Source organism: Bufo gargarizans, chromosome 6, assembly GCF_014858855.1.
Source record: "Bufo gargarizans isolate SCDJY-AF-19 chromosome 6, ASM1485885v1, whole genome shotgun sequence".
NCBI classification, from domain to species: domain Eukaryota; kingdom Metazoa; phylum Chordata; class Amphibia; order Anura; family Bufonidae; genus Bufo; species Bufo gargarizans.
In genome coordinates, this window is record NC_058085.1 from 380993146 (window position 1) to 381065234 (window position 72089).

Sequence of the window (72089 nt, forward strand, 5' to 3'; positions counted from 1 at the left end):
ATACAATATTATACGGGGCCCACCCCCCCCGCATACAATATTATACGGGGCCCACCCCCCCCGCATACAATATTATACGGGGCCCACCCCCCCCCCCGCATACAATATTATACGGGGCTCACCCCCCCCCCCCCCACATACATTAACCACCTCAGCCCCGCTAGCTTAAACCCCCTTCATGACCAGGCCACTTTTTACACTTTTGCACTACACTACTTTCACCGTTTATTGCTCGGTCATGCAACTTACCACCCAAATGAATTTTACCTCCTTTTCTTCTCACTAATAGAGCTTTCATTTGGTGGTATTTCATTGCTGCTGACATTTTTACTTTTTTTTTATATTAATCGAAATTGACCAAAATTTTTGCAAAAAAATGACATTTTTCACTTTCAGTTGTAAAATGTTTCAAATAAAACTACATTTCTATATAAATTTTTCTCTAAATTTATTGTTCTACATGTCTTTGATAAAAAAAATGCAATAAGTGTATATTTATTGGTTTGCGCAAAAGTTATAGCAATTTCACACGATAGACCCCCTCCATCATACAATCTCACACCGTAGTCCCCCTCCATCATACAATCTCACACCGTAGTCCCCCTCCATCATACAATCTCACACGATAGTCCCCCTCCATCATACAATCTCACACGATAGTCCCCCTCCATCATACAATCTCACACCGTAGTCCCCCTCCATCATACAATCTCACACGTTAGTCCCCCTCCATCATACAATCTCACACGATAGTCCCCCTCCATCATACAATCTCACACCGTAGTCCCCCTCCATCATACAATCTCACACGATAGTCCCCCTCCATCATACAATCTCACACCGTAGTCCCCCTCCATCATACAATCTCACACCGTAGCCCCCCCCATCATACAATCTCACACCGTAGCCCCCCCCATCATACAATCTCACACCATAGTCCCCCCCATCATACAATCTCACACCATAGTCCCCCCCATCATACAATCTCACACCGTAGCCCCCCCCATCATACAATCTCACACTGTAGCCCCCCCACCTCACCGAATTGTCAGCCCCCTCCACAGGCTCCACATGTACCTCTCAGGCAGACACTCTGCCTGTCAGTGCTAGACGCTGGTGCACAGAGCAGCCATGCCTGACCTTCCTACTGTAATAATGGTAGCGCTGTAATAGAAGCGCGTGCTGGCTGCCGGCCCACGTGACCTAGAAAATGTAGAAATGTCACGTGATAGTGTGACGTCAGAAGGTCCGTTTGGTGTCTCATTTGAACTCATTACTTTACTCAGCAGCCGGAGATGCAGAAGATGAGCCTTTCTCCGGCCGAGGACTGCTCTGAGGTAATCTATGTACAAAGTGGCGGCTCACGCCGGGGTCTGCTGGGGCTTGTGGTTCTCCTCTCTATCACTGTAGTTGTGCTCTGCAGGTTGTTCTGGGACTTGTGGTTCTCCTCTGTGTTACTGTAGGTCTGTACTGTAATGTACCATCCGCAGAGCAGTGTCAGGTCTGATAATAGACAGCGGGTTATTCTGGGACTTGTGGTTCTCCACATAGTTGTTTGCCGCTCCATTCAGACGGGGAGCACTGGCCCCTGTTCTTGTGATCACCAGGGGCCCCAGAGGTCCGACCTCCGCCGATCGCTAGGTTTTGGCACCAGTGTCAGGTGAGTGCTGGTCCGGCTCCTAGAACGGGCCCCCTGAAGTAAAGGAGAGGGCCCCCCGCATGATTGGTGTTCTCTCCATTCACTGCTATTAGATTTCTGAAAAGAGACGAGCGCGCGCGTATTTCCCATAGCGCTGAAGGGAGACTAGGATTGTACCGGGTATCAGCGTGGGATACAGGAGGCGGGGTTCTGTGATTCTGCTCTAGCTGCTCTCACACCCGGAAATCCACCAATCAGCAGCCTCAGACAGTAACGCATCTCTTCAAATCCTCCAATCACTATCCTGAAACTTATTACTATTTGCATGTCCTGACACACCTATGTAAAATAGGAGGAGACGCCCAGGACCCGCCTACATTTGCATAATGCATGCAAAGTGTCCTGTGTGTGGAAAACTGCCGTATCAACTAGTAGTTCTAGGTGAGAGAGGGGGAGGGGCGATGTGCGCTTATGTGGATAGGGGGGCCGTGTGCGCTTATGTGGATAGGGGGGCTGCGTGCGCTTATGTGGATAGGGGGGCCGCGTGCGCCTATGTGGATAGGGGGGCCGCGTGCGCCTATGTGGATAGGGGGGCCGCGTGCGCCTATGTGGATAGGGGGGCCGCGTGCGCCTATGTGGATAGGGGGGCCGTGTGCGCTTATGTGGATAGGGGGGCCGCGTGCGCTTATGTGGATAGGGGGGCCGCGTGCGCTTATGTGGATAGGGGGGCCGCGTGCGCTTATGTGGATAGGGGGGCCGCGTGCGCTTATGTGGATAGGGGGGCCGCGTGCGCTTATGTGGATAGGGGGGCCGCGTGCGCTTATGTGGATAGGGGGGCCGCGTGCGCTTATGTGGATAGGGGGGGCCGCGTGCGCTTATGTGGATAGGGGGGGCCGCGTGCGCTTATGTGGATAGGGGGGGCCGCGTGCGCTTATGTGGATAGGGGGGGCCGCGTGCGCTTATGTGGACCGGGGGGGCCGCGTGCGCTTATGTGGACCGGGGGGGCCGCGTGCGCTTATGTGGACCGGGGGGGCCGCGTGCGCTTATGTGGACCGGGGGGGCCGCGTGCGCTTATGTGGACAGGGGGGCCGCGTGCGCTTATGTGGACCGGGGGGGCCGCGTGCGCTTATGTGGACAGGGGGGCCGCGTGCGCTTATGTGGACAGGGGGGCCGCGTGCGCTTATGTGGACAGGGGGGCCGCGTGCGCTTATGTGGACAGGGGGGCCGCGTGCGCTTATGTGGACAGGGGGGCCGCGTGCGCTTATGTGGACAGGGGGGGCCGCGTGCGCTTATGTGGACCGGGGGGGCCGCGTGCGCTTATGTGGACCGGGGGGGCCGCGTGCGCTTATGTGGACCGGGGGGGCCGCGTGCGCTTATGTGGACCGGGGGGGCCGCGTGCGCTTATGTGGACCGGGGGGGCCGCGTGCGCTTATGTGGACAGGGGGGCCGCGTGCGCTTATGTGGACCGGGGGGGCCGCGTGCGCTTATGTGGACAGGGGGGCCGCGTGCGCTTATGTGGACAGGGGGGCCGCGTGCGCTTATGTGGACAGGGGGGCCGCGTGCGCTTATGTGGACAGGGGGGAAGGGCAAGCTCAGGCCATGTGCCCAATTTGGAGACCCAGAAGTTGAAGGGGGCAGACCCGTCATTCAGTAGGTGTAGGCGTGTGCACACATACTGCTCCACCATGTTGGTGAAATGCTGCCTCCTGCTTAGACGTTCCATATCAGCTGGTGGTGCTGGTTGTTGTGGCGTGCTGATAAAGCTTTTCCACATTTCGGCCATGCTAACCCTGCCTTCTGAGATGATATGTCGCCATCAGACCACCACATCTCAGCTGTCAAGCATATGTATAAAAGCAATCCCAGGGAAGTCAAATTTTTTTTTTTACAAAAAAACAAACATTAAAAACTTACATGTGAGTTATCATGTGTCCAGCGTACATCTGTTCACAATGGCCCAGTTTGCTGTTACAAAGTCAGCTTGAAGGGAAGTGTAGCCTTCCAGCGCTGCAGCCTAGAAGAAGGAGACGCCCACAGGACAAGGGCAGACTCCGCCTACTATAACTTACAGAGCAAAGGTACCGGACGGAGGGCAATAACGGGAGAACGGAGCGGCGCCCGGGGATAATAGTAAGTGCAGTGAGATCCCCGGACGCCGCTCTCCATGGCAGCATACTTCGTTTACAATGTTTTTCAAAGTGAAAGGTCCTCTTTAAATGATAGGGGGTGCTAAAAAAAAATAAAAAATTATAAAAAAAAATGGCCCAATGGCCCCCCCCCCCCCCCCCGAGGAGAACGGCTGAGCCCTTATGTACAGGCGCTGCTATCCCATGATGCCATATACCTGCTTTATACATGTGATTTGTATCTTTCATATAGTTTGTATCATATATTTCAGGTCGTGGCAGAAAACAGATTTCCATTGAAAGGAGGTGAAAAATGTGAGACCCCCGGAAAGTCCTTCTTACAGCGTTATGGTAAATGTCACCTCCTCATAGTGTGCTGTCATCTTACCTTGCATTACAGAGGTTGTCCCACAAAACCCATTTATTTGCTATCCACAGTATAGGCGCAGGGCTGGGCAACCTGCGGCGCTCCAAACTACAATTCCCAGCATGCTCCATTTATTACTATGAGAGTTCTGAGAAGAGCAGAGCAAGTATGCATGCTAGGAGTTGTAGTTTCACAACAGCTGGAGTGCCGCAGGTTGCCCACCCCTGGAGCATCTGATCAGCGGGGGTCTGACTGCTGGGATGTAGAGGAGTATGGCGTGCACGGGTATAGACCCCGATCTGCTGTAAAAGCCCCTTTATTTCTGTACGGCCAGGAAAGTCCCAGGTGGTCACCAGGGGAACTGAAGGTGTTTCAGTTCTAGATATTAATTTCTTAATAAACCTTTTGTACAGTTGTGGCCAAAAGTTTTGAGAAGGACACAAATATTAGTTTTCACAAAGTTTGCTGCCAAACTGCTTTTAGATCTTTGTTTCAGTTGTTTCTGTGATGTAGTGAAATATAATTACACGCACTTCATACGTTTCAGAGGCTTTTATCAACAATTACATGACATTTATGCAAAGAGTCAGTATTTGCAGTGTTGGCCCTTCTTTTTCAGGACCTCTGCAATTCGACTGGTCATGCTCTCAATCAACTTCTGGGCCAATTCCTGACTGATAGCAACCCATTCTTTCATCATCACTTCTTGGAGTTTGTCAGAATTAGTGGGTTTTTGTTTGTCCACCCACCTCTTGAGGATTGACTACAAGTTCTCAATGGGATTAAGATCTGGGGAGTTTCCAGGCCATGGACCCAAAATGTCAATGTTTTGGTCCCCGAGCCACTTAGTTATCACTTTTGCCTTATGGCACGGTGCTCCATCGTGCTGGAAAATGCATTGTTCTTCACCAAACTGTTGTTGGATTGTTGGAAGAAGTTGCTGTTGGAGGGTGTTTTGGTACCATTCTTTATTCATGGCTGTGTTTTGGGGCAAAATTGTGAGTGAGCCCACTCCCTTGGATGAGAAGCAACCCCACACATGAATGGTCTCAGGATGCTTTACTGTTGGCATGACACAGGACTGATGGTAGCGCTCACCTTTTCTTCTCCGGACAAGCCTTTTTCCTGATGCCCCAAACAATCGGAAAGAGGCTTCATCGGAGAATATGACTTTGCCCCAGTCCTCAGCCGTCCATTCACCATATTTTCTGCAGAAGATCAATCTGTCTCTGATGTTTTTTTTTGGGAGAGAAGTGGCTTCTTTGCTGCCCTTCTTGACACCAGGCCATCTTCCAAAAGTCTTCGCCTCACTGTGCGTGCAGATGCGCTCACACCTGCCTGCTGACATTCCTGAGCAAGCTCTGCACTGGTGGCACTCCGATCCTGCAGCTGAATCCTCTTTAGGAGACGATCCTGGCGCTTGCTGGACTTTCTTGGACGCTCTGAAGCCTTCTTAACAAGAATTGAACCTCTTTCCTTGAAGTTCTTGATGATCCTATAAATTGTTGAGGTGCAATCTTAGTAGCCACAATATCCTTGCCTGTGAAGCCATTTTTATGCAACGCAATGATGGCTGCACGCGTTTCTTTGCAGGTCACCATAGTTAACAATGGAAGAACAATGATTTCAAGCATCACCCTCCTTTTAACAGGTCAAGTCTGTCATTTTAACCCAATCAGCCTGACATAATGATCTCAAGCCTTGTTCTCGTCAACATTGCTGAACCCGGACATACCCTTATTTTCACCCAGACAGTCCCCCTGAGGCTAGCATCGGAGCATCTCATGCTCCGATGCGCTCCCGTGCCCTGCGCTAAATCACGCAGGGCACAGGCTTTTTTGTTTTCAATAACACACTGCCAGGCGGTAAAATCCGCCCGGCAGTGTGTTCGGTGACGTCACCGGCTCTAAGGGGCGGGCTTTAGCTCTGCCCTAGCCGTTTTACTGGCTAGGGCAGAGCTAAATCCCGACGTCACCGGGGTTCCTGTCAGCCCCATGGAGAGCCCGGTACGTCACCGGATCTCCTAAAAATGCCTTTGCCCTGCGCAATTTAGCGCAGGGCAAAGGAGAGCATCGGAGCATGAACTGCTCCGATGCTCATGTCAGGGGGGCTGCCGGGGTGAATATGGAGGGATGTCCGGGTTCAGCTCTGAACCCGGACAACCCCTTTAAAGAGGACCTTTCACTACTCTACAAACGAAAAACTAACTATACCTGTGGGCAGAGCGGCGCCCAGGGGTCCCCCTGCACTTACTACTAAGTCTGGGCGCCGATCCGTTCGCCCGGTATAGCCTCCGGTGTCTGCGCTCCCTCTGACTGATTTCTTGTAGGAGGCGTGTCCCTTGCTGCACTGCTGGCCAATCGCAGCGCACAGCTCATAGCCTGGCTATGAGCTGTGCGCTGCGATTGGCCAGCAGTGCAGCAAGGGACACGCCTCCTACAAGAAATCAGTCAGAGGGAGCGCAGACACGGGAGGCTATACCGGGCGAACGGAGCGGCGCCCAGACTTAGTAGTAAGTGCAGGGGGACCCCTGGGCGCCGCTCTGCCCACAGGTATAGTTAGTTTTTCGTTTGTAGAGTAGTGAAAGGTCCTCTTTAACAAGACGATTACTGAAATGATCTCAGCAGGTCCTTTAATGACAGCAATGAAATGCAGTGGAAAGTTTTTTGGGGGATTAAGTTAATTTTCATGGCAAAGAAGGACTATGCAATTCATCTGATCTCTTCATAATATTCTGGAGTATATGCAAATTGCTATTATAAAAACTTAAGCAGCAACTTTTCCAATTTTCAATATTTATGTAATTCTCAACTTTTGGCCACAACTGTACACCTGCACATCTGTGCACGCACCGCTGCAGCCAGTCACTGTTCGCAGAATTAGCAGTTTGAGTACTGACTTACAAATGCTGCGCGAGAGATGAGTTTGATGCAGCACGCCGTCCGCACCCCTCCCCCGCTGCAGTACAACTGTTGTACTTAGGATAGGAAACGATCAGTCATGGTCTGGAGATGGGGTGGCTGCTGCTGCTGCTGCTCGATGTGGGCTTTAGCGGGTCAGTACTGACAGACCGCTGAAATCGGACAGATTGACACTACACTATATTGACTTGGTGAAAGCAGGATACGGCTGCTCAATAGGAACGTAGCGAATATCTCATAGACTGCAATGGTTAATTCATTGCAGTCTATGGGAGAGGTGATCAGGGGATCACATGTTCAAGTCCCCTAGCAGGACGTAAAGGCTATGGACACCTTTGTAAAAAAAAAAAAAAAAATAATGACATTTTTACAGTAATTCATTTTGTGGAGAAAATAATTTCTCCAATTGTTTTTTTTCTTTTCGTTTTGTTCTACAGCCTTAGGTGCTTCCTATGCACAGCAGGCTGCCCTCACAATCCATCATCTGACGGATTCTCTGTAACTCCTCCTCTGCTTGAAACGGCAGACATAACTCCTTCCATGCTGTGGTCCTTATTGACCGCTGTATAGAAGGGGCTAACCATCAGGCCACTGCTCTGCTAATTGAAGGGTTAACCGCCTCCCACCCTGTTTAGGATGGCCCCCCCTTGTCCTCCACCCTCTCAACGCTGCTGAACAGAAAACAGCCTGCAAAAAAAAAACTTCTTCCTATATCCACACATATAATTGGTTAAAAAATTTAAAACACTAAAAATGTTTGGTATCGCCGCGTCCGTAACAACCTGATCTATGAAAGGATCACATAACTTTTGCCGCATGGTGAACACCATAATTTTTTTTTTAACTGTGCCAAAAAGCGAATATGCTAACAATCAAACCGTCATCTCATCCTGAAAAAAAAATTAGACCCTTCCTAAGACAATCGTCCAAAAAATAAAAAAGTATATGGTAGCTTTCAGAAAGTGGAGACACAAAAACATGATTTTTTTTCAAAAATGCTTTTATTGTGTAAAATAAAATGAAAAAATGCAAATATTAGGTATCGCCATGTCCGTAACAACCTGCTCTATAAAAATATCATGTGATCCAACCTGTCTAGTGAATGCTGTAATGTTCACAATTAACATTGACAACCCCTTTAATAAGCTAAAAACAATCCAGATTTTGGGCGGGTGGGGGGTCCAGAAGTGACCTTCTGTTTCATTTCAGTGCACATTTTATTTTCCAGGAAGAAGTGTGACCGTCCCCCTTTGGCTCATCCTGTTTCCACTGGTTATTATCGCATTAACCATTGTTCTATCTCGCGTCCTTCGCGGCACAGGTCAGTGTCCAGTGTTTCATGTCCTCATTTAGGCAGCGTTCACATCTCTGTGTTGGAGATCCGGTGCAAATGCCGGCTGTTGGCCGGACAAAGAACCACTGCATGCAATGGTTTTGCTCAGGCCAAAACCCAGCATTTATGCCAGAAATCTGACGGATCACCGCCGGATCTCATTGCAGTTAGTAGAGGATCCGGCGGTGAAGTAGAGGATCTGGCAGGCTGCTCTGCACTGGAACTGCCTGCCAGATCTCTGAACGGAGATGTGAAGGAGGCCTAAGGGTGAAGTCATCCCAAAATGTTGAGTTAGGTGTTCTGTAGATGGTATTTTTTTCCCTTATAACATGGTTATAAGTGAAAATAATAGCATTCTTAATACAGAATGCTTAGTACAATAAGGCTGGAGGGGTTAAAAAAAAAAAAAACTCGCCTTAATCCACTTGATCACGCAGCCGGCATCTCTTCTGTCGTCTTCTTTGCTGTATGCAGGAAAAGGACCTGTGGTGACGTCACTGTGCTCATCTCATGGTTCATCACCATGGTGAGGGACCATGTGATTGGATCATGTGATGTGACGTCACCACAGGTCCTTAGCCGGCAGCTCAACATTACAGAAGAAGACAGAGATCCGCAACTACGCAATCAGGTGGACTCGGTGAGTTAATTTTTTATTATTTTTAACCCCTCCAGCGCTATTGTACTATGCATTCTGTATAACCATGTTATAAGGGAAAATAATACAGATTGGGTCCCCAGCCCGATCGTCTCCTAGCAACCATGTGTGAATATCGCACTGCATCCGCACTTGCTTGCGATTTTCACGCGGCCCAATTCACTTCTATGGGGCCTGCGTTGCGTGAAAAATGCAGAATATAGAGCTTGCTGCGATTTTCACGCAACGCACAAGTGATGCGTGAAAATAACTGCTCATGTGCACAGCCCCATAGAAATGAATGGGTCCGGATTCAGTGCGGATGCAATGCGTTCAACTCGTGCATTGCACCCGCGCGGAATACTCGCCCTTGTGAAAGGGGCCTTAGAGCTCATGCACACACATTATTTTTTGTCTGTCCGTTCCATTTTTTGGGTGGACCTTATGTGGAACCATTCACTTCAATGGGGCCACAAAAAAACTGAAATGACTATGTCCGTTCCGCAAAAAAAAAAAAAAGACATGTCCTGTTCTTGTCTCGTTTGGGGACAAGAACAGACATTGTTACAATGGATCCGCAAAAAAAAAATACGGATTAAACACAGGTGTCACGCAGATGTGATCAATTTTTTTGCGGACCCCAAAATTCATATGGCATGTGCATGAGCCCTAAGATGTGCAAGAGACAGCATCGCTAACACGATATATATGGTATATTATACAAGAAAAATAAGCCGCAGCGCATCCAACTTCAGTGAAGAAAGCAGTGTCCTTTATTCACCAGCTGAAATTGGATATAGTGCGGCTTCTTTAACGCCTCATTCACACATCAGTGTTCCACGTGTGCAGGATGCCATCCATGTTTCACGGATCATTAGGAGGAGATGCTTCGAAAATTATTTTTCAGCTGCGCAGTGTCGGTGAAACCCGGATGACACACGGACAGCAAAAAACGGACACACGGACATCTTCAGAGGCTGCAGTATATCGATCGGCACTGCGGGAAATAGAGTGGCAGTGCACGTGTCCCAGGGCAGCCGTCCCATGTAGTTAAGAGGAAAAAAGGACCGGCACTCGCTGTTGGTATATAATCTCGTTGTGATTTATTGTCACGTTCCAGTGACGCGTTTCGGCATACAATCTGCCTTTATCAAACTGAACAAACCGTGAACCAGCACCTGTTTAAATAACCCGCCAAACCTCAGACACTGCGTGAGGTAGTAATGGCAACACAACAAAGAAAAAAACTGAAAAAAGCAAAAGGGGAAGGGTGGGGGAAGGGGAAGTCACTGAACACCAAGAGTCTACAAAATAATAGAAGATGTGGTCATTAGAAGTCATGGTAATCCATCTTGTCGCTGTGTAATCCTAACTTCATTTCACGTCCGCTGTAAGAAATTATATACGTGATTATCATAATCAAAGAAAGTCATAAAAAGCTATTTAATGCATAGTCCCGATTCAGTCCTCTGGGTTCCAGTGTCTGGAGACGATGAATCCGGTAAGCCTCTCTCATGTGCCGGAGTTTGTACCTGTCGCCACCACGCTGTGGTTGGGAGACACTATCAATGATCTGGAAGTGTAATTGCGCAATTGTGTGAAAGTGAGGTGGAACGGGTAAGATCAGGTTTCCTTTTCGTATGGTGGATTTGTGTTTTGAGAATCTGTCCTTCATTCCCATGGATGTCTCCCCTACATATACCAAGCCGCACGGGCACTTCAGGATGTACGCGATGAACTGGCTGTTACACGTAAATGTCCCTCATGTGGGTGAGTGAGGTGTGCGCCTCTTATAATGCTGGAGCAATGTATGCAACTCGGGCAAGGAAACGTTCCAAGTCTTGGAGTGCAGAGCGTGCGCTGTCTGGAGAACCCTCTTACTCCCAATGTCGGCTCTGATTATTTGCTCCCTGATGTTTGCTCTTTTAGAACAGACCATCGGTGGTCTCTGGAACTCTTCTACCTGTAGATAGGACTGGGCTATCACATTCCAGTGTTTATAAATGACCGACCTGATCTTGTTCATCCACGGGTGATATTTCACAATAAGGGGAATGCGCAGGTTCTTGGGAATTTTCTGTTTGTATCATATCTACTTCCTTCCGTTGTTCTACCAGTAAAGATTCGTGATAACCTCTGGCCAAGAATTTATTAGTCAGACTTATTTAATTTAATCTGACCTCACGGTTTTCTCTATCATAACTATTTCTGCTTGATAAAGGCAGATTGCATGCTGAAACGCGTCACTGGAACGTGCCTATAAATCGCAACAAGATTATATACCAACAGCGAGTGCCGGTCCTTTTTTTTTTTTTTTCTCTATCTTCAAAGGCATCACTGACACTGACCACCTTTTCATGGATTTGGACACTGACGTGTGAATGAGGCTGAACTGGCAGATGGTTGATCCCATCTAAAATATATAGAAATAGACAGAAATAACTTTTTTTCCCTTCACCCACGAGAGAGAGGATCCACCCCCAGGGACAGGAAACCTGCAGAATAAAAGACTCTCCTCCCAGTTCAGTGGGGTTTCCTGTCTCTGGTTCAACCTCAGCTCTCCTGCCCAGATAAATCACTCGTGCTGTCGTGGGTGAAGGGGAAACAATGATGATTACTCACCGGTAATTGGATTTTCCAGAGCCCACGACAACACCCTTATTTTCCCTCCCTTCTTTGTTATTCTGGTTCTCTTAGGGCTGTTTCACACGAGCGAGTCCATTGCGGGAATCGCTTTCCGCGTGAGTGTGAGCCTCCGCTCTGGACTTGCAGGAGCGCACGGCATTATCATGATTTATAATGCTATGTGTCTCTGCATGGCCTTTATGTCACTACGATTCTGTGGGGAAAAAGCCCATGCAGAGACACATAGCATTATAAATCATGATAATGCCGCGCGCTCCTGCAAGTCCAGAGCGGAGGATCACACTCACACGGAGAGCGATTCCTGCAATGGACTCGCTCGCGTGAAACAGCCCGTATTCTCACAATTCTGCAGTATAAAAGAGAGAGAGAGCAGCGTCACATCCAGAGAGTGCGAGAAGTGGCGTCCTTTATTCACCCAAGCAGTGACATTTCAGTCCTCTCACTGGTACTAAGCCGATTATCTCCCAGTAAGGACTAAAACATCACTAAAGGACTGTGTGTGTATATATATCTATATCTATATCTCAAATAAAGTAGCAGCACACCACTAAATTCACCAAGACTGAGTATACAAGTGAATATGTGAACAGGGTCAAATACATGACGCCAATATTATTATTTACTGCAAATGCAGTAAAGAAGCTTTTAGCGCATATTATATATATATATATATATATATATATATATATATATATATATATATATATATATATATATACACACACACTAGCTGAAGGACCCGGCTTCACACGAGTATATTTCATCTATTTCATTTTATGTTTGTGTGTGTTGTTATAGGGCTTCTGTCATCCCCCTCCCGCCCCCCACCCCCCCAAAGTAATATTTTTTTTTTAGGCTAATTAAAATCTTTATACTGCGATTTTTCAATATATAGTGCTCTTACCCTTTTCTGTTGGCTAGTTTCTTTAAAAACTACACTTTTATAATATGTAAATTACCTCTCTACCAGCAGGTAGGGCGTCTACTTGCTGGTAGCCGCTGCATCCTCCTTAAAAAAAAAAAAATAAAATAAGCCCCTCCTCCTGCTGATTGACAGGGCCAGCGAGCGCTCTCCTCCTCCGGCTGGCCCAGTTTGCAATTCAAATCCCGCGCCTGCACCTCATTCGGTGCAGGCGCTCTGTGAGAGAAGGACGCTCGCTTCCTCAGTGCGCCTGCGCCGATGACGTCTTCTCTTTCGGGTTTAGAGGTGACGTCATCGGCGCAGGCGCACTGAGGGAGTGCTGAGGAAGCGAGCGTCCTTCTCTCAGAGCGCCTTTAGCAGACATACATACAAACATGCCCTCAGCTTTATAATATATATAATTTCCCTACCTGACTATTCTGGTTGGGGCAAATGGGATTATATATTGGAGATGATATATACACTGTCTATATAGAGAAGTGCATCACTGTTTCTTCTTCACTCCGTCACTCGATCGCACTGTGAGGTGAAGGCGGGGGAGCGCTGGATTATGTAACCATATGACCACTGGACAATCATGATGGTCCATAACTACTATTCTGCCCAGAAATCGATGCTATAGGCTCCGTTATGGCTGGGCAGAAGAATGAAGCCGGGTACATGGTGGGGATGCGCTGCAGAGAGCAGTGAAGCAGCGCTCCCTGACTTTCAGGCTGCCAACATTTATACACGTGCCATGCCATGTATATAGCCATATGGTGGTCGGGAAGGGGTTAAGTGAACGGCCTTTAATCCAGCACTTGTTTCCATCTTAGAATGGCAGTATGACTAATGGGCATCCCATAATTCAGAATATTGAATTTTGTCTTTCACAAGATGGAAGAACGGAGCCTAGAAAACTGCTTAGGGAATTCTTAGGGTTTCTTCCAGGATGTTCTCTACCTTCACAGTAATTCTGCACTAATCTCATACATGTCACACGTGATATCCCGTTACAGGTGAATGTCCTGCCCCTGTGACCACCCCCTCTGACCCCTGTGACGACGGCTGGATCTGGTACATGAAAAAATGTTATTATTTCTCTGCCAATATTACCGAGTGGGAGAAGAGCCAGGAGTTCTGTGTCTCCAGGAATGCTACTCTTGCCATTATAGACTTAAGACATGAGCTGGTAGGTACCTATAGGATGTAGGGCTGGTTCCTAGACTCTAAGGTTACTTTCACACTCGCGTTTTGGGTGGATCAGTCATGGATCTGCAAAAACATTACAATAATGGAACCGCATGCATCCGTCCTGAACGGACCAGGTTATATTATGTCTTCTATAGCCATGACGGATTCATCTTCAACACCATTAAAAGTCAGTGGAGGACGGATCCGTTTTCTATTGTGTCGGAGAAAACAGATCCGTCCCCATTGACTTACATTGTTTGGCTCCACTTTGTCAGGCGGACAGCAAAACGCTGCAGGCAGCGCCTCCAGAGCGGGATGGTTACTGACCGGAGGCAAACGGATGCATTCTGAGCGGATCCTTTTTCCATTCAGAATGCATGAGGACAAAACTAATCAGTTTTGGACCGCTTGTGAGAGCCCTGAACGGATCTCGCAAACTGGAAACCAAAACGCCAGTGTGAAAGTAGCCTTAAATGTACAAGGAGCGTCGCCACATGCTGTTCTACATTAACCACTTAACCTGAGCATCCATTTTTTAACCCCAATTAGTGTATGCCGTGAGCTCCTGAGTTCCCTCTAGTGGAGGCTCCAGGTAGACAGGTGTTTATCATTTGACTCTCTAGTGGGAATTTATTAAAATGGTCTTCCAGGACTAATATTGATGACCTATCCATAGGACAGGTCATTAGTTTTAGATGTATGTGGGTCTGACCTCCGGCATCTCCACCGATCTGCTGTTTGCGGCAGTAACTATTTGGAACACCACAGCTCCATGCACAGAGTAGGGGTCGTTGTCCGTTACTGCAGCCATTCAAGTGACTGGAGCTGAGGTGCAGTACCTGAGAACAGCCACTACACGGTGTACGGCGCTGTGGCGTTACCGCTCCATACACTGTTTGCTAACCGCTGAGGGGTTCTGGGTGTTGGGCCCACTGATCTGCTATTGGTGATCCAGTATGTTAGTGCCGGAAAACCCCTTTAAACCCTTTGTAACCTTTTTTTTTTTTTGACATGCTGTCTTAGTAACTACTTGCGTTGCCGATATAATAATTCTAAGCGTCTTAAGATTGTACGGTATGATGTAGCATTCCTTCATTATTCCTGCTAGAAGTTATGGGTAAATTACCAGCCGTTTGCAAAGAAGGTCCAGATGAGTGTCTTCAGTTGGGGGCTGTCCCTGCGCAGTCTTCAGTCAGTGCTGCCAGCGTCGGACTGTGCAGGGACCTTCCCCCCCCCCCAACTGTTAACACCCATCTGGGCATTTATTGCAAACTGCTAGCAATTCATTCCTAATGTCTAGCAGGAATAATAGAGGAACGGCACAACATCCAGACATAAGAATAGATGCTCCAGAACGGTTATTACATGGGGAATGCAGACGTGTCAGGAGAGGTGATGGGTCATATGCTGTCTTAATTGCACTGGGGTGAGGTGCAGACATCATAGTACATTTGGCAAATATTTCTGGCAGTTATTGCACCAGATAATCAGATGTATGCCGAATCTTATATTCACGCTATAATTTACAGAAGTTACTGGCAAAAACGGTAGTACGTCTTTTAGTCCACGGGAGGCCACATCCCCTCCTGCAGGCCATGTCCACTTGGAGGGGTTTGCAGCGTTAAAACGAAATGTGCACCTTTTTAATTGAAAATGTCTGTGCAGAGGACTTGGATCTCTGTATAGTTTAATACATTTAACCTTTTAATCTGCTCCGGATTGAGAGATTTATTTTTTATGGTTGATGGCGGTTTTATTTGTTTTATCTCCAGGATTTCATAATCCGATTTAAAGGGTCTTCTGATCATTGGATTGGTCTGAGAAGAGAATATGACAGAAGCCCGTGGCTTTGGACAAATGGCTCAGCCTTTAACAATATGTAAGTATAATAAAAATATAAAAAAATATATATATATTTATATATTTTTTTTTTTAAAGATTCTGAAACGTGATGGTATAAATAAAGTTTATTGAACTGAGTGATGGGTGTCCCTTAAATTGGCCGTGCACATCAGATTAATGATAGTAGAACCCGGCGGCTTTCTTGGAATCCGCCACCCATTTGATGTGTTTGGGGGCGTCCCAACTTTACCATCAAGGGAAATATCCGGATCAGTTACCAAGGAACTCTAGGTTGGCTCCCAGTTGCTCAGATCAGGTGACAATAATTACAAGAGCCTAGTCCCAAAACTCCAGCAATAAAATATGAATGAAAGGACTGGCTGTGCAGGTAATATTGCCAAAAACAATATATCAATGTAATGTATGTAAAATCCCATATAGAAACAGAAATCCCATGAACAGTGTGGATTGGGAACTCGTATGAGTTGAAATGAATCCGCCTATCTGGGTATATATAGAAATGTGATGGTATATCACTCAGACTGTGCATTAAAAATAAAAAAAATAAGGATCAAAGTCATTGTGATGCAAACCACAGTGGTGTAAGACACAAATACTAGATATACTTATTTTGAGCAAAAAAATTTTTTTTCAATTGGTTTTATTAACAATATGGAATCCTTTTTTCTGTACAGAGCTGAGATGCTCTACTAGCTGCCTGTGGGGATTTGTCTTTTCCATCAGACCAGGAGCTGACGGACTCTTTATCTCTGCTCTCTGACGTTATAAACACTCATTACCGCTCAGTTCTTATCTTAGGGATGGGGACTGAATGTGGCTGAAATAAGTGTTCATGACCTCTCTCCGTAGTTAACCGTTTGACATAATGGCTCAATAGTTTTAATAAAGGCCAATTGAAAATATTTTTTTTAGCTGAAAATGAGTAAAATGCAATCCTAAACAAAAATTGCCTCCAAAGGTGTACATGGCCTTTAAAGGGGTTTTCCCATCTCATACATTTGGGGAATCTTGCTAGGATATGCCCCTAATGTCTGCTAGGCACGGATCTCACCTCTGGGACCCGCACCTATCTCTAGAACGGAGCCTACAAATTTAAGGAGAGCGGACCTCACATGCGCGGCCGCCCTCCATTCATTTCTATTAGAGTGCCAAATATAGCCAGTTCGGCATGCTCAGCTATTTTTGGCAGTCCTGTAGAAATAACTGGAGGGCGGGCGAGCATGCACGGCCCGCTCTTCTTCAATTTGTAGACTGCGTTCTAGAGATGGGTGCGGATACCAGAGGTGAGACCTGCACCTGGCAGACATTAGTGGCATATCCTAACGATATGCCCCCAATGTATAAGATGGGACAACCACTTTAAAAATTCTGGTCTAGATAACAATATAATCGTGGTCCAAGAGCACCCGACGCGGGGCCCTCATGTATAAGGCAGGTTAAGGTGAGGCTGTAATTGCAGTCAGTACTGCTGGAACAGATGAATAAGTGCTCGCCCCTTACAGTATGGTAGTCAGAACCAAGGAGCTCGTACAGCAATTGACAAAGCAGAATAACAGAGTATATGAGTTAGGCCTCATGCACACGGCCGTAGTTTTGGTCTGCATTATTTGCAGATTAGATGCAGACCTATTCATCTCAATGGGGCTGCAAAAGATGCGGACATCACACTGATCCGTATGTCTGTTTCACGGAGCCGTAAAAAATATAGCACGTCCTACCGGCTCTCAGCCGATATCTGTGTTTTGCAGACCGTCGTGGGCAGGAGCCCTAAGGCAGTTTATAGAGATTTGCTGTGTCCTCAATATTAGGGTCCATTCACACGTCTGTTAGTGTTTTGCAAAACGCGGACACCGGCAATGTGCGGACCACACATCGCTGTCACTATAATAGAAAATGCCTTTTCTTGTCCGCAGTTACTTGTACGAAGCACTGCTGCTCTGAGCGTATTCCCCTAAGTTCAGTTAGTTCGTGCATAGTGCGAATGCTGAGACGCCGACGTCTCCTGGTGATTAGTCTGGTATCGAACTGAACTGGTTGCACTAGAGATGGAAGATGGTTCTCCATGATATATAATATATTGTAGACAGGCAGTCTTCACTTGGAACTACTTCAAGAACAATGATTGCATGAGTGCGTATCAAATATCTACACGTTTATAAAAAAAATAAAAATAGAAAATCCAGAAATAAAGCCCCAAAAAGATGAGGTTTGAACCGTATTGGACAATGAGTCAGTCATATAGCTGCAGACATATTATGTGATGTTACTTGGTATCACTGGTGTGATAAAGAGGTAACTGAATAATCCCAGTATAGTATGTTATATGTACGACAGACAGTAGATATCACTGATTTCCACTTCACCACCATGACTTGACTTATCCAGGTCCTCAGACCTGGCCTTTGGTCGCAAGATCCTACAGGCCGTTGCCCCACCCGAAGACGTATATAATTTATGTCTCTCTGGGCCGTCATGGTGGTGAAGTGGAAAGCCGGAATTACACTTACTGGTAATTTTCCACGAATCCACCATGACTGCATGATATCCCACCCCAAAAAAACTCCAATGGTTTGGTATGACTTAATACAAAAAAAAACAGCAACAAAAAAACACTGTTTCACTTGTTAACTGGTGATTGTGGCACTATAATCTGGAACTCACTGGTGTATGGTGGTGGGAGGGGTCCTTTTAAACCCATCTCTGTTCCTGCCCCTACAGAGGTCAGGGGTCAATCTCTCTCTGGGCCGTCATGGTGGATTAGTGGAAAATGAATTACCGGTAAGTCTAATTCCGGCTTTCAGTAGCTGAGTTTATACACAACATTGGTAGCTTACAGTAAATAAGGGAGTGATTCACTCTGACCGCAATATAAAAAAATTATATATTTATTATATAAATCTCAGTATATGGAGTTCATGTTTGTATTCAGTTCAAAAATGTAGAAGATAAGACCATTCTTTAGAAGTAATGACAAGACAACTATAAGGCCTCTTGCACACGACCGACCGTATGGCTTTCAGTATTTTGCGGTCCGCAAAAAAAAAAACGGATCTGCAAAAAATACGGATGATGTCCGTGTGCATTAAATTTTTTGCGGAACGGAACAGCTGGCCCCTGATAGAACAGTCCGTTATGCGGACAATAATGGGACATGTTCTATCTTTGAACGGAAATACGGAAAGGGAAGGCATACGGAGTACCTTCTGTTTTTTTTTTTTTTTTTTTTGCGGGTTCGTTGAAATGAATGGTTCCGTATATGGAACGCAAAAAAGGAACACAAACGGGGAGGGGGGGGGGGTGTAGTTTGTGTGCATGAGGCCTAATGAGCAAGAAAACAACAATTTGCCACTTAATTACATACATTTTTATTTATTATATTTTTTGATATGTATTTTCATATCTTTCACAATATTTTCATAATATGTTGAAAATGAATATACAGGTGTATTATTGGAAACAAGTTGCAATTGTATAAAAAAAAACGCACATATAGACGAAAAACCGCATGGAAAACGCAATAAAACCACATGAGTTTTTTAGAGTGATAATCCATTATGGGTCTTGCAAACGACAGTATATGGGTATATAAGTGGGATGTTTCCTTGATGAAATATGGTCACAGAGGAAGGAGTGCGGTATACTCCGAAACGCGTTTGGTAATACAGATCTAACAAACCCGAACCAAGACCCACAGAATTATATTCATCTACCGCTAGAATATTGTCTGCATCAAAGAAAAGTTGGAGCGCTCCACGGACTTTGTGACTATTCTCTAACAGCGGATCGGCTCGAGCAGAATTTGCATTGTATCACGTGCACCGCTGAGCTCAGCGATACCAGGTGGGACACCGACACTAGGGGGGTAACGGCGCCCATTATATATGGAGATGCGGAGGTAAGATAAGCCTCACTGCCATCCTACGGTTAACCACGTGGGACGCAGGTCGGCTTACACTATACCACCAACAGTGAGTAAACCATACGGACTATCTGCCATCTTGTCAAATATTTGTTGCCTACCACTACCACGTGTGATACAAGGGTGATTTACATTATACCACCAACGTGGAATATATTATATGGACTGTTATTAGGTCCCCATTACGTGGGACATAGAGCTGGTTTACATTATATCACCAACTGTAAATTGATTATAGACAGTTATTGAGTCTTTATTGACAGAGGAGAATTTTTGAACTAAATACAAACATGAACGCCATATACTGAGAGATATATATATATTATATTGCGGTCAGAGTGAATCACTCCCTTATTTACTGTAAACCACCAATGTTGTGTATAAACTCAGTGATATCTACTGTCTGTCATACATATAACATACTGTACTGAGATTATTCAGTAACATCACATAATATGTCTGCAGCCATATGACTGACAGACATTGTGCTTTCATTGTCCAATACAGTTTAAACCTTTTTTATTATCGTGTTTTTTTTGGGCGTGTTTTATTTCTGTATTTTATATACCATATTTCTTGCCCCATAAGACAGTTCCCGCCCCCTTCCCATAGTAGGGGAAAAATGCCTCTGCGTCTTATGGGGCAAATACTAATGACGCGCTCATTAGTACCGGAGGACCGGGAAGCAGTGAAGGATCTGTACTCGCCGCTTCCTGGTCCTCCGCTCAGTTGTCTTCTGTGCAGGGCTGCGCACCATGTGACCTCCAGCCTTCACAGCTGACAGCCGAGAACCAGGAAGAAGAGAGGGAGCGCTGGTGGTGAGGAGCGGCGGCGTACAGGAGCAGGAGAGGTAAGTTGTTGTTTTTTTTGTTTGTTTTTTGCGCTGACGGATGACATGGGGGGGGGGGGGGGGGGGCTGATTGCTGGTCTGACCTGAGGTGTAATGGAAAATATTTTTTTCTTATTATCCTCCTCTAAAACCTAGGTGCGTCTTATAGGGTGAAAAATACAGTATATTTTTTTATAAACGTACTGTATATATATTTGATACGCACTCATGCAATCATTGTTCTTGAAGTAGTTCCAAGTGAAGACTGCCTGTCCACAATATAGTATATATTTTTTGGGGTGAATCCTACAGACAGAGCGCCGTTCTTCAGATTAAACGGGGTGGTGAGCCAACTAATATATGGATATACTCTCCATGATATAACCTTCTTATGTTGCCAATTGTGTTTCGGAGATTACCTGCTACTACTGAGGAATGAGGAAGTTTTGCTCCGAAACGCGTTTGGCTCATGAAATCTTCCATTGTGAGCCGGCTTTTTGCCATCTCATAGATACAAGGACATTTCCAGAAGGGGAGTGCTCTGTATAATGTATTTCCCCAAATTTATGGAATTAAAGTTGAATCATGTTCTGGAACTTCCCAATATACTTCTATATTTAATTCCTCATCGCTTTCAGGATCTCTGCTTGCAGTCAGTAGATGGAAATATTCTCTGTTAACATCCAGAGGCTGAAAACCTGCCCTGATTATAAGGAAGGTCTCTGATACACTGTGACAACCGGCAGCTGTGTGAGCAGAATGGGATGTCAGTCTCCAGAGTAAACAGTGGGGCACGTTTATCAAGTTCGCCTGTTTTTAGCCATACAATTAGACGGGCGTATTTCATTCGGCTGTCTTTCTTTTTCCAGGTATAGTCGCACAGCCGTATACATATTAGACTAGGCGTATTTTTATTAGGCCTCATGCACACGGCCGCTGCTCGGCCATTCCGTGTATTGTGGACCGCAATTTGTTGTCCCGAATGCACGGGCACCATCTGTGCAGCTGCTGCAACGGATCCAGACCCATTCAACTTGAATGGGTACGTGATCCGTCTGCACTGTAAAAAAATAAAATAAAAATAGAGCAAATTAAATTTTGGGGCAGAAAGGTTCTGTGCCTCCGTTTCGCACCACGCCTTCCAGATTCACTTGAATGGGTCCCCCTCCGTGATGTGGTGAGCCCAAGGCTGGCGCTCGTATATTGTGGACCCACTGTTTACTGGCCACGGCCGACAACAGCTGTGTGCATGAGGCCTTAGTCTGACCTCTGGTGGTTGTTTTTCAGTATGACAGGTTCATAATTACTTATTATTTATTTGTGCATGAAAATATTTGCATGTCTCCAGGTAGGGGTGGGCGATATGGCCTAAAATCTATATTGCAATATAATTTTAAGCATATGCGATATGCGATATATATCGCGATATATTGTTTTCTATATTTGGGGGGGGGTTAAACTTTTTTTTTTTTTTTACTTTTTAAGTAATAACTATTAGCCTCCTTAAGGGCTAGAACCCTTGTCATATTCACACTAATAGAGCTCTATTAGGGTGAATAGGACTTTACACTCTCCCTGCTGCCCTGTGCTTTGTGCACACAACAGCAGGGAGCTGACCATGGCAGCCAGCCTCTTATGTGCCCCCCAGGCTCTGATCCGCCCCCCAGTCTCTCCTTCTTATCAGCCCCCTCTGGTAACTCAAACCCACCCCCCCTCCTTCCCCAGTATTAATCATTGGTGGCAGTGGCCACAGGGTCCCCCTCCCCCCCCCCATCATTGGTGGCAGTGGGCAGTGCGCCCTCCCCAGTATTGATCATTGGTGGCAGGGGCCCCCTTCCCCCCCACATCATTGGTGGCAGCAGCAGTTCCGGTTACCATGGCAGCCAGGACGCTACTGAAGTCCTGGCTGCCATGGTATGTCAGTGAGCAGCATTATACTGCCGTGGCCGCTGGTTGCTCCTTCTGTCTGTGCGGCGCATTGCTAATGCTTTATAGCATTAGCAATGCGCCGCACAGACCTATGAGAAGGAGAGGGCACGGCGCACGTGAGCTATAAGCATTAGCAGTGCGCCGCACACACAGAAGAAGGAGCGGCCACGGCTCACGTGAGTATAATACTTCAATAGCGTCCTGGCTGCCATGGTAACTGATCGGAGCCCCAGCATTACACTGCTGGGACTCCGATCGGAACTGCAGCTCTGTGGTCCTATCGCAGTCCGGCGATATGCACAAAATCCATATCGTGGCACAAATTTATATCGCATATCGCCCACCCCTATTTCCAGGTAATAGTGACTTTTAATGCCAAAAAAGTCACATTTTTACTGCTCAAAAAGTACGTCAACCATGCAGTGCTCCAGACTAAAAAAAATACCTAGTAGCCATTGGCTCCTGAACTGAAAAATTTAGGAGCCAAATAACATTTTTAGTTGCCAAATTGAAACCCATTAAAAAATGTGGGTATCGTGACAGCGCTACGCCAATCAGATCTGCGTAGAGTTGTTTTGATACCAAAATTTTGATTCGTTTTCGTCACCATAAAGTATTGCAGCGTGCATTTTGCATTTTATGAAACGTTCAGCGCATAATAGAACAGTCCTATCCTATTTTTTGGGGTGACAAGGTGACTAAAAAATGGCGAATGCTCACCGCATAGGAGATATTTTTTAATAATTGAATAGTTTGGACAGCGCTATGTACCAATGTTTCTTATACTGGGGGGGGGGGGGGGCGCACTGCGCCACCAATGAAGATAACTGACCTGCTAATACAAATACAGGAGGCGGGTGCCGGAATCAAATAGCCGGCACCCGACCTCCATGACAGGGAGCTGCGATCCGCTGCAGTTAACCCCTCACGTACCGCACCTGAGGGGTTAACTCAACTGCCGCTGATTGCAGCTCCCTGTCACAGAGGTCGGGTGCTGGCTATTTGATTCCGGCACCCGCCTCCTGTATTTGTGTTACAGGTCAGTCCTCTTTTATATACCCTCCTCCTCCTGTCTCCTTACTGGTGGAGGCGGCGGCAGCAGCACAGGGGGGAGGGAGAGACTCCTTCTCCTCTGCGCTGCTGAGAAGAAGTGAAGAACATCGGCGGCGGGGCAGAGAACTATCAGCTCCTGTGCCCCGCCGCTGTTCAACGGCAGAGCTGCGGCAGGGGGGTCTTGTCGCATTGGCGACTATTTTGGTCGCTATCTAGAGCCCTGTTTTTTTGTGACAAATTCAGGCGCAAAAAAAGGTATAGGTCAGTTAGTGAACTTCTGAATTAGTCTAAAAATGTAAATTATCTAACAAGACACAAAAGACTCAAACATGTGACAAAAATAAATAAATGAGACCGCCTTTCTTAGACTAAAAACAGGAGCAAACACTTCAGTAAATGTGCCCCAGTGTTTTGAGTCTGACAGCAAGCAGGGATCTAGAAAACTGTACAGGAAAGAAATACTACTTGGGGCTCATTTACGTGGCCAAGTTATTGGAAATTAATGCTCACACGGACTTCTGCTCATTGCCATATGTAAATGTGCCGCCAATCGCCTAACATAAAGTCAAACCGCTTGTTCTGCGAGTGATCTGCGGCAGATGGATTGTTTTGTCGGCAGCACATGTGTAAACCGGGAAGTGCTGCTGCAAACGCTGTGGAGCTGAAATCTATGGGGGCAGCTGTACTGGAGCGGCAGCAAGCGTGCGCGACCGACCGCCATTCGACTCAAACAGGGACACAGGGCCCCTCGTGATTGCCAGTGGTTTTCAATTTTTATTTTATTTTGTGTGTATATGTATGTATGTTATATGTATGTATGTATGTTATATGTATGTTGTATGTTATATGTATGGTGTATGTTATATGTATGGTGTATGATATATGTATGTATGAATGATTAGGTCATGTGAACAATTACATATGCAAAGTATCCTACTATTGAATACACAGAGCTGTGCCCATTAGTATTGCATCCAAACTCTTAACATTTGAATAGTGCATTTAACAAGGTGCATATGTGCATCAATACAGTGAATGAAAGCACAAAAAAGATAAATATATTGATAATTAAAATCATACACCACGGAGACTGAGGAAGAAAAAAAGCGTTTGACTATGTCCGACAATCGCGTGTCCATGTGAATACTGGCCAAGAAAAGCACTGTTACCTAATACTGCAAGTACCACATAATGTCAAAGACAGACCTCTGCCTCCAATATGCGCACGCAGCTCAGCTCCACTACATCGCTAGCGACCTAGCTCCATGATGTTCCTGTGTGAGAGCTAATGCACGCGCATAATGGGACATTACTTAAAGGTATCGTCTCAGTTTAAAACAAGGCACTTATCATTGTGTCGACCTCACTGTCCGGGCCAATCGGAAAGGGATCCAACCTCCCGGGTGGATCAACCCCTCCAAAATTGTGGTCAGGTAAGGGGGACACCACACGTGAATGTAGTGTACCCCGAACCGTCTCACTGTTTCGGTCCATAGACAGTGTAATGGGGATCTCCCATATAAACCACTTAAGAGATTAATTTTGACACAGAGTGGATACAGTAACCGAGGAAAATCTATCCAGTTAATTTAATACACATAGAACATCGCGAGCTGTCACATGTGTCCGAACTTCTATGTTCGCCATTTCCGCATCAGTCTGCATGGTGTCTAAAAAGCAAAGAGAAGAGAAAATTACTCGTATGCTTGTGAATCTTATCTAAATTCCACCTTCACTACAAGAATCGTGATCGAGAGCATCAGTCATGGAGTATCAGGCAAACAGTCATCTAAACACATCCAGGATTATATTCCACATTTAACCCTTTAGGTTTTAAGCTATCAAGAGTATAAATCCACCACATTTCTTTATTTTTCAATATTTTGAGTCTATTGCCCCCTCTCCTGGGGGGGGGGGGAGGTACATGGTCCACAATCCAGCATTTTAATTCACGTTCTGTATGTTTATGCTCAGAAAAATGCTTCGGCGCCGGTAGATCACGCCGTTTTTGACGTATTGAGAATCTGTGATTATTCAGCCTGGTTTTTAAATCAGTTGAAGTTTCTCCCACATATATCATATTACATGGGCAGGTTAAGACATAGATTACAAAATTCGAATTGCACGTCAAATGAAAATTGATGGGGTAGGTTCTACCAGTGGCAGGATGTGTGAAGCTGCGTCCCTTGCCAACGTATTTGCAATTTACGCAGCTTAAACACTGGAAACTGCCCAATCCATATTTTGTCAATTTCATTTGACGTGCTCGCTGTTTGGAACCACAATCCGCTCTTACCAATTGATCCTTCAGACTGCTAGCTCTCCGGTATGACAACAGGGGAGGCAGTCTGAATTCTTGAATATCACTGAATGTATTTCCTAATATACTCCAATGCTTTTTAATGATCCTACTGATGGCCGCACTTTCTTCCGTGTGTGTGGAAATAAAGGGAATCTGACGTTGGAAATTTTCCGTATTTTTCCTCGCTAGAGTCACCATTCTATCAATCTCAGAAGCCTTCTGCTTATGTATGTGCAGCAGCTTTGGCGGATAGCCCCTGTCCTCAAACTTCCTTGACATTTCTTCAAGGGCCTCCGTCAAATTGCTGTCCTCTGACGTTATCCTACGTACCCGCAAAAATTGCGAGTACGGTAGATGCCTAACCATATTTTTGGATGATTGCTGTCATATCGTAGTATGGTATTTTTATCAGTAGGCTTAGTGTATAATTTAGTAAGGAATTTTTCCCCAGACCAAACGACCGTAGTGTCCAGGAACTGTACCTCCGTATGTGAGAAAATCTATGTAAATTGAAGATCACTATTTTTGCTGTTTAGAAACCTATGAAAATCAATCAATTCATTTTCAGTGCCGGTCCAAATGAGGAAGACGTCATCGATATAACGCCACCACCGCAGCACATGTCTGAAGTGGTGTGAAACATAGATGACGTCTTCCTCAAATTTTCGCATAAAAATATTCGCGAACGTTGGGGCCACATTAGACCCCATCGCTACTCCCCTTAATTGCTTGTAGAAGGTATTTTGAAACAGAAAATAATTCCAATGTAAAACAATATGCAAAAGGGATAGAATAAAATGTCTGGCAGATTCAGTCATCGAGGAGAGTTCTAACATATATTCCACAGCCGCTATGCCCAGTGTGTGATCAATTGAAGTGTAGAGAGAAACTACATCAAAAGATGCAAGGATATATGTCCGCTCTCTATCCACCTCAATCGCATTGAGTTTGCATAAAAAAATCGGTTGTGTCTTGAATATATGAGACTGCCCCTATCGCAAAATTGCGAAGTATCTTATCCAAGAATATGGCAATGTTACTGAATATTGACTCAGAACCAGAAACTATCGGTCGGCCCGGGGGATCAACCAGAGATTTGTGGACCTTGGGGAGCACATATATCACAGGTGTAACGGGATGTGTCACCACAAGGTACTCACAGAGGTCCTGGTCAATCACCCCCGCCGCCAATGCATCGGTAAGGCAATGTCCAATAATCCTGGCAATATCAAATTTAGGGTCGCAATTAATCGGCAAATACACATTTATGTCACTGAGCTGTCGCTCTATTTCCGCAATATACTTATGTTTATCTTAGGCTACTTTCACACTTGCGTTAGGAGCGGATCCGTCTGGTGTCTGCACAGACGGATCCGCTCCTATAATGCAAACGCTTGCATCCGTTCAGAACGGATCCGTTTGCATAACTGTTTATTTCAGATCTGATTTTTCACTTCGGAAAACTCAGATCCGACAGTATATTCTAAACACAGAAGCGTTCCCATGGTGATGGGGACGCTTCATGTTAGAATATACTGAGAACTGTGTACACGACTGCCCCCTGCTGCCTGGCAGATGCTGCCAGGCAGCAGGGGGCAGACCCCCCCCCCCCCCCCTCCTGTATTTAACTTATTGGTGGCCAGTGCGGCCCCCCCTCCCTCCCCAGTATTAAATATGACCAGTGCGGCCTCCCCCTCCCTCCCTCCCCAGTATTAAATATGACCAGTGCGGCCCCCTCCCTCTATATTTATTGGTGGCCGGGCCAGTGCGGATTCCAAGTATTGTGAGCAGTGCGGCCTCCCCTCTCCCCCCCCTAATTAAAATCACCCCCCCCCCCATCATTGGTGGCAGCGGAGAGTACAGATCGGAGTCCCAGTTTAAATCGCTGGGGCTCCGATCGGTTACCATGGCAACCAAGACGCTATTGCAGTCTTGGCTGCCATGGTTACTTGGCAATAAATACAAGCATTATACTTACCTGAAGAGCTGCGATGTCTGACCGGCCGGGAGCTCCTCCTACTGGTAAGTGAAAGGTCTGTGCGGCGCATTGCCTATAGCACAGACCTGTCACTTACCAGTAGGAGGAGCGCCCGGCCGGTCAGACATCGCAGCTCTTCAGGTAAGTATAATGCTTGTATTTATTGCTAAGTAACCATGGCAGCCAAGACTGCAATAGCGTCTTGGTTGCCATGGTAACCGATCGGAGCCCCAGCGATTTAAACTGGGACTCCGATCGGTACTCTCCGCTGCCACCAATGATGGGGGGGGGGGGGTGATTTTAATTAGGGGGGGAGAGGGGAGGCCGCACTGCTCACAATACTTGGAATCCGCACTGGCCCGGCCACCAATAAATATAGAGGGAGGGGGCCGCACTGGTAATATTTAATACTGGGGAGGGAGGGAGGGGGAGGCCGCACTGGTCATATTTAATACTGGGGAGGGGGAGGCCGCCGCACTGGTAATATTTAATACTGGGGAGGGAGGGGGAGGCCGCACTGGTCATATTTAATACTGGGGAGGGAGGGAGGGGGAGGCCGCCGCACTGGTAATATTTAATACTGGGGAGGGAGGGGGAGGCCGCACTGGTCATATTTAATACTGGGGAGGGAGGGAGGGGGAGGCCGCCGCACTGGTAATATTTAATACTGGGGAGGGAGGGGGGCCGCACTGGCCACCAATAAGTTAATTACAGGAGGAGGGGGGGGGTCTGCCCCCTGCTGCCTGGCAGCATCTGCCAGGCAGCAGGGGGCAGTCATGTACACAGTTCTCAGTATATTCTAACATGAAGCGTCCCCATCACCATGGGAACGCCTCTGTGTTAGAATATACTGTCGGATCTGAGGTTTACGATGTAACTCAAATCCGATGGTATATTCTAACATAGAGGCGTTCCCATGGTGATGGGGACGCTTCAAGTTAAAATATACCATCGGATCGGAGAAAACTCCGATCTGATGGGGACTCCTGACTTTGCATTGAAAGTCAATGGGGGACGGATCCGTTTGAAATTGCACCATATTGTGTCAACGTCAAACGGATCCGTCCCCATTGACTTGCATTGTAAGTCTGGACGGATCCGTTTGGCTCCGCACGGCCAGGCGGACACGAAAACGCTGCAAGCAGCGTTCAGGTGTCCGCCTGCTGAGCGGAGCGGAGGCCAAACGGTGCCAAACTGATGCATTCTGAGCGGATCCGCATCCACTCAGAATGCATTGGGGCTGTACGGATCCGTTCGGGGCCGCTTGTGAGAGCCTTCAAACGGAACTCACAAGCGGAGCCCCGAACGCTAGTGTGAAAGTAGCCTAAGATGACCACCCCCCCCCACCCTTATCGGCAGGTTTGATTTACCAAAAGGGGATCATTCCTCAGTTGTTCTAGTGCGGCTATTTCAAACTTCGTCATATTGGGACGTGTAAATCTACTAGTGACAGATGATTTGAGAACAGATAGATCTTTTTTAACCACATTCATAAATGCCTCCAACGCAGGGTTATTAACCACTGGTGCAAAGGTACTTTTCCCCGGCAGACTGAGTCTCCTCATGCAAAATTCGCTCGCCAGTGGGGAGTCAGTCTGCACTTTATTGTGAAACCAAATTTTCTGTTTTATAGATCTAAAAAAAGCATATAAATCTGTCTCAAGATTAAACCAATTGACATGTGCATTTGGACAATATGACAATCCCTTAGAAAGTACACTCCCTTGAAACGGTGTGAGTAACTTGGAGGATAAATTAATGATAGTCATTTCTTCCTTGGCTGCGGTTTGCTCTGTGATCGCAGCTTGCTGTTCCGGGTTCTTTTGACGTCTGTGTCTACGTCCTCCTCTTCGAGTCCGGTTTCGTTTAAAAGTTCTGGTTCCTTCCCTAAAAAAGGGGCGCGAGACGAAGTGGGCATCTGTGACATTCTTTTCTTTCTTTTATTATCATTGTAATTCACATTCAGATTTCTGGTATCGGTCTGCCAGGTATAAATGTTCCCTTTCTTATAGTCATCTAAATCCCTATTCCATTTGGATCGCTTGATTTCCTCAGCGTCAGCTTGAGTCTTTAGTAGCCATGCAGCTGATCTTTCAAAAAATGCAGTAGAATCTTCAGATGTTAGAAGTGTTTTCAGACTATCTTCTGTCTCACTTATTTCTACCGTCAAAGTGGAAAGTTCGGTTTGCAAAAACTGTATGTTAAGCAAAATAAAGTCCAACGAGTATCTGGTGGAAAGTGCTTCAAATTTTTTGCAAAAGGTGGAATCATTCATGAACAAATTGGGGCGTAGGTGAGACCTCATGCCCCGAGGTATGCGTTTGGCTTTATAATATTCTCCTAATGTAGTCATATGGAGACGTAATGCAGTAGATTTCTTTGTTTAAAAAATCGTACCTTTTCTTCAGTTCACTGGTCACTTGATTTTTGAGAGTGCTATGTAAGATAGGCACAAGCTTGTGTTTCTTTGCTTGAGAAAGGCTCAGTTGTGAGCTGAAACATTGCTATTATTTTTTCACATGGGTGAATAAAGATATCTATCCTTTTCAAGTCTTGGACTGCTGTCCCATTTCTACATATATAATAAGGGTGAAGCTCATTCCCTTGGACATAGCACCTGAGCCAGCGTACTGGTGCCGCCGAATTCCATATATATATATATATATATATATATATATATATATATATATATATATATATATATATATATATATATATATATATATATATTTCCCCAGTCGTCTCCATGACACCACATGCTGAGATTGACTCCCTCCTGATTGGACAGGAAAAACACAGAGAGGTTAAAACCCCCACCCCCTCCTCACATCACCAGTGTTTTTCCTGTCCCATCAGGATAAGGAAGCAGGAGAGGTGCACGGAGCTCGTTGGGCTCACCTGGAGTATCGTCTCATCTACAGGCCGAGGTCGGATCTGCAGTGCAGCTCTCCCTCCTCTATTCGGTTAGGCCTGGGCTCGGGCACACACGTAGTGCCCCTGCGAAGATTCCCTCTGCGGCGGTCCAGGAGGGCTTGATGCAGAGGGAAGGAGGACGCGGCGGATCGGCGCTGAGATGCGTCCCTTCCGGCCGGCAGGCAAATGACGTCAGACGCCAGGGGCGGAGCAAGCGCGCTGACGTCATCCACATGCGCCACAGGTCCTGAAGCGAGGAGGACACTATAAAAACGCACAGGACCTGGGTAATGGCGCCCTGCTTAAGCGTGGCTCATACTAGGAGCATCTCTGTGCGGTCGGGAGTCAAGATGAGCACCCCCCTCACGCCAGCTCTGGAACAGAGTCTGCATCAAACCCTGGGACAGTGAGTAACCCGTTCTCAGGCACATGATTTGTATGGTGGGTTCAGTTTGCTCATCCTTTCCTCCCTTAACATTTCAGGGAGAAAAGGATTCCACTTCTGCAGCCAAAAAAACCAGAAAATGTGGTATTTGTGGCAAAAGATTATCTAACACAGGATCCAAAGCCCTGTGTAAAGAGTGTACCGCCAGTGTCATCAAGGCTGAGTCTTCTGGTTTAATTGAAGACATTAGAAAAGTGGTAAAAGAGGAGGTTCAGCTAGCCTTAGCTGCCAGATAACCCACTCCCCCCAAAGTTCCCCCCACTCAGGACTCCCGTAGTGTTAAATCACTTATCCTGGATTCCGACTCTGAGGGACTGGCGGTCTCAGACTCCGAATCGGTGCAAAAGCACCCAGGATCTTCAGACGAAGACAGCGAATATAAGCGCTTCCTGTTCAATCCTGAAGATATTGAGGAACTTATCAGGGCCACCATTCAGATGGAGATGCCTAAAGCCCCTAAATCTACCCAACAGGAAATTTTTGGGGGTCTAGGGGAAAGGAAGAAGGCGGTTTTTCCAGTCCCTGATAATGTACAAAAATTAATTCGATCAGAATGGGAAAAACCGGATAAAGGATCCTTTATCCCAAGGGGAATTAAGAGACGCTACCCCTTTAGCCAAGAGGATTGTACGGATTGGGAAACTATTCCAAAAGTGGACGTGCCAGTGGCCAAGGTAGCAAAACATACGGCCCTGCCGTTTGAGGACTCGGCACAGTTGAAAGATCCTCTAGACAGGAAAACGGAGAGTCTCTTGCGAAAGACCTGGGAGACTACGGCGGCCCTTCTCAAACCAGGCGTCGCCTCTACATGTGTGGCCAGATCACTGAACCTTTGGCTAGACCAGCTAGGGATACATCTGGTCAACAAGACGCCACGAGATCAAATTCTAGAGAGCTTGCCCCTATTAAAGATGGCAACCTCCTTCCTAGCAGACGCAGCGGCCGAATCAGTGAAACTATCTGCCCGTACAGCTGTTCTCTCAAATACAGCGAGAAGGGCATTATGGCTCAAAGCGTGGTCAGGAGACATCACATCTAAAAATAAATTAATCGCACTCCCCTTCCACGGTCAGTACGTCTTCGGTGAAGATTTGGACAAAATCCTAGACAACGCAACAAATAAAAAAAGGGGTTTTCCAGAGGAAAGATATAAACAAAAGAGACAGCCCTTTCGTGACCGATTTTTTTCAACCCGAAAATAAAAAAGATAAAGGGAAGACTGGGAGGTGGAGTTATGCGAAGGGAGGCAGGGGGAGAAGTTTCCTCTTCAACCCAAACCGGGCAGAGGCCTCCTCATCCAATAGCAAACAATGACGCTATACGTGTGGGGGGAAGACTCAGCTCCTTTCTAAGATCTTGGGAGCACGTAACCAACAGCAGGTGGATCTTAAGTATTATACAGGAGGGTTATCAGATAGATCTTCTCTCTTTCCCCCCACAGAAATACGTAATCACTACCCTTCCCCCATCTCAAACTGTGACCTTAAAAAACGACATAAAAAACCTATTAACCTTGGACGCCATAGAGCCAGTTCCAAAAAATCAGACAGGGCTGGGATTCTATTCCCGCCTCTTCATTATAAAGAAGCCAAATGGGAAATCCAGGGTAATTATAAATCTGAAACATCTAAACAAATATGGAAGATATCAAAAATTCAAAATGGAGACCCTGAAGTCAGCAGTGAAGCTCTTGAAGAAGGACGCGGTGATGGCCACAATAGATTTAAGCGATGCTTATTATCATGTTCCAATTCACAGGTCATCAAGGGAGTTTCTAAGGTTCGCTGTAAAATTGGAGGGAAACATTCAGCATTTCCAGTTTAGGTGTCTCCCCTTCGGGGTCTCTTCTGCCCCAAGGGTTTTTACCAAAATAATGGCGGAAGCCTTGACAACCTTGAGAGAAAAGGCAATTTGTGTGATCCCCTATCTAGACGACCTACTGGTAGTGGCAGACAACATAGAGACCATGAAAATCCATCTCGGGTTAGTCCTGGAACATCTACAGAACCTAGGTTGGCTCATCAATTGGGAAAAATCGGATTTAATCCCATCCAAACGGAAAGATTTTTTGGGCATAACCTTAGACACAGTCTCCCAAAGATCCTTTCTGCCACCTCAAAAGATAGTAAAGCTTCAGACAGCTTTGAGGAAGTTCAAGAAGGAGAAATTCTGCTCGATAAGACAGGCCATGAAGGTATTAGGGAGTCTGTCTGCTTGCATTCCAGCAGTAGCCTGGGCACAGTTCCATCTAAGACCACTCCAGAAGTTCATCTTAGACAAATGGAACAGATCGCAATTAACCCTAGAGAGGAGAATATTCTTAGATACAAAGACCAAAACATCGCTAACTTGGTGGCTCAGCAAATCCAACCTAGAAAACTGGATTTTCTGGGCACAAGATCTCCCTCTAGTCATCACAACAGATGCCAGTCTCCACGGTTGGGGAGCGGTCGTCCAGGGGAACTCCTACCAGGGAACATGGGGGAGTTACGTAAGTCAGCAATCCTCAAATTTCAAGGAGCTGAAGGCAGTGTGGGAAGCACTGAAACATACGAGTCAGCTGGCAGAAGGACGTCACGTCCTAGTCTACTCGGACAACGCTACAGCCGTGGCCTTCATCCAACACCAGGGAGGCACAAGGCATCACCTGTTACAGAACCTGGCGAGAATTTTTTTTTCCTGGGCAGAAGGCAACATTCAATCTCTTTCAGCGGTTCATCTGAAGGGAGTATTAAACATTCAGGCCGATTACCTAAGCCGGCACAGACTAGACCCCGGGGAATGGATGTTAGCCCCAGAAGTCTTCCACTTAATCACAAAGAAATGGGGCAGGCCGACGATAGACCTGTTTGCATCCAGGAGAAATCATCAGCTAAACCAGTTCTTCTCCCTCAACCCCAGGGATCATCCTGGGGCAGTAGATGCCTTCAACCAGAGCTGGACAACAAACCTAGTCTACGCATTCCCCCCATTGCCGCTTATTCCCAAAGTGTTACAGAAGTTCCTAAAAGAGAATTGTACACTAATCCTGATAACCCCCTTCTGGCCCAAAAGAAGTTGGTTCTCCCTCTTGAAAGCCCTCAGCGTGGAAGCTCCTTTCCTTCTACCTCGGAGGCCGGACCTTCTAAGTCAGGGGCCCATCACTCACCCGGACCTGGAAATACTAAAATTATCAGCCTGGATTCTGAAGAATCCAACTTATTAAACTTTGGTTTATCAAAAAAAGTAGTGAACACCTTACTCCTAAGCAGAGTACCAACGACAAGTACCAAAAAATATGGAAGAAATTCGCGGATTGGTCTGGAACCTCCTTCAACCAGTTCAGAGCCAACATCTCACTAATCCTGGATTTTCTTCAAGAAGGGCTAGATTTAGGTCTATCCCCTAATACCCTTAGGGTCCAGGTATCGGCCTTAGGGGCACTATATAATACCAAGCTAACGGAACATCCCTGGATATCCAGATTCCTTAAGGCAGCAGATAGGATCAGACCTACGATTAAAAACATGGTGCCACCATGGAACCTTAATACGGTACTAGGGGGTCTAACCTCCAATCCATTTGAACCTCTGACTCTATTCACATCAGATGGCTTACAATTAAAACTATATTCTTGGTGGCAATAACCTCAGCCAGAAGGGTCTGTGAGCTGCAGGCCTTGTCCATCCAAGAACCATTCCTTACAATATTTGAGGACAGATTAATTTTCAAATTAGATCCAGCTTTCCTCCCCAAGGTAGTCTCGACCTTCCATAGGTCTCAGGACATTGTTCTCCCTTCGTTCTGTAACGATCCGAAAAACGATCAGGAAACCACTTACCACACATTAGACGTCCGGAGAGCGGTCTTAAAGTACCTGGAAGCTACCAGTCTTTGGAGAATAGACAAAAATCTGTTTGTCCAATTTTCAGGTCCTAACAAGGGGAGGAAAGCGGCGAAAAGTTCCATCTCTAGATGGATTAAGATGGCCATCTCTGAAGCATACAAAGCTCAGGGAAAAGATGTCCCCGCTTCACTAAAGGCACATTCTACGAGAGGCATGGCCGCCTCCTGGGCGGAAAAAGCTTCAGCCTCCTTACAACAGATTTGCATGGCAGCAACCTGGAAAAGAGCTCATACTTTCACTAAGCACTACAGGCTAGACTTAGCCGCTAATGATGACCTAAGATTCGGACGTAAGGTCCTGTCGGCAGTCCCCCCCCCCCCCCCCCTAATGGTATCTTTGATATTATCTCAGCATGTGGTGTCATGGAGACGACTGGGGAAATGAGTATTACACTCACCGGTAATCCGGTTTCCTGGAAGTCTCCATGACACCACATACATCCCACCCTTTTTTTCTGCTATTAGCTATTATCCTTTCATCCTGGGGTTCTTCGTTAAAATACACTGGTGATGTGAGGAGGGGGTGGGGGTTTTAACCTCTGTGTTTTTCCTGTCCAATCAGGAGGGAGTCAATCTCAGCATGTGGTGTCATGGAGACTTCCAGGAAACCGGATTACCGGTGAATGTAATACTCATGTATATGAAAAGGTCCAGTGGGAGCACCAACCAGAACGCGGGTGCACGGTCCAGTACAGGGTAGCGGCAATCCCCAATGGTATAGGAAATGAAGAAGTAGGACTGCACTCACAAATAGTGATAAAATCAGCAGTGGTTTATTCGCCCATAATATGGCAAGTCTTGCGACGTTTCGGCTCACAAGAGCTCCTCAGGCTTGAGGAAGGCTCTTGTGAGCCGAAACGTCGCAAGACTTGCCATATTATGGGTGAATAAACCACTGCTGATTTTATCACTATTTTGGAGTGCAGTCCTACTTCTTTATATATATATATATATATATATATATATATATATATATAATATTTTTTTTTTGTACTGCTGCTCTATCCTCTGGATAGGTCATCTTTATCTAATCGGTGGGGGTGCTACACCCGGGACCCCCGCCGATCAGCTGTCTGAGAAGGCCGCTTTTCATCGCTCACGTGCCTAGGTGTAGCTGAGCTACCATACCAAGCATGGCCACTATACGGCGCTGTCCTTCAAAGCAGAGAGAGCGCAGATGCCTTCTCAAAAATCTAATTGGTGGGGGTCCTGGGTGTTGGACCCCCACCGATTTAGATAGAACCGATCAGTAAAAAATAACCTTTAGTGGGAAAGCCCCTTGAAGAGTATCTGACGAGCAGTACCAGAAACCTCTGAGCAGCGCCTACAGTTTCCTCTTCTGGATCTTCCCATACTGTGTGACATTCGTGTAGCTCTGTGTCATCTGAGCCCGTCTCACCCACACTAAGGAAGAACTCTGTATTTTTAAGGTAAAGGTTATCAGACAGTCAGTGGCGATGAGGACACCTGATAACAGGGAAAGAGGAACTAAACATTGCATCAGGGAAGGCGTTCAACCTGTTGTGCAAAATAGGAGTTCTCCTTCCTTTAGTTTTGCCTCACTTCCCTGTTGTCTTGTCTGATTTTTGTTCTCACTTTGTGACCATTATTATGCATGATTTGTACAAGTTTGCATAAATGTAAAATTCGATCACTCATGGTTGTTGGCAGCAGTTATCCTGTATCCGCAGGATAGGTGCAACACGCCAGACCTGCAGGGTATAGACGAAGTGAGGTCACAGTTATGGGCAATCGAGGGTACTCACTATATTGGAAGAACCCTGGGCAGGCGCGTGGCAGTGAAGGAGAGGTAGACACAGTTCCTCTGGGGCACGCTCTGTAGATAGGGACCAGGCCTGATGGTAGTTGAGGTGCCCTGGATGTTACAGGTATTTTGTGTGCCTGGGGCAAGGTCCCTGTGGTATTCGTGACGCCAGTGCCTTTGGACGGTGGCACGCCGGTTGGTGGTTGGAATGATGAAGGTACACAAGTGTATAGTGAACCAAAACGTAAACTTTACTGGACAATCCAACTTTGTACAGCAGGTGTAGCACAGTCTCTATATTACAGTTCCACGAAAAGGGGCTTATTCACAAATATGGCAGGCAATAGTCATGCAAGTTACACTGAGGGTAAATTCCACAAGCACTCAGCAGCAGGTTGTACTTTTCCCAGAATCACTGTACACTGTCCTTTCTAGAACTCCTGCTCTGGCTTTATATCTCCCAAGGCCCGGATGCCTAAAAGGGTGGCTTATATCCTTGGTTACTTCCTTCCTCAGGTATTATACTACTTGCTATGGTTCCTAAGTTCCTCTGCCTATCAGGGGCACTTGGCTTACCCTGGGTCGCCTCCTCCTATCAGGTGGGTAACTGTCGGTTTCTCCCAGGAGGTTGAATCCTGCAACTGGGGTATCTCTTCAGAGCTAACTTAGGCTCTCTTGTTCTCAGGCAAGCTGGAGCTTCTCAACAGCCTCCTGGACATCACTAGCAGCCAGGGCTATCCAGCTGCATGGCAGGAGCAGGCTTCTTAACCTGTGTCTTCTCAGACTCCTGGCTCTGCACACACTCTCCCTGTCTGGGCCTGGACATTTATACTAGGGGCTCCCTATCTCCCTCTAGTGTCTGGGATGTCTAACTACACCCAACTAGGCCTGCTGCTGCATTAGACAGGGGTACATTGCATATAACAACACATTAAAACACACATTAAATGCAGAATTAAATATGACATTTCTGTTCCTTGTGAGTAGGAGTAACGCGCACACCAATTGACCCTTGTGTAGTGCCCACCCATACCTAGTGGGACACTACATAGGGGATACCTATTAGATCGGTGGAGGTCCTACCACCGATCACAAGAATGGGGACCCCGTACTACCTGCAGCCCCCCTGAAAAGAACGAAGCAGCTGGTCCATTCATCTCTATGGGAATTCCGGAGATAGGCGAGCGCTGTACTCGGCCATTTCTGGAACTCCCATAGAAATGAATGGAGTGGCTGTGTGCCTGTGCGACTGGCTGCTTCGTTCTTTGCAGGGGGTACAGGGCCCCAGCAGTAGGACTCCCACCGATCTAATACGAAAGGGGGGTAACTAGCAACAACCAGAATACTCCTAATTGATTTGCTGCTAGATGTGATCGCTTGTATCTTGTAAGGCCCCATGCACATGGTGAGAAATGAAAATACCTCCTAATATAAGGTTTGACCCATTTCAAGATTTTTTTCATACACATTCGACTGTGTACTGCCGGCTCCTGGCACTGGAGCATTTTTGTAACAGAAGGTCAATTTAATGATGGTAAAACCCCTTTAAGACCCCATGTATTAAAAGGGAAAGCGTATTATGGCTTTGTACAAAGAGAGGTGTAACTTAGCCATGTGCATGAGACCTTAAACTAACGGATGCGAAGGCGTATTGCTAGAATGCCATCATTTCATGAATGGTTGGGGTCCGACCTCTGGGACCTTCCCCAATCCTGAGAATGAAGGGGCGGCAGCGCTGACGGCAGCTCTCCTGACCGTGCGGGGACTCTGCTCCGTATACTTGGATGGGACCGTGCGTAGTTCTCTGCACAGCAGCGCCCCAGCCGTGAAGGGGCTACATCAACACTGCAGACCATTCATTCTCGGAGCAGGTGGGGTTTACCAGAGGTCAGCCCGCCACCGATCATAAATCACTGACATCCTAGAGAAATTCCATCACTTTATATGATGGGAACTTACATTTAGGTGAGATCTAGCTGCAGTGCAGAATTGTGGACTTCTTACATTGTCTTCATCTCTTCTTCACCTCCAGGTTCCCGATCATCGGTGTTTCGGACTGTGTGCTGGTGAACAGCGGTCGCATCTCCAGCGCTTCCTGTTACTCGGATAAACACTGGATCTGTAACAAGCCCGACGCTCACAATTCTCATTTTTAATAGGAGACGCTATAAGACCAAGAGCACAGATATATGCAGTTGCCTTGATGCCCCTTCCCCAAAATGCAAGGCTACACTGCACTGACGAGTCCCAAAAAGGCTGAAATATTTGTGCAGGTGTTAGGGAGGGTCTCGCGCTGATTCGCTCAGTTTAGCATCTTGGATCTTTGAGTCGTATTCTACAAATCCGTTTGCAGCTCACAAGGAAAGGAAGAGAAGCTTTTGTAAATTAATTCACCCTTTGTATCCCGCTGGCTCGGTGGACAAATTGGGTGAAGCTGGTGCAGTAGTATTACTTTTTTTGAAGTTTGTATTGTCTGTGCCTCGTGGGCTGTGAAGTTATCTGCGGGGGTGTAGATACTTCCTGCATGAGTATTTTTACTACTGCAGCCTTCTCTGGCATGAAGTGCTCAGTGAGCATCGTGTCCGAGCCATATGTGATCATCTGCCCTCTGCTGCAGTGGTCACGTATCTGGACGGCTGTAGTGTCGGCTTCAACTCTTGAGGTAGAATAGTGTTAAAATCTTTAGAGTCTTTAAAGGACATCTGTCAGCAGATTTGTCCCCTATGGATTGCCATTTCTTGGGGGAGGGGGACATCACATCTGCATAGCTTGAACCTCTGCATCTGCCCGGGTAATGGACATGGTGGTGGTTCAGATGTTCTTCAGCATTTTTACTGTCTGCACTGAAGCGCACACTGAGCATGTATATACTAGGATTCCTTTAGAAGAATTTTCCGGGATTAGAATTATTTGATCGTCGGGGGTCCGACACTGCCACCAATCTGCTGTTTCATTAGGTTTGCCGCCGCCTCGTCAGCCCAGGTAACTTGACGTCACCAGCCTAGGTCTAGGCCGCAGCTTCTTCAAACAGCTGATCGGCAGAGATGTTGGGCGTTGGACCCAATAAAGTGTCTGTGGTCTGAGAATAGACCATCAATGTTCTACTCCTGGAAACCCCTCTAATCTGGAGGATTCTTTATTCTCATATTGAGAAGGCATTTCTTCTATGAGCTACCGCAGTGGGGGTCCACAGTCGGCAATTGAAATTAATGGATGTCTATAGAATGTTGTGTACATATTTCATACAGTTTGCCCAGTGGTGACTACTGTGGGGCCCTTCATAACCTGCGTACAATTCAGGGGATCTGTACCCTAAAAAAGTGCAAATATACTAATTTTCAGTCCCGCAAGATTAGAGCTCAGGCAGACAGTAAAATTGCTCTAATTACATTTGTGTGCAGGGTCTCTTAGTCGTCTCCTATTAACATTGTGTTGGCTAATACATACAGTTTTAGTTTTATATAATGAATGTGCTATTTATATTTTCGAAGACAACTATGTGTACATGGTCTCGTGCCACTAGTGCTTGAAAGTGTGTGAACCCTTCACAGTTTTCTATGTATCTCCATAAACTGGACCTAAAAATAAAGATAACCAAATCAAACAAATGAGTCAAAAATATTAGACTGAGAAAATTTATCCAATATCACATCTCTGGTCAAAAGTATGTGAACCTTTTCTTTCAATATCTGGTGTAACCGCCTTGGCAGCAGTAATTGCAGCTAATCATTCCAGGTAATTGTTGATTAGTCCTGCACATCGGCGTGGAGGAATTTTCGCCCAATCCTACAAAACGGCTACAAGTTCAACCCTGCTATGTTGGTGGTTTCCTACCATGAACTGCTCGCCTCAGGTCCTTCTAGAACATTTCTATTGGATTAAGGTAAGGCCTTTCCAGAACTTTACCCTTCTTCTTTGACCATTCTGTGGTAGAATTACTTGTGTGCATAGGGTCCTTGTCTTGCTGCTTGACCCACATTTTCATGAACAATTGTCCTGACGTTGTCCTTTAGAATTTGCTGGTATAATTCAGAATTCATTGTTCCATCAATGATGGCACAGATGCAGCAAAACAGGCCCAAACCATGACACTACCACCACTGTGTCTCATAAATGAGATGAGATTTTCATACTGGGATGTAGGGTTTTTCTTTCTCCAAACATAACACTTCTCATTTAAACCAAAAAGTTATGTTTTGGTCTCATCTGTTCACAAAACCTTGTTCTAGTAGCTGCCTGCCTCGTCCAAGTGATCTTTAGCAAACTGCAGATGAGCAGCAACGTTATTTTTGGAGAGTGTTGGTTTTTGCCTTGCAGTCCTGCTTTGTTGTGACCTCCTGATGGTGGACTCGGGAACATTATAGGGGTTGTCCAGGATTAGTAAAACATGGCTGCTTTCTTCTAAAAACAGCACCACCCCTGTCCAATGCATATATATTTATATAATGTATTTTTTGCTCTATAAGATGCACCTAGGTTTTGCAGTGTCCTAAAACACACTGCCTAATATTGTGATTGTGTTTCATAAAAATGTGCTCATGCCTGAGTTCCCATAAAGTTGCATATGGAGAGGGAGGTTCTAACAAGGGCCGACCTCGCCCTGCTCTGAGTAGAAGGAGGAGCCATTTTGGAGAGTTATCTAAACTCCAGAGTTAGTTCCATGTACCATCCCATAGATGGAAAATATTATAGAAGATCCAGGCAACCTAGAGAGGGAGGAAGAATATTGGAAAAGGAAGGTAATTGTCGTTTATCGGGTTCCATTCTCCTTTGCATTAGGTGGAGAGATTCTAAGCTACTAGCTGCCCACCATAACCAAGGACAGAAAGGCCACCTTTCAGGAGATTGTATTCCTAGAGAGGATACAGAAGTATATGACTAAACAGTATAGCAGAGATAGTCCATCCCTTCAGCCTGGAGAAACAAGGGAGAAATATTGATTGCTATAGAGTGAAACTACCCTCTATGCAACTTCTGAGAACTAACCTGAGCTATTGTAGAAGCTGCCTTGCTATAAATGACTTTTGAGCACATTGATGACCTTTTGGATCAGCTTCTGTAAAGTACTGGGAATTTGTTAAAGAGAACTTACTGTGCGAACTTATCACCTTACGGTACTGGCGTCACGAACACCAGGGACCCTTAAAAACCACACCCCCAAGGGCACCTCAAACACCATCTGGCGGGAGTCCCGAATGAACTGGTGCTGTCCTTCCATTTACTGCACGCCGGCACAGGGAGCTCTACAGAACAGTGAGTAAACAACTACTACCCCCATCGGCCCACCATAACGCACACATATTGCCCCTGTAGTCCAGTTGCTGCAGTTTTAGAAGCAGAAAATGCGGAAAAAAAATATTTTACATCAGACCTCGGCTCAGAGCCCCAATGTTAGACCTCAGAACCCCAATATACCAGACCCCTTTAAGCACCAGGCACATTTCTTTGTTTTTTGCATTTTCGTTTTTTCCTCCCCATGTTCCACTAGCGATAACTTTTTTTTTTTTTTTTTTTTTTTTTTTTTCCCGTTCACATAGCCTTATGATGGCTTATATTTTTTGCAGGATAAGATGCATTTTTTTTAACGGCACCATTTCCGTTATTGGAAAACAGGAAAAAAAAAATTGAGGTTAAATTGAAAAAAAATAAACACAATTCCGTCAAGGTTTTTTGAGTTATGACATCATGGCGTTCCCCGGTATGCTAAAAGTGACACAACGTTCTTATTCTGCAGCTCTAAATGAATCCAGCAATACCAAACTTGTGTAGTTTTTCATTTTTTTTTTTTTTTTTTTTAATCCTTTTAAAAATAAGCCTTTAAAAAAAATCTAACTTTTCTTTGCATTGCCATTTTCTGACAGCCATAATGTTTTTATATTTTAGTTTACAGGGCTGTACGAGGGCTTGTTTTTGGTGTAATGAACTGTAGTTTTTATTGGTACCATTTTTGTGGTACATTTGACTTTCTCTTTTTCTTTTTTTTTTTTTTTTTTTTTGGGGGGGGGGGGGGGGCTAGAGACAGGTGACAACATTTTTAATTTTTTTTTCTGTTTAAAAAAAAAAAAATATTATAATTTTAATAGTTCAGACATTTTCGGATGGCAATACCTAATATGTTTTTTTTTTTTTACTGTGTGTATATACAGGTCCTTCTAAAAAAATTAGCATATTGTGATAAAGTTCATTATTTTCTGTAATGTACTGATAAACATTAGACTTTCATATATTTTTGATTCATTACACACAACTGAAGTAGTTCAAGCCTTTTATTGTTTTAATATTGATGATTTTGGCCACAGCTCATGAAAACCCAAATTTCCTATCTAAAAAAATTAGCATATTTCATCCAACCAATAAAAGAAAAGTGTTTTTAATACAAAAAAAGTCAACCTTCAAATAATTATGTTCAGTTCTGCACTCAATACTTGGTGGGGAATCCTTTTGCAGAAATGACTGCTGCAATGCGGTGTGGCATGGAGGCAATCAGCCTGTGGCACTGCTGAGGTGTTATGGAGGCCCAGGAGGCTTCGATAGCGGCCTTAAGCTCATCCAGTGTTGGGTCTTGCGTCTCTCAACTTTCTCTTCCCAATATCCCACAGATTCTCTATGGGGTTCAGGTCAGGAGAGTTGGCAGGCCAATTGAGCACAGTAACAGCATGGTCAGTAAACCATTTACCAGTGGTTTTGGCACTGTGAGCAGGTGCCAGGTCGTGCTGAAAAATGAAATCTTCATCTCCATAAAGCTTTTCAGCAGATGGAAGCATGAAGTGCTCCAAAATCTCCTGATAGCTAGCTGCATTGACCCTGCCCTTGATAAAACACAGTGGACCAACACCAGCAGCTGACATGGCACCCCAGACCATCACTGACTGTGGGGACTTGACACTGGACTTCAGGCATTTTGGCATTTCCCTCTCTCCAGTCTTCCTCCAGACTCTGGCACCTTGATTTCCGCATGCCATGCAAAATTTGCTTTCATCCGAAAAAAGTACTTTGGACCACTGAGCAACAGTCCAGTGCTGCTTCTCTGTAGCCCAGGTCAGGCGCTTCTGCCACTGTTTCTGGTTCAAAAGTGGCTTGACCTGGGGAATGCGGCACCTGTAGCCCATTTCCTGCACACGCCTGTACACTGTGGCTCTGGATGTTTCTACTCCAGACTCAGTCCACTGCTTCCGCAGGTCCCCCAAGGTCTGGAATCGGTCCTTCTCCACAATCTTCCTCAGGGTCCGGTCACCTCTTCTCGTTGTGCAGCGTTTTCTGCCACACTTTTTCCTTCCCACAGACTTCCCACTGAGGTGCCTTGATACAGCACTCTGGGAACAGCCTATTCGTTCAGAAATTTCTTTCTGTGTCTTACCCTCTTGCTTGAGGGTGTCAATGATGGCCTTCTGGACAGCAGTCAGGTCGGCAGTCTTACCCGTGATTGCGGTTTTGAGTAATGAACCAGGCTGGGAGTTTTTAAAAGCCTCAGGAATCTTTTGCAGGTGTTTAGAGTTAATTAGTTGATTCAGATGATTAGGTTAATAGCTCGTTTAGAGAACCTTTTCATGATATGCTAATTTTTTTAGATAGGAATTTGGGGTTTTCATGAGCGGTATGCCAAAATCATCAATATTAAAACAATAAAAGGCTTGAAATACTTCAGTTGTGTGTAATGAATCTAAAATATATGAAAGTCTAATGTTTATCAGTACATTACAGAAAATAATGAACTTTATCACAATATGCTAATTTTTTTAGAAGGACCTGTATGTTTTTATATATAAATTAGGAAAGGAGGTGATTTTAGACTTAATATTTAAATTTATTTTTTATTTTTATTTTTTAAACTTTATATTTTTTAACTAATATCCCCCTTAGAGATCTAGAACCTGGGATCTTTACATCTCTTGTCCTTCGCATAAAACTTTGTTCAAATACTGTACTGAGCAGGCGCTTGACACCGAGAGATTGTGTCATGGAACCATGAACCAGACGTACAACAAGAGATGAGTGGAAATAAGAAGGCTTTATTGAAAATAAAGCTGTAAGGCAAAAGTCCAAACGGATGGCTAAACCGAAGCAGGGTCTTGCGAAACCAGAGATCAGGAACCAGAAGGGTAGTCAGATGAAGCCAGGATCAGGAACCAGCAGGGTAGTCAGACGAAGCCAGGATCAGGAACCAACAGGGTAGTCAGACGAAGCCAGGATCAGGAACCAGCAGGGTAGTCAGACGAAGCCAGGATCAGGAACTAGAAGCAGCAGCAGTCTTAGAAGCATGTGAGCACAGGAGGACCAAGCAGGGAACTGAAGCCACAGGCTACAAGAAACCCAGAAACCAACATGGCCGCCAGCACATGTCAAACGAAGGAGAGCAGCAAGGAGGTAAGACCATGACAGATTGTTTGTTTTTATTTTGGACATGTAAAAGTTATTGCTTCGCACAATAGCTTAATAAATTAATTTGTACTGTAAAAAAAAATCTCCCGAACTCTGGTTTGGTTCCAAGTGGTACCTTGGAACCGAACCGAGTTTGAGAAATTGATTTTTACTGTACAAATTAATTAAGTTATTGTGCGAAGTTTCGCGAGACTTTGCGAAGCAATAACTTTTTTACGTGTCCAAAAGAAAAACAATCTCTCTCTGTCTACACTGCTGCCACTTTCAAGGAGGTCTGGAGCGTATTTGCGTTGGCGTGTGATATTATGGGTTCTTACACTTGTAAGAACATCCAAACTTCTGAAAAATAGAAAAAAGAAACTTGCAGCACTTGCCCTATTTTCTTGCAGCATTTATTCAGAGTCATAAAAAACGTGGTTGCGGGGACGGGCACTTCACTCAGTCACAGGCGTTGACGGCCGTTTTGCGCGATCTGCGCTTCGTCTAGCCACTCGCGTGATGGCGTCGGTAAGTTCCTCTCCATTTATTGCGACTGACGTCATCACTCGCACAATGATCTATCTCTAATAAAAACAAAACTTGACTGAGTAGAGTGCCCGTACCCCCAACCATGTTTTTATGACTGAATAAATGCTGCAAGAAAATGGGGTGAGTGCCGCAAGTTTCTTTTTTCAATTTTTCACAAAAGAAGCAATAACTTTGGCTCATCGGAGCCAATACATTCTAATACTGTACGGAGCTCCTGCTCCTTACAGTATTAGAACGAAGTTTTATGCGAATCGACTTCGGATGTTTCATCTGAAGTTAGTTCGTTCATCCCTACTTGTCCTATTCACCCTAATAGAGATCTATTAAAGGGTTTCTACCACTTGCTTTGCACCCATTTCGTTTTCAGACACTAGCGATCCGCTAGTGTCTGATGTACAATACAAGCTAAGTATTATCTTATTCTGTTCGGCCATTTTGTTTAAAAAAGCACTTTTATATTTATGCAAATGAGCCTCTAGGTGCTATGTGGGTGTCTTTTCAGCACCTAGAGGCTCCGTCTACCTTCATAAACTGCCGCCCAGCTCGTTGCTCCAGCACGCCCATCTCCTAGTGAAATCGATCCTCCCCCTGCTTCTGGCATCTGAAATCTCGCGCCTGCGCTGTCCGTCTCTGCATTCGGCGCAGACGCAGTGGAAATGTCTGACCGCACCCTGCTCAGACATTTCCACTGCGCCTGCGCTGAATGCAGAGACTGACGGCGCAGGCGCGAGATTTCAGACGCCAGAAGCAGGGGGAGGATCGAATTCACTAGGAGATGGGCGTGCTGGAGCAACGAGCTGGGCGGCAGTTTATGAAGGTAGACGGAGCCTCTAGGTGCTGAAAAGACACCCACATAGCACCTAGAGGCTCATTTGCATAAATATAAAAGTGCTTTTTTAAACAAAACGGCCGAACAGAATAAGATAATACTTAGCTTGTATTGTACATCAGACACTAGCGGATCGCTAGTGTCTGAAAACGAAATGGGTGCAAAGCAAGTGGTAGAAACCCTTTAAGATGACATTAATAAATTTGGTGTATTTTACAAATCTTCCAAGTCATGTCCCATTTTCTACATTCCATGTCTAAAACACCCTGAATTGGGTGCATAACATGTACTCAACATTTTGGTGGCACCCAAGAAACTTTTTTCAAATCGTCCTCTATGACAGCACCACTGGTGTAGACCCTTAAACTCTAAGGCCCCTTTCACACGGGCGAGTATTCCGCGCGGATACGATGCGTGAGTTGAACGCCATTGCACCCGCACTGAATACCGACCCATTCATTTCTATGGGGCTGTTCACATGTGCGGTGATTTTCACGCATCACTTGTGCGTTGCGTGAAAATCGGGGCATGATCTATATTCTGCGTTTTTGACGTAACGCAGGCCCCATATAAGTGAATGGGGCTGCGTGAAAATCGCAAGCATCCGCAAGCAAGTGCGGATGCCGTACGATTTTTCACGCACGTTTGCTAGGAGACGATCGGGATGGAGACCCGATCATTATTATTTTCCCTTATAACATAGTTATAACGGAAAATAATAGCATTCTGAATACAGAATGCATAGTAAAATAGTGCTGGAGGGGTTAAAAAATAATAATTTAACTCTCCTTAGTCCACTTGCTCGCATAGCCCGGCATCTCCTTCTGTCTTGATCTTAGCTTTGTGTAGCAACAAGGACCTTTGGTGACGTCAGTCATCACATAATCTTTTACCATGGTGATGGATCATGTGATGACTGTGACGTCACCAAAAGTCCTTGTTGCTACACAAAGCTAAGATCAAGACAGAAGGAGATGCCGGCTACGCGAGCAAGTGGACTAAGGGGAGTTAATTTTTTATTTATTTATTTTACCCCTCCAGCGATATTTGACTATGCATTCTGTATTCAGAATGCTATTATTTTCCCTTATAACCATGTTATAAGGGAAAATAATACAATCTACAGAACACCGATCCCATCGGGCTTGGCATCGGTGTTCTGTAGATTGTATTATTTTCCCTTATAACATGGTTATAAGGGAAAATAATAGCATTCTGAATACAGAATGCATAGTAAAATATCTGAAGAAGTTCGGGTTTGGGTACCAAACATGCGCAATTTTTCTCAAGCGAGTGCAAAACGCATGACAGTGTTTTGCACTCGCGCGGAAAAATAGCGGGTGTTCCCGCAACGCACCCGCACATGTTTCCGCAACGGCCGTGTGAAAGAGGCCTAACAGATCCAATTGCCGCAAAAAAATAAAAATTCTCAATGGGGTTGAGGTCTGGACACTGGTGGCCAATCCATGTGTGACAATGATGTCTCATGCTCCCTGAACCACTCTGTTACAATTTGAGCCCGATGAATCCTGGCATTGTCATCTTTGAATATGCCCGTGCCATCAGGGAAGAAAAAATCCATTGATGGAATAACCTGGTCGTTCAGTATGTTCAGGTAGTCCGCTGACCTCATTCTTGGAGCACATACTGTTGCTGAACCTAGACCTGACCAACAGCAGCAACCCCAGATCATAGCACTGCCCCCACAGGCTTGTACAGGAGGCACCAGGCATGCCTTAGATGTTTTCTCTGCTTGATGCATGCCAATGATTTGACCCTTCTCAAACAGACTAACATCTTTTCCACGACCACGAGATGTGTCTTTCGACATGGTTGTTTAAGAAATGAGAAGCAACTCTTTGCACCAGTTGGGATTAAATAACTTGTTGCAGCTGAAAGATAATCGCCCGGCAGTAATTATCAAATAGGAGGCTCAGAACTATTTGCTTAGTTAAATCCAGGTGGCGACTTTTTTTTTGGGCCATGCAGTGTATGTAATACATATGGGGGTCCAAGCCCAGAACTGAGGAGTCTCTTGTTAAAGTAGGATGGAGTGTGTATGCTTCTGTTCCCACGCCTGAGGTAGGTGCTTCCTTTCACTCTGAATTTGCATAGCACATTGTGAACCTTGGTCCAGTAAGTTCCTCTTCTGCTATGGGGTATTTTACTTATTTCCTTCTTCCTTCTCTTAGGGTGATCAGGATGGGTCCCATAAAGGTTGTATGTCATGCAAGCTTTCAGAAAAGCCCCTGTCTGTCAGCCCTGTACTGCAAAAAATAAAATAAAAATTGATAGGATTAAAGGGAATCTCTGACCACAATTTTGGACTAGTATCTCGGGTAATACGTCAATATTACTGTAGATAAGGAGTCCAGTACCTTTTTATATTTTCCTACTGACCCCCACCCTCAGGTTCTCCTGCTGTCAGCTCTCAAAGCTGCACTAAAATACAGTCAGGACTGCTGTGCCATGCCAACATAATGGAGAGGGCTTGTGTGCGTGCACAGCAGTCCTGACTGTATTTCAGCACATGACAAACACCAGGTGCCACTAGCTACTATGGCCATTACCCTCTGGTATTTGTGGAACACTGACCAGCCTTTGGTAGGTTCAGGACATATGCTGAGGGCAGAGCTGTGTTCTAGCATGTACACATTATATAAACTACTTAATGTAGCCTTACCATGTGGACAATACAGGTTTTCTATGCTTAGAAATACATATTAGTTGTTTATTCACAGGCACAGTATATGATTATAAAGGCACCAGTAATATTATTAGCTTTCTAAGTATACAAAACCACACTTCTCAATATGATAAGGCTGGAGCTTGGAGGTAAGTGGTCAGCCCTCTATGTAGCTGTCCCTGGTTCAAATCCCAGGAGAGACTTAGAAATTTATTTCTATTTTATGTTTTTCTCTGTAAAATGTTACCCATGATCAAAGGCTATAGCCTTACTATTAGAGATGAGCGAATTTCATATTTTGAAATTCGTTCATGCCTCGTTTGGTGGTAAAATCAGAATTGAGTTATGGATTCCGTTACCACGGACCATAACGCATTTTGATGATGGAATGCATAACGGAACGCCTTTACAGCTGATCTAGGGGGGTCCAAGGGGTCTGACTCCCACCGTTCAGATACTGATGACCTATCCTGAGGATATTTTATCAATAAAAAAAAAAAATCTCCGAAAATCCCTTTCACCACCTCCGGACCGCCTAACGCAGATCTGCGGTCCGGAGGCGGCAGTTCTGCACAGAGTCACGCATATACGCGTCATCTCGCGATAGCCGTGATTTCCTGTGAACTCGCGCACACAGGATCGGAAGGTAAACGAGTGGATCTCCAGCCTGCCAGCGGCGATCGTTCGCTGCCAGGCTGGAGGTGTGATTTATTTTTATTTTTTTAACCCCTAACAGGTATATTAGACGCCGTTTTGATAACAGCGTCTAATATACCTGGTCCTCTGGTGGTCGATCCAAACAAAGAGGACACAGGTAGCTCTGTAAAGTACCACAAAACACCACTACACTACACCCCCCCTGTCACTTATTAACCCCTTATGAACCCATGATCACCCCATATAGACTCCCTGATCACCCCCCTGTCATTGATCACCCCCCTGTCATTGATCACCCCCCTGTAAGGCTCCATTCAGACGTCCGTATTATTTTTACGGATACATGGATCGGATCCGCAAAACACGTTCGGACGTCTGAATGGAGCCTTACAGGGGGGTGATCAATGACAGGGGGGTGATCACCTCATATACACTCCCTGATCACCCCCCTGTCATTGATCACCCCCCCCTGTAAGGCTCCATTCAGACGTCCGTATGTGTTTTGCGGATCCGATCCGTGGATCCGTAAAAATCATACGGACGTCTGAATGGAGCCTTACAGGGGGGTGATCAATGACAGGGGGTGATCACCTCGTATACACTCCCTGTCATTGATCACCCCCCTGTAAGGCTCCATTCAGACATTTTTTTTGCCCAAGTTAGCGGAAATTGTTTTTGTTTTTTTTTCCTTACAAAGTCTCATATTTCACTAACTTGTGTCAAAAAATAAAATCTCACATGAATTCACCATACCCCTCACGGAATCCAAATGCGTAAAATTTTTTAGACATTTATATTCCAGACTTCTTCTCACGCTTTAGGTCCCCTAAAATGCCAGGCGTGAGGGGCATATTGAGTCCATGAAAGATTGAAATTTTTGTCCCAAGTTAGCGGAAAGGGAGACTTTGTGAGAAAATACAAAAAAAAAAAAAATTTCCGCTAACTTGTGCAAAAAAAAAAAATTTCTATGAACTCGCCATGCACCTCATTGAATACCTTGGGGTGTCTTCTTTCCAAAATGGGGTCACATGTGGGGTATTTATACTGCCCTGGCATTTTAGGGGCCCGAAAGCGTGAGAAGAAGTCTGGGATCCAAATGTCTAAAAATGCCCTCCTAAAAGGAATTTGGGCCGCTTTGCGCATCTAGGCTGCAAAAAAGTGTCGCATGTGGTATCGCCGTACTCAGGAGAAGTTGGGGAATGTGTTTTGGGGTGTCATTTTACATATACCCATGCTGGGTGAGAGAAATATCTTGGTCAAATGCCAACTTTGTATAAAAAAAATGGGCAAAGTTGTCTTTTGCCAAGATATTTCTCTCACCCAGCATGGGTATATGTAAAATGACACCCCAAAACACATTTACCAACTTCTCCTGAGTACGGCGATACCACATGTGTGACACTTTTTTGCCGCCTAGGTGGGCAAAGGGGCCCAAATTCCAAAGAGCACCTTTAGGATTTTACAGGTCATTTTTTACACATTTTGATTTCAAACTACTTCGTACATTAGGGCCCCTAGAATGCCAAGGCAGTATAACTACCCCACAAGTGACCCTATTTTGGAAAGAAGACACCCCAAGGTATTCCGTGAGGGGCATGGCGAGTTCCTAGAATTTTTTATTTTTTGTCACAAGCTAGCGGAAAATGATTTATTTATTAATTTTTTTCTTACAAAGTCTCATATTCCACTAACTTGTGACAAAAAATTAAAAATTCTAGGAACTCGCCATGCCCCTCACGGAATACCCTGGGGTGTCTTCTTTCCAAAATAGGGTCACTTGTGGGGTAGTTATACTCCCCTGGCATTTTAGGGGCCCAAATGCGTGAGAAGTAGTTTGCAATCAAAATCTGTAAAAAAATGACCGGTGAAATCCGAAAGGTGCACTTTGGAATGTGGGCCCCTTTGCCCACCTAGGCTGCAAAAAAGTGTCACACATCTGGTATCGCCATACTCGGGAGAAGTTGGGGAATGTGTTTTGGGGTGTCATTTTACATATACCCATGCTGGGTGAGAGAAATATCTTGGCAAAAGACAACATTTCCCATTTTTTAAGTTGGCATTTGACCAAGATATTTCTCTCACCCAGCATGGGTATATGTAAAATGACACCCCAAAACACATTCCCCAACTTCTCCTGAGTACGGCGATACCAGATGTGTGACACTTTTTTGCAGCCTAGGTGGGCAAAGGGGCACACATTCCAAAGTGCACCTTTCGGATTTCACCGGTCATTTTTTACAGATTTTGATTGCAAACTACTTCTCACACATATGGGCCCCTAAAATGCCAGGGCAGTATAACTACGCCATAAGTGACCCCATTTTGGAAAGAAGACACCTCAGGGTATTCCGTGAGGGGCATGGCGAGTTCCTAGAATTTTTTATTTTTTGTCACAAGTTAGTGGAATATGAGACTTTGTAAGAAAAAAATAAAATAAAAAATAAATCATCATTTTCCGCTAACTTGTGACAAAAAATAAAAAATTCTATGAACTCACTATGCCCATTAGTGAATACCTTAGGGTGTCTACTTTCCGAAATGGGGTCATTTGTGGGGTGTTTGTACTGTCTTGGCATTGTAGAACCTCAGGAAACATGACAGGTGCTCAGAAAGTCAGAGCTGCTTCAAAAAGCAGAAATTCACATTTTTGTACCATAGTTTGTAAACGCTATTTATATAAATTTACCCAAACCATTTTTTTTTTTTTATCAGACATGTAGAACAATAAATTTAGCCGAAAATTTATATATGGATGTCGTTTTTTTTGCAAAATTTTACAACTGAAAGTGAAAAATTTAATTTCTTTGCAAAAAAATCGTTAAATTTCGATTAATAACAAAAAAAGTAAAAATGTCAGCAGCAATGAAATACCACCAAATGAAAGCTCTATTAGTGAGAAGAAAAGGAGGTAAAATTCATTTGGGTGGTAAGTTGCATGACCGAGCAATAAACGGTGAAAGTAGTGTAGTGCAGAAGTGTAACAAGTGGTCTGGTCATTAAGGGGGTTTCAGCTAGGGGGGTTGAAGTGGTTAAAGGGGGGGTTTGAATCTGTACAGGAACAGTATACCCTAAACGTAAGATTACAGCGTTATTGCACTATTGTTTTTAACCAATGCCAAATGGATAATATATGATTACAGCTTCTGGTTCCCAGTTGCATACTGAATCCTGCAGAGATTTACTTTTCTAGGCATCACCTGTTATCAAAACGGTTTACTTACTGCATGCTTCACAGATGACATTGGGTTTTTCCATTAGCAAAAGCAATTTTATTATTTCACCAGGCCCACGGAAGGAGTAAGAGTACTGGTACTTTCACACTAGCATTATTGTTTAACGGCATAGAGTTCCGTCAAAAGGGCTCTATGCCGGAAAAGAACTGATCGGGCATATCCCAATGCATTCTGAATGGATAGAAATCCGTTCAGTTTGCATCAGTATGCCTTCCGTTCATTCACCGTCTGGCGTTTTGGCTGGACATAATACCGCAGCATGCTGCAGTATTATGTCCATCCAAAATGCCTGATCAGTCGCCGGAATGCCGGATCCGGCATTAGTTCCCATTGACTTGCATTAGTGCCGGATCTGGCATTGCAAAACAACTGAATGCGCAGACTGGGAAAACTGAAAGACTGCATGACGGATCCGTCCATCCGCATGACAAGCGGAGAGACGGATCTGTTCTTGCAATGCATTTGTAGAGGGATCCGCACCCGGATCAGTCTACAAATGCTGTCAGTTGTCACACTGATCGGCGGATCTGGCAGGCGGCTCAGACGAGGGAACTGCCTACCGATCACACTAACGCTAGTGTGAAAGTACCCTAACCCATTAATGGCCGCACAGTTCAAGCCGTACTGTGGCTGCGTCTCAGCTGCTGCATGGCCGCACCATGTGTCCGTACCCTAGTGTGCCCTCTTCTAGAGCTAAACCCCCCACCAAGCTTCCCCCAACCCCTCAACGTAGCATTACTGACTGATTGGGAGAAATTTAATAAGACTGGTGTTTTTTTTTATATAGAATAAGATATTTCAAGTTGGTGGCTCACTTCCCTTCTCCACTATGTATAAGGTGCTCTGACTGTATGACTCGCCGTGTGTGTGTGTGTAATATATATGTGTTATATATATATATATATATAATGTATGTATGTATGGGTGTGTGTATATAATATATATTCAAATTAATTTGTGACTGTAGTCAGGCACACTTCATTTAGAGTCCCCCAGAGAAAACATGTCTGTTTTTCAAATATTCCATTTATTAGTTAATAAATAATAAAATGATAAAAATATGTATATAAATTAAAAACAAAAAAATATATATATATATATGCACAATTATTATAAAAGCAGATTATTGCGTAAAATATGAATTGCAATTCATTAATTATATTATATAAAAAAAGAACTATTTGTTTCTCTTCATTTCCCTGCCAGTTTGTTGGAGAGAAATAAGTAGGAACAACCGTAGGTATTTATACTTTTGTTATACAGGTTACTGAAGGAACTAAGTAAGAACAACCTTTATTTATTCTTGTACAAATATTCCTCATTGGTTCTTTCTCATATACATTCAAATGTCAGTTTAATATCTGTATATATTGTTCCAAAGTGCTCAGCTCCTATATCCATTCCTGATTAGATAAACAGTTATAAGTTTGTGCTCAGTTCCTGTATCGACTCCTGACACAAACAGTTATTATAGTTGGGGTACTGTCACACTAGCGGTTTTCTATTCCAGTATTGAGTTCTGTTTTAGGCCGAATGCACACGACCGTGGAACACTGCCATGAGCGGTCCGTGGTATCCCGGCCTGGCATCCTGCTGAGAGCAGGAGCGCACGGCGTCATTGGTTGCTATGACGCCGTGCGCTTCATGCCGCCGCTGCACTACAGTAATACACTCATATGATCTATAGGAGTGTATTACTGTAGTGCAGCAGTGGCATGAAATGCACGGCATAGCAACCAATGACGCCGTGCGCTCCTGCTCTCAGCAGGAATCCAGGGCGTAATACCACGGCCGTGTGCATTCAGCCTTAGACCTCATGCACACGGCCGTGCCGTTTTTGCGGTCCGCGAAAAATGGAAGCCGCCCGTGTTGCCTTCTGCAATTTGTGGAACGGAACAGGCGCCGGCAATATAAATGCCTATTCTTGTCCGCAACGCACAGACAAGAATAGGACAGGTTATATTTTTTCTAGCGGAATGGAGCCACGGATACGGACAGCACACGGAGTGCTGTCTGCATATTTTGCGGCCCCGTTGAAGTGAATGGGTCCGCATCCAAGCCGCCAAAATGGTGGCTCGGATGTGGACCCAAACAATGGTCGTGTGCATGAGGCCTTACTCTGTAGCAGTTTGTGTCGATCTATTTGCAATAATGGCGCTCGGTAGTTTTTACTCACTGTTAGCCGGTCAGTTCGCTGCCAATATGGAGGTGCACACACAGGTGGTATTACCTTCAAATATACGCAGTACAATGGTGAGGCGGTAAGCGGCGAAATGATGATCCCCCTCAGAGGTAGCAGTCTGTAGATAACCTGCTTATATGGGAACTGCCGATTCTCGGCGTTCCACGTGGCACAGTGGTAACGTTATAGGCTGTAGGGAGACGATCACCTCAGAGGTGGCAGCTGCCGTGAGCAAACAGCCGTAGCATAAGCCGCAAAAGGTCAGTGCCCCACGTGTTGGTGGAATATCAGCAATGTATGCAGACTGCAATAGATTCCCAAGATGGATCTCACATACAAAAACGATTCAGAATAAAATAAATTATAGCTTCATCTTTGGATCCAGTGGGTTCTGTGTCTTTTATACCAAACTCATTTTGGACTTCTATAGACTCCTTCTTCAGTGGCCATGAATACATTGGGAACCTTCCCACTTTTATACCCACTCTTCCAGCTCCCACCAAAACCCTTACTGGATTTCCACTTTGTCATATGTGATGTAATATCCCTGTCTGAGGAGGAAATGTCAAGGAAAAGTGTTTCTCCATCTTGTTTCCAGCCTCAGTGATTTATTTTAATGGTGTTTATTCTCGTTCTTTGAGAATAAATTCCTTTTTATTTATTTATGTACAAATAAAACGTTGCGGCACTCTGCCAGTGGTTGCTGCTGGACGTCGGGTTCCCACCCCATTCTCAGTAAGAATAGAAACTCCAGCAATAGAGATGTTTATTGGACATGCGGTTGTAGAATACAAGTGACGTTTCGGCCACACATTGGCCTTTCTCAAACTGGTGCCGCTGTTGGAAGTGAGTTAGGAAGATAAGCACAATGGTAAAGGTGCCACGGCACTGTAAGGGATGCGCATGCATCTCTACATATTTTTATATATACCTTATAAATCTCTACATATAGGTCAAGGAAGATGGCGGATTTGTAGTGTAGTACTACAATGCATTATTTCAACGTATTCTTAAATAAATAGGAACTGTTATAGAAAAAGAAGCCAGGAATACAATGTTACTAGATTTAACACCTGCCGTCCTCATAACATATATTGATGAACTTCATTAATGAATCCTAATGCTCCATGCTATTAACAGTATAGTATACTCTCAGTATTCATATCACATATTCAAATACACTTTTTTGATATTTTACTAATTTCCTTTTGTCTTTTTCTTTTCTTTTTTTCCTTTTTGCACACTTTTTTTTGTTACATTTTTATTATTATATCCTCTACATACATTTTCTCTATATTGTAACATATTAGAAAGAATAAATAAGTAAAAAGGCATTTATTCTCAAAAAACCCATATTTGGAGAGAAAAAAACGCATCAAAATCACATTGGAATCGCAATGCGTTTTTTGAAAGCAAAATGGAATAAACACCATTAAAATAAATCATTGAGGTTGGAAACAAGATGGAGAAACACTTTTCCTTGAAATTTCCTCCTCAGACTGGGATATTACATCACATATGACAAAGTGGAAATCCAGTAAGGGTTTTGGTGGGAGCTGGAAGAGTGGGTATAAAAGTGGGAAGGTTCCCAATGTATTCATGGCCACTGAAGGAGTCTATAGAACTCCAAAATGCGTTTGGTATAAAAGACACAGAACCCACTGGATCTAAGGATGAAGCTATAATTTATTTTATTCTGAAGCGTTTTTGTATGTGAGATCCATCTTGGGAATCTATTGCAGTCTACATACATTGCTGATATTCCACCAACACGTGGGACGCTGACCTTTTGCGGCTTATGCTACTGCTGTTTGCTCACGGCAGCTGCCACCTCTGAGGTGATCGTCTCCCTACAGCCTATCACGTTACCACCGTGCCACGTGGAACGTTGAGAATCGGCAGTTCCCATATAAGCGGGTTATCTACATCAGTGTTAATGACGACTGCCACCTCTGAGGGGATTATCACTTTTCCGTCTCACCATTGTACTGCGTATATTTGAAGGTAATACCACCTGTGTGAGCGCCTCCACATCGTCCATCATTATATGGAGGTCTGAGAAATTGGCAGCCAACTAGTAAAAACTACTGAGCGCCATTATTGCAAATAGATCGACACAAACTGCTACAGAATAGCTATGAGAACTGTTTGTGTGATCAGGAGTTAATACAGGAACGGAGCACAAACGTATGACTGTTTATCTAATCAGGAATTATATATAGTGACATTTCGGGGTCACTTAGCTCTCCGGGATCGCCGTCTTTTCCGCTTAGACGGTTGGCACGCCTCAAGAAGCCACTCCGACACTGCAGATTTGGGTGCAGACTGGCCACTACCAGCTTTGTGGTCACTTTAACAGCAGACCAAACATAAATCATAAACGCGAATCCTCGGCCGTCCGGCCACTGACTATACAGTAGTTCTCCCCCTCTATCAGGATCTGGGTCTAGCACCCAGCTCCCCAAAACACAGCACCGTGCTTACCCCCACACAGGGTTAGAGGGTCCCGGCTCCCACAGGCCTTGGCGCTGCCTGCTCCTTCCCCAGACAGGGAGCCCTGATTGAGGAGCTGAGCCCACCTTTACCTGAGCTCCTCAGCTGGCTGCTAATTACCTTCATTACCGGCCTAGCTGCTGCAGACAGTGGGAAAAACCTATTTTCCCAGCCCTTCACGTTCTCACCCAGGCTCCTCTGGGTGAGATGCACCATTTCAGTGGCCATCATATGGCCCTCTGGCAGCTCCACTGCATGCATGCGTGTGTGTGTGTGTATATATATAGATATATATGTATATATGTTCCGTGAAACTCAAAAACACAACCACCCATTTCAACGAAACTTCTTGGTATACACATCCCTTGCTACCTGGAAAGAATTATTGCGGGGGTCACAGCTCTCTAGGACGTACCGTTCCTGAGATATTCCTGCATTAGGCCTCATGCACACGACCGTTGTGTGCATCCGCGGCCGTTGTTCCGGTTTCCGTTTTTTTCCGCTGACCCATTGACTTTCAATGGGTCCGTGGAAAAATCGGAAAATGCACCGTTTGGCATCCACGTCCGTGATCCATGTTTCCAGTCCGTGAAAAAAAGATGACCTGTCCTATTTTTTTCACTGACCCATTCAAGTCTTGTCATCCGCGTCCGTGATCCGTGTCCGTTTCTTTCCTATCATTTCAAAGACAAACTTGACTTTAGATTTTTATTTTTTTATTTTTTTCATGTCTGTGGATCCTCCAAAAATCAAGGAAGACCCACGGAAGAAAAAACGGACACGGATCACGGAACAACGGGAACCGTGTGCATGAGACCTTAGCCAATTCAAGCCTGCCAGTCTTTCACTTAAATCCTAACTGCCATTACCATGGTCACATGTCCCTTATCAGCCAATAGAAGCTCGCAGGTCCTACTCCAGGTTGCCATAACAACTGATCACTGGTGTTAGCAGTTCGCAGGTCCTGAAACATTCAGTCATATGACTGAACTACACTGCTACATGCATGGGGGGCAGGGGCCACTATTAAACAGGCAGGCACCGTGGAGGTCACTGTTAAAGGGGTGGTCACTGTTAAAGGAGCGGCCACTGTGAAAATCACTGTTAAAGAGACAGCCACCGTGAAAGTCACTGTTAGGCGGTCACCGTTAAAGGGGCGACCACTGCGGAAGTTACAGTTAAAGGGGCGATCACCGTGAAAGTCACTGTTAAAGGAGCAGTCACCGTTAAAGGGGCGGCCACTGTGAAAGTCACTGTTAAAAGGGCAGCCACCGTGAAAGTGTCACGACCATGGTTATGGTCGTGACTCCTGATCCGCATGCGGTTGCCTACGGTATGGTGTTGTTGTCAACCACATGGTGAGGGCTGCTTGTCTGTTGCCTCACGTGTGGTTGCCGCTGGCAACATTGTTACATTTGGCAGTATAGCAGCCTTAGCTGTTGCTGGGCAGCTTGCTGACAGGTACATGCGGTTGTACCTGGCAACCTGTCTTTATAGGTGTGCCTTTTATCCGTTTGGTGTGCTCGGGGTTTATATGTGTGTGTGCACTGTGTTGTTCCTTTCACTTGCGGTTGTCTGCGGCAATGTCGTGTCTGTGTACATGTGGTGGCAGTGTCTCGGCCTTCTGGCTGTTTCCAGGACATGGTTGCCACGCATGTCGTTGCCGGCGGTAACAGCTGCACTGTGATACTTGTGTGTGTATTCCCCTTTAAGTGGTTTCACTCCCCTGGTTTGTGTTGGAAGGGTTAACTCCCTTTCTTGTGTGTTTCTGTCTGGGTGTGGCCACTTTGGGCTATAAAGCCTCTGTGGAGATCAGAAGTCTGAGGCGTACTCCAGGCATGTTGCTGGAGTCATCCTCCTGGTATCCTAGTCCATCTGCCAGTGAGGGCCACCCTTGTGGTCATAAAACCCATGTATGATGTCTAGTTGATTGTGTTCCTTTCTATGTTTATTACAGCTATAGATGTCCTGGTTTCCTGTGTGTTTTGTGTGTTCTGTCTTCTTAGTGTTTGTGTGGACAGCAATACCTGGTGCATGGGTTCCAGTCAGCAAGGCTGTGGCAGGTTAGTTTAGAACTGGTGTTGTTCACCTGCCATATCTATATGTCTCCACTTCCTTGCAGCTTGGCCAGTGAGACTCCCGTTCCTCCGTATCCAGGAGGAACAGGTCGTCTTACCCTGCTCCTAGTAAGGGCCACCCTGAGGGCTAGTAGGGACTTAAAGGTTCAGGAGTATGAGCTCTCCCACCATCAGGGTCGGCTCATACAGCTAGGAGTCGGGGTCAGATTAGGGACGTTATAGGAGGTGACCTGCTCCCTGATCCTGTGCTCCTGGCCAAGTGGCGACTAACATCTTCTGGCATCGCACGGCTGAGGGTTTTCCCCATCCTCAGCCGTGACAGAAAGTCACCGTTAAAGGGGCGTCCACTATGAAAGTCACTGTTAAACAGGCGGTCACTGTTAAATGTGCGGCCATTGTGAAAGTCACTGTTATTTAATATAAAATTGCAATGAATAAATACCCGAGCAACACCGGGTCATTAGCTAGTGTGTGTGTGTGTATGTATGTATGTATGTATGTATATAACTCACAAAAAGTTAGGGATATTTGGCTTGTGGGTGGAATTTTAGGATTAACCTAAAATGCACCTTTACAGGTGAACTTAATGTGACCTTCTCTAAACTTGAATGCACATGTCCAACTGTTCAATGTTTCAATACTATTTGCACAACTTGCTGTTCTCTAACAAGGAGCTTAAGGGCAAAATTCACAACAGGTATTTGATCCATGAATCGCCCAATAAATTTCCCGATTCAATTAGAATTGGTATTTAAACAGTCCTCCTCATCCTCATCATGCTGTTCACATTTTGACATCATGAGACCAAGACGACACCTAACAATTGAGCAACAGTTCCTCACCATTGTAAGGCTTCAAGTAGGATGTTCTCATACTGAAGTAGCCACTGAGCTTCGAGTGTCACAGAGTGTCATCAACAGGTTGTATCAGAGAGACTGGAAGAGTCACAGAAAGGCAGAGAAGTGGATGTACTTTGGCCACATTCCACACTGATGACCTCTTCATTGTGAACAATGCCCTGTGGAACTGGATGATGAATGGCTCACAACTCTAGGCATATTTAAGGGAGGTGAGAGGCACCCAAGTGTCACGTCAGACCATTCAAAATAGTTTATATCAGTGTGGTCTGTGTGCTGGACGACCTGCAACAGTACTTGACCAAACCACCTGGCACAGGCTTCATTGTCTTTCATGGGCCAGGGAGCATCTACATTTGACGATAGACCAGTGGGCCTCAGTGCTGTGTTTTATATATTTACATGTCCCTCTGTGGTTCCCACACCGTATAATGACCCCCAGTGGCCCCCATACAGTATAATGACCACTAGTGACCCTTCACACAGTATAATAACCCCACAGTGGCCCTCCATTCAGAATAATGATCCCAGTCACCCCCCATTCAGAATAATGGCCCCCACACTGGGGGTTATACTGTATGGAGGGGCACTGGGGGTCATTATACTGTATGGTGGTCATTATATTGAATAAAGGGTCATTGGGGATCATTATACTAAATTGGGGGTCATTATACTGTGTAAGGGGCCCTCACAGTGTAATGACCCCCCCAGTGGCCCCCTAACATACCTATCATTGCTGGAGCGCAGGGGAGCCGGCAGTCCTGTCATTCACTAACCGTAGCTCATCTCCATGCACTCCTTCTCTCCTCCGGCCCGCTTTAGCAGTGAGACATATGTCACGATGTCACCGCTGGGTCGGTCCTGGAGGAGAGAAGGAGCTTTTCAGTAATGTAGCTAGAACTGACTGGGTCCCACAGCAAATTTGAGTACGCCTCCCGCCCTCCCCCACTGGGTTCACATGACGTTTTTCCTATTGGTTTGATGTATTCAAATGTGCAGCACTCTACGTTTTTGAATCCTGCAGAGTCCAGTAAAAAATACATACGTTAACGTATATGTTTTTTTTACATTGTAACTGTATGGTGAACGGACGCCACTGTACGGCATCAGTCTGAGGCATCTGTTAATGCATACGTTTTTGGTATACATTAAACGGATGGCAAAAATGGGATGCGAACCCATCCCTAGTGTCAGAATAAGCAATAGTACAAAGCGGGGCAGAGAGGGGAGGCCACCATATTCTGACAGCGCACAAGCTGGGCCTGGTGGTCAGGGGTGAGGACTGTGTTTCCCAAGGCTCATTTATCTATTGGGAAATACAGGGCACAGTATAATTGCAGTGTCCCAGGGGGTCAGTAGTGTATGCTGGGCTTTGTAGTGCAGATTGACCACTAACCTGGGATCCACTGTCGTCTTCAATTGGGGCAAACACTGGAACAGGCAGGTAGTTAAAGAGTTCGTGACGCCAGTGTCAATTAAACGGTGACACGCCGTGTAAAGTATGGTGGAAGAATGAAGCAAGCACAGGATAGCCAACAAAAACTGGAACTTTTACTGAATATCAGTCAGGATAATACATGGACACAGGAAGAGCACAGTTCCATAAAAGACGGTTGGTTTTAAATATGATTACAGATGGTTCTTGACAGTACAGAAAGGCCGGTCTTAGCGATGAATTATACAGAGTGTTAATTACAGGAGATGCAGTACAGGCGGCTTGCACACTATTCCTGTCTGGTCCCGCTATATGTGAATTTCTCTCCAAGGTCTAATGCCCTTTATCTGGCGTACCCTTGAAGCTGTCCTTATCTCGTACCTCCTCTGTTATCTTGAGTACCTCTCGCTTTATCTGATCGGCCTCTGTGGTAATCTGTGTCTTGGCTTGTGGCTCACTTATGCTGCTTCAGCTGAACGGATGGTGACTCAGGAGGGGAACCTTTTCCTTGGATCCGGAACCCGGTTACAGGGCCTTTACTACCCTCTCCTAGCCGACAGGCTTCAGGCCTGCTATGCTCTCACAGGCCCATAGCCTTGCTTTCTCTCAGACACAGGATCATTTCTGACCTCTGCTTCCCACTGTCTGTCTCCTCAGCCTAACTGCTATTACTTCCTGACTGGGCCTTATATAACCTAGGGTTCTCTAGCTCCCTCTAGTGACTCAGAGCTGGAACTACACCCTAGCCGGCCTGCAATGCACGTTTCACAGTAACAGGAAATACATAGCATGACATTATAGATATTCTATACCAACTTCCCCTTAAATACAGGGGGAACGACAATACCCAAGTGACCCTTCAGTAGTGACGGGCATCTCGCTCCTGTACACTACATAATACACTAGAATCTATATACTATAAAGATATTAGCCCTACCCCTGAATGATAATACAATTAGGTGGTCATTTATTAAATAGAGATATGTCTATATTAGCCGTATTCCTGACACAGATTGTGACACAATCTGCAACTTTTCCCCACTCATGCCAGGTCTAAAAAAGGTGGTGTGGGCAGGGAAAGGTATACAATTATTGCCATACAGTCACCGGATAGCACCTCTATCCAGTGACCGGATAACACGTCTATCCAGTGACCGGATAACACGTCTATCCAGTGACCGGATAACACCTCTATCCAGTGACCGGATAACACCTCTATCCAGTGACCGGATAACACCTCTATCCAGTGACCGGATAACACCTCTATCCAGTGACCGGATAACACCTCTATCCAGTGACCGGATAACACCTCTATCCAGTGACCAGATAGGGGGCATAGTACGGGGTAAGGGGCACAGTCACGTGACCCTGTGACATTAGAAGGTCCTTATGGTGCATGCGGTTTACACACCACCATAATGAGAGGCAGAGGAGTGAGACAGGGGCCCGGGGCCCTGGATGGATAGGAGGTATGGATACAGCAAGTAGGTTGAAGGGGCTCTGAGGGGGATTCATACAAGTAGTGGCAGGAGGTCTGTGCAGGGCAGCAATAGGAGATAGGAGGGTGGAACAGGAGCTCTGGATACATGAGGATGAGATAGGACAGTACATGGGGGGCAGGGGAAGGTGTCATGGAGGAAAACTGCTTAATGAGGCAGTAAAACAACTAAATAGCATGAAGCCTGTGGTCTACTACAGCATCCGGCAGCAGCTTGAAGAGTCCCCTTCCACCCCCCACCCCTGCAGTCACAGTGCAGAGTTACTCTGTCTTCACACTGCTGCTCCAGCCACTGGGGTCTCTCTTCTTCTCAGGCAGCATGTCCTGTGTAGAGGTTGCGTGTCTGAAGCTGGGAAGATAACATGTCTTCTCTGCTGGAGTGAAGAGGAGTCCGTGTCTGAAACTCCGCAGCACAGGAGCTTGTAAGGAGGACAACAGCAGCGGGTCTCATGTGACTATCAGAGGTCCCACCAGAGAATGCTCCCTTGCTCCAGTCTGAAGATGCGTAAGTTAAAGGACTGCAGCTCCCTTGCTTCAGAAATGAGCGCTTACATCTGAATTGATGGAAGCGCTCATAGCAGCGCAGGGGGCCCCGGCACTTACCCGGGTATGCCGGGTGCTGACGCCAGCCCTGGTCATAAGTGTCAAAAATAAATGTAAAAATAAATAGCCTTTTTCATTTTAAATTTCCACTTTGTCAATTAATTCTCCTCTTCCTGTAGTGGGTTTTTTATGTCAAAATCATAAATCAAATAAAAAAATCAAGTAGAAGCTGAAAATGGTAGATTGAGATTTCAATTTCATCTCTTGCAGGCATTTTCCCTGCCAAAAGTCAAATGAAAAAGAAAGCCCATTTGAATTTTCATTTTAACATTGTACTAACATTCAGATTCATTAATTTAAATGAGCAGCAGTGGGCGCGGAGCAGCATGCAAAATGTTATTTCATTCCTGACTGAACAGAGAGTGACTCTGCATGTCCACTAGAGGGCACTGTGCTTCTCCACATTTCCAACAGCTAACACAGGATGTCCTCATGATCGTGGAGAGGGTGGGGTCCCCTACATAATACCCCTTTAGGCCTCATGCACATGACCGTTGTGTGCATCCGTGGCCGTTTTACATTTTGGAAAAATCGGAAAATGCACCGTTTTGCAGCCGCAGCCGCATCCGTGATCCGTGTTTCCTGTCCGTCAAAAAAAATATGACCTGTCCTATTTTTTTGACGGACAACGGTTCACGGACCTATTCAAGTCAATGGGTCCGTGAAAAAACACGGATGCACACAAGATTGGCATCCGTGTCCGTAGGCTACTTTTACACAGACGGATCCGCAGATCCGTCTGCATAAAAGCTTTTTCAGAGCTGAGTTTTCACTTCGTGAAAACTCAGATCCGACAGTATATTCTAACACAGAGGCGTTCCCATGGTGATGGGGACGCTTCAGGTTAGAATATACTAAAAGAACTGTATACATGACTGCCCCCTGCTGCCTGGCAGGTGCTGCCAGGCAGCAGGGGGCAGACCCCCCCTTCTCCCTCCCCTGTAGTTAACTCATTGGTGGCCAGTGGACCCCCCTCCCTCCCCTGTAGTTAACACATTGGTGGCCAGTGCGGCCGCCCCCCCCTCCCTCCCCTGTAGTTAACTCGTTGGTGGTCCTAATTAAAATCTTCCCCCCTATCATTGGTGGCAGCGGAGAGTACCGATCGGAGTCCCAGTTTAATCGCTGGGGCTCCGATCGGTAACCATGGCATCCAGGACGCTACTGCAGTCCCGGTTGCCATGGTTACTTAGCAATTTGTAGAAGCATTATACTTACCTGTAGCTCCTCCTACTGGTAAGTGACAGGTCTGTGCGGTGCATTGCTTAATGATCTGTCACTTACCAGTAGGAGGAGCTCCCGGCCGGTCACAGACATCGCAGCTCGCAGGTAAGTATAATGCTTCTACAAATTGCTAAGTAACCATGGCAACCAGGACTGCAGTAGCGTCCTGGTTGCCATCGTTACCGATTGGAGCCCCAGCGATTAAACTGGGACTCCGATCGGTACTCTCCGCTGCCACCAATGATAGGGGGGGAGATTTTAATTAGGAGGGGGGAGGGCCCACTGGCCACCAACGAGTTAAATACAGGGGAGGGAGGGGGGGCCCACTGGCCACCAATGAGTTAAAAACAGGGGGGGGGTCAGGGGGCAGTCATGTACACAGTTCTTTTAGTATATTCTAACCTGAAGCGTCCCCATCACCATGGGAACGCCTCTGTGTTAGGGCTCTTTCACACTTGCGTTGTCCGGATCCGGCATAGAGTTCCGTCATCGGGGCTCTATGCCGGAAGAATCCTGATCAGGATTATCCCCATGCATTCTGAATGGAGTGAAATCCGTTCAGGATGCATCAGGATGTCTTCAGTTCCGGAAAGGAAAGTTTTTTGGTCGGAGAAAATACCGCAGCATGCTGCGCTTTTTGCTCCGGCCAAAAATCCTGAAGACTTGCCGCAAGGCCGGATCCGGAATGAATGCCCATTGAAAGGCATTGATCCGGATCCGGCCTTAAGCTAAACGTCGTTTCGGCGCATTGCCGGATCCGACGTTTAGCTTTTTTAGAGTGGTTACCATGGCTGCCGGGATGCTAAAGTCCTGTTTGCCATGGTAAAGTGTAGCGGGGAGCAGTATACTTACCATCCGTGCGGCTCCCGGGACGCTCCAGAGTGACGTCAGGGCGCCCCACGTGCATGGATGACGTGATCGCATGGCACGTCATCCATGCGCATGGGGCGCTCTGACGTCACTCCGGAGCGTCCCGGGAGCCGCGCGGACTGTAAGTATCCCGCTCCCCGCTCCTACTATGGCAACCAGAACTTTAATAGCGTCCTGGCTGCCATAGTAACACTGAAAGCATTTTGAAGACGGATCCGTCTTCAAATGCTTTCAGTACACTTGCGTTTTTCCGGGACCGGCGTGTAATTCCGGCAAGTGGAGTACACGCCGGATCCGGACAACGCAAGTGTGAAAGAGGCCTTAGAATATACTGTCGGATCTGAGTTTCACGATCTAACTCATATCCGACAGTATATTCTAACATAGAGGCGTTAAAATAGAGGCGTTCAAGTTAAAATATACCATCGGATTGGAGAAAACTCCGATCCGATGGTATAAAAGGGACTCCTGACTTTACATTGAAAGTCAATGGGGGACGGATCCGTTTGCAATTGCACCATATTGTGTCAACGTCAAACGGATCCGTCCCTATTGACTTGCATTGTAATTCAGGACGGATCTGTTTGGCTCCGCACAGCCAGGCGGACACCAAAACAACATTTTTTTTCATGTCCGTGGATCCTCCAAAAATCAAGAAAGACCCACGGACGAAAAAACGGTCACAGATCACGGACCTACGGACCCCGTTTTTGCGGACCGTGAAAAAATACTGTCGTGTGCATGATGCCTTACACTGTTGTTGAATTGAAGTTATTCAGGGTGGATTGGACGGAAATGTTTTCTTCTGTTTTGTGATGTTATGTGGTTACACTTCCTCTTGATTAAAATCTTTGCAACACCACTGAACTTACATACACACAGTTGCAGAACATTGGAGCGCCTTAACCCCTTAAGGACTCGGCCCTATTTCACCTTAAGGACTTGGCCATTTTTTGCAAATCTGACCAGTGTCCCTTTAAGTGCTGATAACTTTAAAACACTTTGACTTATCCAGGCCATTCTGAGATAGTTTTTTCGTCACATATTGTACTTCATGACACTGATAAAATTAAGTAAAAAAAAAACATTTTTTTGCATAGAAGAAATACCTAATTTACCAAAAATTTGGAAAAATTAGCAAATTTCAAAGTTTCAGTTTCTCTACTTCTGTAATACATAGTACTACCCCCAAAAATTGTGATGACTTTACATTCCCCATATGTCTACTTCATGTTTCAATTATTTTGGCAATGATATTTTATTTTTTGGGGATGTTACAAGGCTTAGAAGTTTAGAAGCAAATCTTGAAATTTACAAAAAACCCAATTTTTAGGGACCACTACAGATCTGAAGTCACTTTGTGAGGCTTACATGATAGAAACCGCCCAAAAATGACCCCATTCTATAAACTACACCCCTCAAGGTATTCAAAACTGATTTTACAAACTTCGTTAACCCTTTAGGTGTTGCACAAGAGTTATTGGCAAATGGGGATGAAATTTGAGAATTTAATTTTTTTGCCTAATTTTCCATTTTAACCCATTTTTTCCACTAACAAAGCAAGGGTTAACAGCCAAACAAGACTGTATCTTTATTGCCCTGACTCTGCCATTTACAGAAACACCCCATATGTGGCCGTAAACTACTGTACGGCCACACAGCGGGGCGTAGAGGGAAAGGTGCGCCGTAAGGTTTTTGGAAGCCAGATTTTGCTGGACTGGTTTTTTGACACCATGTCCCATTTGAAGCCCCCCTGATGCACCCCTAGAGTAGAAACTCCATAAAAGTGACCCCATCTAAGAAACTACACCCCTCAAGGTAACTACACCCCTCAAAACTGATTTTACTAACTTTGTTAAACCTTTAGGTGTTGCACAAGATTTAATGGAAAATAGAGATACAATTTCAAAATCTCACTTTTTTGGCAGATTTTCCATTTTAATATTTTTTTTCCAGTTACAAAGCAAGGGTTAACAGCCAAACAAAACTCATTATTTATGGCCCCGATTCTGTAGTTTACAGAAACACCCCATATGTGGTCGTAAACTGCTGTACGGGCACAAGGCAGGGCGCAGAAGGAAAGGAATGTCATACGGTTTTTGGAAGGCAGATTTTGCTGGACTGGTTTTTTTGACACCATGTCCCATTTGAAGCCCCCCTGATGCACCTCTATAGTAGAAACTCCAAAAAAGTGACCCCATTTTAGAAACTACGGGATAGGGTAGCAGTTTTTTTTTGGTACTAGTTTAGGGTACATATGATTTTTAGTTGCTCTATATTACACTTTTTTTGTGCGGCAAGGTAACAAGAAATAGCTTTTTTGGCACTTTTTTTTGTTATTTACAACATTCATCTGACAGGTTAGATCATGTGGTAATTTTATAGAGCAGGTTGTCACGGACGCGGCGATACCTAATATTTATACTATTTTTTTTAATGTAAATTTTACACAATGATTTAATTTTAAAAACAAAAAAAAATGTTTTAGTGTTTCCATAGTCATCGTTTTTTCAGTTTTTAGGCGATTATCTTAAGTAGGGTCTCATTTTTTGCGGGATGAGATCACAGTTTCATTGGCACTATTTTGGGGGCATATGACTTTTTGATCGCTTGCTATTACACTTTTTGTGACGTAAGATGACAAAAAATGGCATTTTTTTTTACACCGTTTTTTTTTTTTTTACGGTGGTCACCTGAGGGGTTAGTTCATGTGATATTTTTATAGAGCCGGTCGATACGGACGCGTCGATACCTAATATGTATACTTTTTTTATTTTATTTAAGTTTTACACAATTATTTCATTTTTGAAACAAAAAAAATCATGTTTTAGTGTTTCCATAGTCTAAGAGCCATAGTTTTTTCAGTTTTTGGGAGATTATCTTGGGTAGGGTATGATTTTTGCGGGGTGAGATGATGGTTTGATTGGTACTATTTTGGCATACATGCAACTTTTTTGATTACTTTTATTACCTTTTTTGGGAAGTAAGGTGGGCAAAATTTCAATTTTCTCATAGTTTTTATTTTTTTTATTTTTATGGCGTTCATCGTGCGGGGAAAGTAACATGACCGTTTTATAGATCGGGTTGTTACAGACGCGGCGATACCTAATATGTGTAGTGTATTTTTTTTATTTTTTTTTATTCAGTGATAAATGTGTATTTTTTTTATCTTAACTTTTTTCACTTTTTTTTTCATTTTTTTGACCCAGACCCACTTGGTTCTTGAAGATCCAGTGGGTCTGATGTCTGTATAATACAGTACAGTACACTATATAGGGTACTGTACTGTATTTTACTTACACTTTGTCTGAACAGATCTATGCCTTTAGCATAGATCTGTTCAGCACCATGGACAGCAGGATGCCTGAGAAGGCGTCCTGTTGCCATGGGAACTTTCCCCGTCTGCTCAGTTGTAGCCACAACTGCGCAGACGAGGAATGGTAAGGACGGGGCTGTCGGGGGGCTGTCTGGGGGCTCTCTCCCTCTCCCATCGGGGGGCTGCAAAGGCACAGCAGCCCCCTGATGGGAGAGGGAGGGTGCCCCCCTGAGGTGTTAACCTTTTCCATACAGCGGTCTGTACGGACCGCTGTATGGAAAGGGTTAAACGGCTGACATCGCATCACCGATGTCAGACGTTTATACCAGAGTGTCAGCAATTTGCTGACACCCTGGTATACCCACTAGACGTCAATGATTATTCAAGGGGAGGCGGGCACCACCTGCGACACCCCCCCTGCACCACCCGCCCACATAAATCATTCAGGGGTGCAGGAGGGGTTAATTCAACTTTGTTTCGGGCATTTTTAAGTTTGACCGCAGGGATCAGAATCGGCTAAAAGCGTAGCAAACCGCAGGTCTGAATTGACCTGCGGTTTGCTGCGATCGCCGATACGGGGGGTCACATGACCCCTTCCCCCCCCTGGCGTTGTGACAGGATGCCGGCTGAATGATTTCAGCTGGCATCCCGTTCGGATTAACCCCCGAGGCGCCGCAATCTTATTTTAAACTCATGACGTACCGGTACGTCATGGGTCCTTAAGGACTCGGGAAACATGCCGTACTGGTACGTCATGCGTCCCTAAGGGGTTAAAGGGGTCGTCTCACTTTCTCTACATTATGAATGTCATCTGCTAAAGTTAATACAAGGCACTTACTAATGTATTGTGATTGTCCATATTGCTTCCTTTACTGGCTTGATTCAGTTTTCCATCACATTATACATGCTTGTTTCCTTGGTTATGATCACCCTGCAATACAGCAGCAGTAGTCGTGCTTACACATTAAAGGTAAAGACTGTGATGGATGCACTAAAAAGATATCTTCCAGCAATTATTTGCATAGTAGAAACTCATCTTGCCAAAGAAACCGTGTCCCGTCTGACAACGGGATGGTATTCTCAAGCCTACCACTCCACCTTTAGCGGTTCCTCTAGGGGTGTCTCCGTTCTGATTCATAACTCCGTAGACTTTACCCTGATAGAATCTTATATAGACGATCAGGGCAGATTTATCTTTTTGTATGGCAAGCTGCATGGCTATAGCTACATCCTTGCTTTCTTTTATATACCTCCGCCATTCTCAATGCATCCACTGATCCAGTTATTGCTTTTCTCTGAAAAGAGACCAGAATGTCGGTTAGTTCTGATGGGGGATTTTAATGCGGTCATGGACCCTAAAAAAGATAGATTTACATTAGATGCAGAATTGGGGAGGAATCTTTGCAATTCCCCGCTGCCCCAGTTCTGTTTGGAGGTTGGAGTGGTGGATATATGGGAACATCTTGGCGGAGGAAAGAGAGTATATTCCTGCGTCAGCAGGGGTGGCAGAGCAATGTCTAGGATTGATTTAGCATTCACTAATGAGAGCAACCTAGCAATATCCAGAAGATACGATATGGAGTAAGAACAGTCTCGGACCACTCACCCGTACTAATTGAGGTTCGCACCAGGGAGAATAAGGATAACAGGGGGCTAGGATTCAAGCTGAATCCATACTGGCTCACTATTATGGACAACCATCAGTCTATTAAATTACTGATATCCTCCTTTTGGGAGGTTAACCTCCCTTCTGCTAACATCGATATAGTATGGGATGCTTTGAAAGCATGTTTGAGGGGGGTCTTTATAAGCGAGATTGCTGCAGCAAAGAGAACATTTAAGAAAAAAGAGGAGGAACTGGCCAAGACTGCTGCACTTACAACTGAGCGATTTACCAGTCAACCCACCGAATATAACAGGGAAGAAATGCAGAAGGCTAGCTGCTCCTTGGAGAAATATGTAATCGAGAAAGCAAACCACAGAGTATTCTTTAAGGGTTTAAAGTATTTTTCGGAGTCTGGACGCCCTGGTAAGCTCTTAGCCAGAATAATCACACAACAAAATAAGAAAAATAAATCTATTCTTTCGATTCGCAACGCAGAAGGGGAAACTATAACAGATTCAGAAGGAATTAGGGATACCTTTCTACAATACTTTGCTCAGATATACAAATCCTCTCCTGGCTTGTCATCTGACCTGGCGATGCGGTTCTTGGAGAAAATTCCACTTTTGACCCTAAATAAAGCTCAAATAGAATATCTGGAAGAGGAGTTGTCTCTCTCGGAGCTTCATGAGGCCCTGGGGTCTATCCCGGGGAACTCATCGCCAGGGTTAGATGGCCTTCCATGCGAATATTACCGCAAGTACAGGGATGTGATTCTTCCTCAGATGTTAGAGGTTTTTTCTCAAGCAATACAGGAAGGGGATTTATCATGTTCTATGATGGAGGCTCTCATTGTCTTAATTCCTAAAAAGGATAAAGACCCGGTAGAATTGAGCTCCTATAGACCAATTTCCTTATTAAACACTGATGCTAAGTTACTATCAAAAGTTTTGGCTAGGAGGCTTTCTCGGGTTAT

The 72089-nt window shown here is 45.3% G+C and overlaps 2 protein-coding genes across 4 annotated transcripts in view; one reads left to right on the plus strand and one right to left on the minus strand.

Annotated features, from left to right (window-relative positions):
* Positions 1-1238: 1238 nt before the first annotated feature.
* LOC122940196 (C-type lectin domain family 2 member D-like) lies at positions 1239-40264 on the plus strand. Its single transcript, XM_044296638.1, has 6 exons — positions 1239-1337; positions 4038-4116; positions 8282-8374; positions 13590-13762; positions 15537-15643; positions 38678-40264. The coding sequence occupies exons 1-6, from the start codon at positions 1296-1298 to the stop codon at positions 38799-38801; spliced, it is 618 nt and encodes a 205-aa protein (XP_044152573.1). The 5' UTR covers positions 1239-1295; the 3' UTR covers positions 38802-40264.
* Positions 40265-48253: 7989 nt separating this feature from the next.
* LOC122941650 overlaps positions 48254-72089 on the minus strand; it is a 34024-nt gene continuing 10188 nt past the window's right edge. Inside the window, exons 1-2 of one of the 3 annotated variants that reach the window (XR_006390476.1) lie at positions 62384-62443; positions 48254-48648 (exon numbers count right to left, since the gene is read on the minus strand). Coding sequence is in view for 1 of the 3 variants with exons in the window: in XM_044299056.1 (XP_044154991.1) it covers positions 48638-48648 (11 nt within the window). In the remaining 2 variants the exon portion in view is untranslated. Of the gene's footprint in view, positions 48649-61963; positions 62014-62383; positions 62444-72089 lie in introns of those variants that run through there. The other 2 variants (XR_006390475.1, XM_044299056.1) reach the window with 2 other exon arrangements.

Bases quoted from the DNA above. Each gene is read 5' to 3' on its own strand.
- LOC122940196 (XM_044296638.1), top strand. From the start codon at position 1,296: ATGCAGAAGATGAGCCTTTCTCCGGCCGAGGACTGCTCTGAG. The intron at 1,338-4,037 runs GTAATCTATGTA...CATATATTTCAG, and splicing joins CGGCCGAGGACTGCTCTGAG to GTCGTGGCAGAAAACAGATT. The intron at 15,644-38,677 runs GTAAGTATAATA...CTTCACCTCCAG, and splicing joins GGCTCAGCCTTTAACAATAT to GTTCCCGATCATCGGTGTTT.